The 72,089-nt window shown below is 38.4% G+C and overlaps 4 protein-coding genes, 1 long non-coding RNA gene and 1 pseudogene across 8 annotated transcripts in view; 4 read left to right on the plus strand and 2 right to left on the minus strand.

The window, feature by feature from the left end:
• The first annotated feature begins 26,483 nt into the window (after positions 1-26,483).
• LOC148792098 (uncharacterized) lies at positions 26,484-29,400 on the plus strand. Its single transcript, XR_016085160.1, has 3 exons — positions 26,484-26,734; positions 27,066-27,241; positions 28,534-29,400. It is a non-coding gene; the product is annotated as an uncharacterized LOC148792098 (long non-coding RNA).
• Positions 29,401-30,962: 1,562 nt separating this feature from the next.
• LOC104602953 (large ribosomal subunit protein uL15c pseudogene) lies at positions 30,963-38,962 on the minus strand (annotated as a pseudogene). Its single transcript, XR_016085649.1, has 2 exons — positions 38,597-38,962; positions 30,963-36,016 (listed from the first exon to the last, which is right to left on the minus strand). The product of XR_016085649.1 is annotated as a large ribosomal subunit protein uL15c pseudogene (transcript).
• On the plus strand, positions 33,314-34,254 carry LOC109115059 (uncharacterized). The gene is made up of 2 exons (XM_088903725.1): positions 33,314-33,409; positions 33,697-34,254. The coding sequence occupies exons 1-2, from the start codon at positions 33,314-33,316 to the stop codon at positions 34,252-34,254; spliced, it is 654 nt and encodes a 217-aa protein (XP_088759851.1).
• An 8,173-nt stretch (positions 38,963-47,135) lies between the features above and the next one.
• Positions 47,136-49,593, minus strand: LOC104602952 (uncharacterized). The gene is made up of 6 exons (XM_010266831.3): positions 49,376-49,593; positions 48,822-49,306; positions 48,375-48,731; positions 47,917-48,291; positions 47,568-47,773; positions 47,136-47,448 (listed from the first exon to the last, which is right to left on the minus strand). Exons 1-6 carry the CDS (start codon positions 49,516-49,518, stop codon positions 47,203-47,205), a joined length of 1,812 nt encoding a protein of 603 aa, XP_010265133.1. The 5' UTR covers positions 49,519-49,593; the 3' UTR covers positions 47,136-47,202.
• Positions 49,594-62,304: 12,711 nt separating this feature from the next.
• Positions 62,305-64,224, plus strand: NAC058 (NAC domain containing protein 58). The gene is made up of 3 exons (XM_010266829.2): positions 62,305-62,661; positions 63,044-63,309; positions 63,431-64,224. The coding sequence occupies exons 1-3, from the start codon at positions 62,508-62,510 to the stop codon at positions 63,911-63,913; spliced, it is 903 nt and encodes a 300-aa protein (XP_010265131.1). The 5' UTR covers positions 62,305-62,507; the 3' UTR covers positions 63,914-64,224.
• Positions 64,225-68,162: 3,938 nt separating this feature from the next.
• The window catches only part of ESP1 (hydroxyproline-rich glycoprotein family protein), a 10,558-nt gene continuing 6,631 nt past the window's right edge, over positions 68,163-72,089 (plus strand). The window contains exons 1-2 of one of the 3 annotated variants that reach the window (XM_010266828.3): positions 68,163-68,392; positions 68,542-68,619. In XM_010266828.3, coding sequence (XP_010265130.1) covers positions 68,300-68,392; positions 68,542-68,619 — 171 coding nt within the window. In that variant the 5' untranslated portion in view covers positions 68,163-68,299. The remainder of the gene's footprint in view (positions 68,393-68,541; positions 68,620-72,089) is intronic. The other 2 variants (XM_010266826.3, XM_010266827.3) reach the window with 2 other exon arrangements.

Raw genomic sequence — 72,089 nt, forward strand, 5'->3', positions numbered from 1 at the left:
ACCTATGACCAAATTAAACCAAAAGTTGGCCATGCTTTTGAATCTTCACTTCAAACAGATAAGGCTTTAATATAAAACTAACCACCAATTAAACAGTAGCTTAATGACATAACTTATTCATATTGCTTATTTAAATACGACTTTATGCATTCTTGGGGCTACAAATCCAAATCTGATTAATTTCTTGGATTTGAATTTGAATCCAATTTGATCAAGCCGATCCGATTTGATTCAATCCTTTCTTCATAATATTTAAATTTTTTATTTATTATTATCTTCAGAAAAAAAAATAATATATTTCTATTTCTAAAATTAGTTTGAAATTTGAATGTATACAATTTATTAATAGAATTCAACATTCAATCCAACCGGGTTCGAATGAAATCCTTTAAATATTTTTTTCTTCTATTATGGGTGATTCAATCGGGTTTCTTCGGCTAACGGCTGAACACCCATTAACGATTTTAAAGATTTGAAAACCCCACGTGTTGCATTTTTATTGGTGGGTTCAAGCGCACCCGTGGATGCACAGAACGCGGACTCGTTTTTCCTTTAGACAAATACGGAAATTCAGGGGTGCTCTTAGATATGAACTTGTTGTGATTTCCAAAATAAATAGAAGCAATCTGGTTTGAAAACACATTGGTTCTTAAAGCAAAAGAATTGAAAATATGTTCTTGTTTTTATATATTTTTGCCAATTAATGACATGCTTTTGAATTTTTTATTAAAGAACATGTTTTCATTTGATGATATTTTAAACCATCATTTTTTAGGTTTCAAAAACATGATTTATATTTTTAATTATAACAAACCAACTTATATTTGCTTATTAAAAAAAAAAAAACAGATCAAGAACATGTTTTCATTTTTGTTTCTTTTCCTGATGGGGTGATTTAAAAAATAAATGAAAACATAAAACATGTAAAATACAAATATCACCTGTGTGTTTTGTTTATCATTCAATTTATATTGCTCACCCTTTTCCTTTTGGTTAGTAAACTCCATGCAACCTTTTTTGAGTTTCTTTCAACAATAAAATCATCTCTTAAATGCTTCCAGCCTTCCACCATCCTACATTTAGGAGTTACACATTCCACATATCATATAGGTTGTATGAGCCCTTTTCTTGAAGTTTCACACATGAAATGTATCCTGTCGAAAGCACGGCCTACCAGGAAATAAATGACTCCCATATTCACGGATGTGCATATGGTTCGGTTCAAAGGATCTGGCCGTCTCCTTGTTGCTACATGGGCATTAAAATTAGGGTTTTCAATGCAAGTGTTTAGAAGAAAGGTTCCCTCATCATCAACAACATATAATATAAGATTCCAAATGTCACAATAATTATTAATGAGGTAATAACTTAATCACATCTTGATCTCCTACATATACGTGGTAATATAGTGGTATTCGGTCGACTCGTAGATCTTGACATGTGGCATCGGCAAAATGCATCTCGGTCGACCAGTAGATCTTGACATGTGACATCGGAGGCAACTCTGGCAATAAAAAGGGGATTCCACATTGAACTAACACACATTGGAACTTAAACTCTAAGTCTCCTCTCTTACTTGGTCTGACCCCTCACAACTCTCAACTTACTTGACCATCGGACTCTCCGCCTTTGTGATAACTCCCAGTAACTTTGACGTCTTCTTTCTCTCAGTAGGTTGGACCCGTCGACCTCAGACGCAAGAAATTATGTTGCTGCCCTTGACTCCATATTTGGCAGCAACAATTGGCATCGTCTGTGGGAAATGCCTTAAAAACTTTCCCTCAAGAAAAAACTAATCTAACTTAATCGACTAACGCCCCTAAAATGGCTAACTAGCAATACCTCGTCCCTAACGTTCGAAACTTAGTCCCAATCGACCAGTTTGAGCTAGTCCCAAGTAGGCTAGACAACTTGGACCAGCAATTACACAACATAGGGCACCCGATAGGAAGCCACCCATAGGTTCGTCAACCCAACGGAAGCCACGAGCAACGTGGAGGGCGATTTGCCCATACACCGCTAAGCCAACACATAGGGGGCCCAGAAGAGGCCGACCCCTCAGGCTCCGATAGCAGCAACCAACGGGTTAGCAAGCACCGTTCCAAAACGCCTTGGCTCCCCAGCCAAGTGGGCGACCCTGTAGGATCCCATGCCGATCACAAGAATCGCAACTATCAGCATCATTGCATTGCGACCAATCTGGACGACGAAGAGCACTCAGACCACCACAGCCCCCCTCCAAGGGTGGGAGGTTGATGCCACGTCTCTCCCTCACCAGTTTCCAACCTCCATGACCTCCTCAATGATCGCTACACTCGAAAGGCTCTGGACATGCCGGCATTCAAGAGCTTTGGGAACAAGGCTGGCCCCTCCCAGCATTCGAGAACTTTGGGAACAAGGCTAGCCACTCCTCAATGAGCGCCTCGGAGACATTAAAGCACAAATTGGCGCCTGCCAGGACCAGCTTTGATAGGTAAAGGAGGGCCAAGGTGACACCTCCACCCGTTGCCCTACCTCATCCAGCTGAATGAAGGTGTTCGTAGATGCCATTCTCTCTGAACCCCTCCTTACAAATTTCAAGGCCCCAACATTGGAGACCTACGACGGGAGCACAAACCCCGAGGACCACCTCGAAAGCTTCTAGACCCTCATGTTCCTACACGAGTACTTCGGCACCCTCATGTACCAGGGCTTCCAAGCCACATTCAAGGGAGCTGCACACTAATGATTCTCCACACTGCCTCTCAACACTCCATCGGCTCCTGGTGTCCTAGGAACAGTTTGTGGACCTGTTCCTAGGCCACTTCATGAGCAACTGAATGTGCAAAAACACTGTCATCTACATGATGTCCATCAAGCAGAAGCGTAGGGAGAGCCATTGGGATTATATGAAGAGGTTCAACTAGGAAGAAATCAAGTTCAAGAACCTACACCCCTCAGTCTCTATGCACACGACCATCAATGGCCTCCGGCCTGGACCCCTCAGTTGGTCCATCTCCAAGACTTTGCCCAAGACCAAAGTCAAGTTCTTGAAGAAAGTTCAAAAGTACATTGCTGTTGAAGAGGCCGAATCCAACAAGCACCTCCAAGAACTAGAAGCCGAGGGCCCAATGACAAGAAGAGGAAGGAAAGTAATGGCCGCAATGACAGTCCCACAAGCAAAGGTGGATAGAAGAAGCCACTGGCCCCTTCCTTCAATAAGTACACGTCACTAAACTCCTCCCGAATGCACAATCTAATGCAAGAAGGGAAGGAGGAATTCATGAAGTGGTCGACCAAGTTGAAGAGGAACCCGAGAAGGGGGGAACCCGAACAAGTACAACAAGTACCATCACGGCATCGGCCATGACACCGAGGACTACTATGAGCCCAAGAACGAGATCGAGTCCCTCATCCGTCATGGGCACTCAAAGGACTTTGTTGAAGGTGATGCCCCGGCGTCATCCTCCCAGCAACCATAGGCCAAGCCCCAAAATTATTGCCCCCGACTGGAGTTATTGAAGTCATATTCGAAGGCTTGGCTTCAGGGGGAGCATCTGTCTCATCTCGGAAAGCATACGCTCGGCAGTACAACATCTAGGGCCAAGCAATAAAAAAGCCAAAGTTAGTGGATGATAACTTTGTATTTTGATGCCTTAAGGGCATTATTTCAGGGGTATTTTCAGCCTTAAAATAATCAAAGTGTGTCTTTTTCCCAATTAAAATCAATGATGTGACCTATGAGGGTCTCTATGCAACTTCTGTGGAAAACTAGGAAAGAGCATAACTGAAATGTAGTTTTGAGGAACTGGTGTGAAGTCCAACTAAGAGAGAGGGATGTTTTTGTGAAAAACTAAGAACAGGAGGGCGCCTCCTATCTGCTAAACCCAGAATAGCACCACTCCTCCTATATTAGCATGCTCCCCTCTCCTTAGCAAACCCATGGGTGCCTTTTAACCCATTCTTTTCATCTTTAGCAAACCCTAGACACCCCTAACTATTTAATCTCCTCCCTCCACCTATTCTAATCCCCACCATTTATTCTAGGGCACTCTCTTTGTAACTTTTAAACCCTACGGTGCTACCAAACTTCTAATCCTCACCATTCAGCCCCTAACCACTATGATCTCAGCCCTCAATTCCATCCTCTATCTTAGCCATCCAATCTAGGGCGCCACCCAATCCTTTTTATCTCCACCTTTCAACCCTAAGTGCCTTAATTTCCACCCTCCAGTTCTATGCGCCCAAATCTCAGCCCTACATAATATTGGGCGCCCTCTCCTTCTCTTCTCAGCCCTAGGATCAACACAAAACCATCCTAACCCTTCATTAGAAACCCTAGGGATTTGAGTATGTATTAATTTTTCCCTCTTTTCCCCATGGATATGACCCGTTCTCACCCATTTACTACATTAGTAGTTGTTTGAGAATCAAAAAAAAAATTATAAATAATTAAACTAGTCTTCCGAAATCATTAATGCTTCCAGATCACACCAAGTTTTTGGCGCCATTGCTGGGGAAGCAACGAAGAAAATTTTTTATTTGCTTTGCCCAGATCTGTTTCATTATTTTTTTATTCTTGTTTGATTACTTGATCTATAATCTTATTTTAATTCTTGTTTCTCTTTGATTTTGCACAATGTAATAGAGAAAGGTGGGGTACCGGAGCATTGCGGGACTATGGGAGAAAAGTGAAGAGATGATTAATTGGATTGCGTTTCAGGTGTAGTTGACCCATTTTATTTTTGATTTTTGATTTTTATTTTTGAACTCTTTTTTATTAGTAGAATAGTGATTTTCAAATTTTTAATTAATTTTTTCTAGATCTGATTTAATTTTTTTAGTATTATTTTTCTTCGGTTTTGTTTCTAGATCTATTTTCTTCTTTATTTTAATTTCTTGTTCGAATTTCTGTTTGAGTAGGTTTATTTTTTTATTTTCAGATAAAAAGATTGTTTATTTTATTTTATTTTTTATTGCCACATAATCATTTTTTTATTTTATTTTCAATTTCACCTTTTGAGTACCTATTTTTTTTCTCTCTTGTTAGAATTTATTTTTGGTAGTTGTTAATTCTTTTTAGCACAATTAATTTTTTTATTTGTTGTTTGCAATAATTACAAATTTGTATTTAAATTTTAAATCTCGAATTTAAAAAAATAATAAAAATAAAAAAAAATAATTAATATTTTAAAGGTTTTGCATTTGCATTCGAGCATTTAGGGTGTGATATTCTAGAGCATTCATCATATAGGTTTATTTAATTGCTGAAATTATCATTGTTAGTTGTGAATGTGTTAGGTTTTCTTTTTATTATTTTAATTGTTCCTTTTGCTTAATTAGTTTGTTCTATTATTTTATGTTATATTGCTGAATTGCATATTACAAATAATTGTTTAGGCATTGTAATTAGTTGCATTTGCTTTATTTATTTTGTTTTCCTTCCATTAATCCATTTAAGGGCAATCCAACTTAAATAAGATAAGGTGGGGATTTCATCACCCTTCCTTGTCCCAAAAATCACCATCCTTCACGTGCGGTTCACCTAAACCCTAATTTCATATCTAGATAGCAATATCCTTTAGGCAGCCCCACCTTTGGTTCAAAGGTGTGCTCTGAATTTTAGGGAAGCTTGTGATTACTTTCCATAACTGGCGGTTGGTGTCTAAAGAAAGAGGTTAAACCGCTAAGTCTAAGCGGGTTTTGAGGTTACTTAATTAGGTCCTTGCGAGACCAAGGAGAGCCTCCCACATCCCTACCACTTACCTGGCTAACCAAAGGAAGTGGTGTAATTCCAAGTGAACCTAAACGGATTCACATTGGTTGAACCACTAGTTTAGGAAACCCTAGGTCAACCCTAGGACGTGTGGTTGATTTCCTTGCATTTTTTTTTATTTTAAAAAATTCAAATTTGAATTTAAAATTCAGGAATTTAAATATCAAAATCTAAATTTTAATTTAAAATTCAAAAACTAAAATTATAAATTAAAAAAAAAGAGAAAATTAAAAAATAAAAAAAAAAAATAAATTAAAATTTCAATTTAAATTTCAGGAATTTAAGTTTCAAAATCTAAATTTGAATTTAAATTCCAAAAACTTAAATTTCAAATTTAAAAAATAAATAAATCAAAACAGAGAAAATAAAAATTTTAAAAGTCAATTTTGAGTTTAATTTTCATAATTTAAATTTGAAATTTTTCAATTTAAAATTCAGGAATTTAAGTTTCAAAATCTCAATTTGAATTTAAAAAATAAAAAAGAGAAAAATCAAAAATTTAAAAGTCAAATTTGAGTTTAAATTGTAGAATTTAAATTTGAAATTTAAAGTCTAAAAGAGAAAATTAAAAATTAAAAAAAATTAAAATTTCAAATTTCAATTTAAATTTCAGGAATTTAAGTTTCAAAATCTAAATTTGAATTTAAATTTCAAAATTCAAAAAAAATAAAATAAATAAAAAAGAGAGAAAATAAAAAAATTTAAAAGTCAAATTTGAGTTTAAATTGCAGAATTTAAATTTGAAATTTAAAGTCCAAAAGAGAAAATTAAAAAATTAAAAAAAAATAAAATTTCAAATTTCAATTTAAATTTCAGGAATTTATGTTTCAAATTCTAAATTTGAATTTAAATTTCAAATTTCAAAAAACTAAAATAAGTAAAAAAGAGAGAAAATAAAAAATTTAAAAGTCAAATTTGAGTTTAAATTGCAGAATTTAAATTTCAAAATCTAAATTTGAAATTAAAATTCAAAATTTAAATTTCAAATTTCTAAAAAGGAAGAAGAAAATGGGTGGTTAAAACAAAATAAGATAAAATAAATTCAATGGCCGGAGTTTATGGAATGGGAAACTACTTCCTACCTAAGCCACGAATAGATTGGAACCATGTGTCTCAACAACTGGATAGGATTAATGGGATGGCCCAAAGACTTGATCAAGTCCTTGCATTTCATCAACAAAGTGGCCCATATCCAACATGTTCCATCTGTGCAAGCCCGGCCCATCATGTTAGCCAGTGCCTTGCGGTGGGACCATGTCAACCAGTCATTCCAGACCAAGTATATGCGGATAACAGATTTTTCCAACCCAATGCTAACCCGTTCTTTCGCCCATATAAACCTGGGTGGGAAAATCAGTCCAACTTCACTTATAGGGCCCAAGTCCAAGAAACCACCTTGCTAAATATGCACTCTCAGTGGTCTCAAGCCCAGACTCACTGTGAATACAATGATTACCCTAGGACTCAACCGGCTCAACCATGTCAAACCAACTCACAGTCCCAACAGTATCATCATCCATCTAACTCCATGGTCCAACAATTTCAGAGGCCACAAGTACAAAGTTAATTCCAGCAGTTGTATCCTAGGAGCCAACCGACCCTAACCGTATCAAACTAACCCACAACCTCCTTAAACCCATACAGTGGATGATTAATTCATGCAACTTCAATAGTTGATCCTAAATCAGCAGTAGTCCATTGCCATATTAGAAAGCCAAATAGGACAACTAGTTGAAGCCAAGGCGAGGAGATAAGTAGGGCAACTACTGAGTCAACCGGTTGTGAACCCTAGAAATCACCCATCGGGTTTTCCTCCATAACAAATTCAACCACCTCCTAAGGACCCTCAGCTTGAAAATACCAAGGCTATTACAATCTTAAGGAGTGAGAGGATTTTAGAGGACCCGTGTAGGAAAAAGAGAGTTAGTGAAGAAGAAAAGGAGCAGGAAGACCATAAGCTAAGCCTTTAATTATGTAGAATTAAAATTTCACTAAAATTTTTAAAATTTTTCCATTAAAAGAGATTCCCAAACAGAAAAAGTTGAGGAAACTGATAAAAGAATATTGAATTTTGTAGAAATTGGTAGCAAGTGATAGGAGTAAAAATTGGTCTTATTTGAACATTGTCGAAACCGTTTAGAAATTAGAAAATACTCTCAAGTTTGCCCCTACCAAGATAACAAGAGAAAGATTGAGAAATTAGATAAAAATTCTTCAAATTGTTAAGAGACAGTGGACTACCCTAAGTAGTGTTGCAAAAAAGAGAGAGAGAGAGAGAAAATAAAAGGTCAATGGATACCATAGACTTAGTAACCGTGTCTCTTCACCTAAGTCAAGTGTCGAGATTCGCATCAAACGGAAAAGGGAATGCTAAAGACAATCACCTAACACTTACCAACCGAGTCTCTTCACCTAAGGCAAGTGTCGAGATGCGCGTCAAACGGTGTAAGGTAACAATAAAAATAAGTGTGCATATCAAGTTCAGAGGTAGAAATCCAATGCCAAATATGATAAGAAGAATACCCACCTGATTCTAAAAATCGATCTCAGCTTATCAAGACAATCTGCAAAATTAGCCAAGTTTCCCGATTCTAGCATTCTCAAACTTTGTATAGATCGATATCGGGCTTAAGGGGTAAAACTGTCTTGTTTTGAATATTACCGAAACCTAGCTTAAAAATCTTATTTGAAGGGGGTCTGGGTTGACATTGTTAAAAATTTGATCATTTCCTACATCCCAAATGGTAGGGTAAATAAGATTTTTAAGCCAAGTTTTGGTAATATTCAAAACAAGATAGTTTTACCCCTTAAGCCCAATACCAATCTATACAAAGTTTGAGAATGTTGGAATCAGAAAACTTGGTTAATTTTGTGAGGGATGATATTGTAATGGGAATGATCTCTTTACTCAGTGTAATTTTAAGCCAGCATTGCTAATGGACTAGCAATGGTTAAGTTAGGGGTGTGATAACTCTGTATTTTGATACCTTAAGGTCATCATTTCAGGGGTATTTTTGGCGTTAGAATAGTCAAAGTGTACCCTTTTCATAGTTAAATTCAATGTTGTGACATCTGAGGGTCTCTATGCAACTTCTATGGAAAACTGGAAAAGAACATGGCTGAAATGCAGTTTTTGGGAAGCTGGTGTGAAGTCCAGTTGAGAGAGGGGATGTTTTTATGAAAAATTGAGAATAGGAGGGTGTCTCCTATCTGCTAAACCCAGCATGGCGCTCCTCCTACTATATTAGCATGCTACCCTCTCCTTAGCAAACTCTAGGGCGCCTTTTAACCCATTATTTTCATCCTTAGCAAACCTTAGCCACCCCTATATGTTTAATCTCCACCCTCCACCACTTCTAATCTCCACCATTCATTATAGGGCACTCACTTTGTAACTTTTAAACCCTAGGGCGCCACCTAACTTCTAATCCTCACCATTCAGCCCCTAACCACTAGATTTTAGCCCTCCATTCCATCCTCTATCTCAGCCATCCACTCTAGGGCACCACCCATTCCTTTTAATCTCCACCTTTCAACCCTCGGTGCCTTAATCTCCACCCTCCATTTCTAGGCGCCCAAATCTCAGCCCTATCTGATAAAGGCATGAATTCTGCCCCCAAGTAAGACGGAAGGCTGATCTTGAGAAGTTCAAGGATAGAGGAAGAGGAGAACGCCAAGGCAAGAGGAGGGGTTACTACTTGTAGTTCGCCAACACCACTATTGCCACCTCTAGAATCGGATCCCAACCACTTTTACTTTATTTTAGTTTTAATTTTTCTTCTTTCAATTCCAATTTTTTTATTTCTTTTCTGCAATTTATTTTCATTCTGTTTGATCTTCGTTTTCTTTTCTACAGATCTGCAATTTGGCCAGGTGAGATTGAAGGCCAAGCTCGAGAAGTTCGAGGGTCAAAGGAAAGATCTGGAGACTGCTACCTCATATCGGATTACATATTTTTATTTCGTTTCTTTCGTTTATTTATTTCTGTATTTATTTATGTTTCTACACATTTAACTTTCAGTATTGTTCAAATTCTATATTTTCCTCAGTTTAGTTAATTAATTTTCATAATTATGCACTTCCCACTTGTGTTCACTTATTCGGATTTGAGTATGCGTTAATTTTTCCCTCGCTTCCCTAAGGATATGACCCATTCTCACCCATTTACTGCGATAGTAGTTGTATGAGAATCAGAAAAATTTTATAAATAATTAAACTGGTGTTCCGAAATGGTTAACGACACGCTCCGGATCACACCAGAGGACTTAATTTCCTTCTCAAACGATGACCTATGAGGGGTGTCCGTGCCCCACGACGATGTGTTGGTGGTGCCAATAACCATTGCCAACTTCATGGTGAAGAGGATCCTCATAGACAACTGCTCCTCAGCCGTCATCCTATTCTATGAGATGTTCGAGAAAATTCAGCTAACACTAGACCGGCTACAGCCCATTGATGTGCCACTCGTCGGCTTCTCTAGGTCAGCTATTAGGCCTAAAGGAAAGAAAACCCTACAGGTCACCGTAGGGACTGAACCTTGGCACATTACTTGGATGACTGAATTCTGGGTCGTGAAGATAGGTTCGTCCTATAATGCCATCATAGGGAGGCCAACCCTTCACGCGCTCAAGGTGGTCGTCTTATCTTACCACCTCGCCATCAAATTCCCCACAGAGCATGGTGTAGAAGAGGTTAAGGAGAACCAGCCTACTGCCACAAAATGCTACATGGCAATACTAAAAAGAACGAATAAGGAAGCCCTACCCCTAGAGGGGCTCGACCTCAGGGATGAATCATCAGGCCAAGACCAACTGATAAAACCCTCATCTTGGTTCCGCTAGATGAGGTCGAGCCCCAGAAAACTGTACGAGTTGGGTCATGCCACCCTCAGGACACATTTTCCGAACTAGTAAGCTTCATGAAAACCAATACTGACGTGTTTGCTTGGTCCATCGCTGATATGCTAGAAATTGACCCCTCGATCATTACTCAAAGGCTGAGTTTGGAATTGAGTTGTAGGCCGATTCAATAAAAGAAAAGAAACTTTGTACCAGAGCATTGGAAAGCCATCAGAAAGGAGGCGAACAACCTACTTGGCTACAACCAAAGATTAATCACCTCATCGATGGCACCACAGGGTATGAGCTACTAAGCTTCATGGATTCTTTCTCCGGCTACAACCTAATAAAGATGAGGACCTCATTCATCAACGACAATGGCACCTACTGCTACAAGGTAATGCCTTTTGGACTGAAGAGAGCCGAGGCCACCTACCAGAGGCTAGTGAACAAGATCTTCAAGGAGCAGATGGGAAGAAACGTCGAAGCCTATATCGACAAAATGGTTATGAAGAGCCTAAGGGCTAGCCAACAAACCTCAGACCTCAATGAGACTTTTGGGGTATTGAGAAAATACAACATGAAGCTAAACCCCACCAAGTGTGCCTTTGGGGTCACCTCGGGAAAATTCTTGGGTTATGTAGAAACCCAATGAGGCATAGAGGACAATCTTGAGAAGGTACAAGCCATACTAGACATGGAACCCCGTTGATTGATCAAAGAAACTTAAGGGCTCATCGATCGAGTCACGACCCTCAGCCTATTCATGTTCAAGTCAGTCGACCGGTGCATACCCTTCTTAAAAGCCATCAAGAAGTTGAAGGATTTCCAATGGATAGAAGAGTTCTAGCAAGCCTTTGAAGAGTTAAAGTCATACCTTGCATCACCACCCTTGCTCACGAGGCCCTTCCTGAGAGAGACTTTATTCTTGTACCTCTTGGTCGGGAACAAGACGATTAGCTTAGTATTGGTTCGAGAAGACGAGGGGGTTCAGAGGCCTGTATATTGCATCAACAAGGTGCTTCATGAGGCTGAGACTAGATATTCAAAAGTAGGAAAAGTAGCATTTGCGCTAGAGATCTCGGCCAAGAAGTTGAGGCCTTACTTTAAAGCCCATAATATCTCGGTGTTAACCGACCAGTCCCTCAAATCGGTGCTCTCTAAACATGAGACCTTGGGTCGGCTAACTAAATGGGATACCTATCTGTTAGAGTTCGACTTACACAACCAGTCGAGACCTACTATAAAGGCACAAGCAATGGTAGACTTCTTGGTTGAATGCACCTTCAACCACAACCACAACCAGGCCCCCGACCACGAGAAAGAGCAATCGTTGTCTTGGACTTTGTTCGTAGAAGGATCCTCCAATGCCAAGGGAAGCGGAGCCGGCCTCATACTTCCCACTTTGAATAGCAACGTGTTAGAGTATGCATTGCAGTTTGGTTTCTGCGCTTCCAACAATAAAGCTGAGTACAAGGCCCTACTAGCCAGCCTCCAACTTTCCAAAGGCCTCGGAAAAAAGTGCATCAGAGGCTTTAGCGACTCACAATTGGTTGTGAACCAGGTGAATAGAGAGTAAGAAGCCAAAAAGCCAAATATGGCCAGTTACTTAAACAAAGTTCGAAAGTTAACCAGCCACTTTCAACACTTCGCCCTGCACCAGGTCCCATGGGCCAAGAACACACGTCTCGATGCCCTGTCAAAACTTGCTAGCTACTCAGGGTCGGCCTTCGGCCACGCTATGCACATCGAAAACTTGACACATCCTAGCAGCGAAGAGAGGAAAGTGTGCCCAGTCCAATTTGTGCCTTGCTGGATGGACCCCATTCTCGCCCTCTTGCAATATGAGCAGTTACCACCAGATAAGAATGAGGCAAAGAGAGTTTGACGGCAGCCAGCACGACACGCCATATTCGAGGGCAAGTTGTATAGAAGATCCTTCATCCTGCCCTATCTAAGATGCCTCTACCGAGACGAAGGTGAATATGTGCTAAGAGAAATCCATGAAGTTATCTGTGACAATCATCTTGGGGGGGGGGGGGCAGAACCCTAGCACAGAAAGCACTCATGCAAGGATAGCCAACCATCCAAAAGGATGCTACAGAGTTAGTGCAGAAGTGCGACTGATGCCAAAGGCATTCCAACATCCTTCATCGGCCACCAACGACCCTCTTGGTCCTCAATAGCCCATGGCCCTGTGCAATGTGGGGTATGGACCTCCTTGCACCTTTCCCCCTAACTACGGGAAACAAGAGACACCTTGTCGTGGCAGTAGACTTCACCAGGTGGGTAGAAGCCGAGGCCGTGGCGACCATTATGGCTAAAACGATCCAAAGTTTCTTTTGGAAGAGTATTATCTACCGGTTCAACATACCATACATGCTTGTCATCGACAACGGATGAAAATTTGATGATGCTAAGTTTAGAGAATGGTGTGGAAGCTCGGGATAAGGCAACCGTAACCTTGGTTGGCTATCCTCAAACTAACAGGCTAGCTGAGGTCACCAACAGAACAATCGTAGGCTGACTGAAGGCAAGATTAGACAGAGCTAAAGGGCTTTGGGCGGATGAACTATACAATATCCTCTGGGCATACCAAATGACACCTCGAACTGCCACAGGTGAAACCCCCTCCAACTTGACTTATGGGGCAAAGGTTGTCATCCCAATAGAGATCGAGTAACCGATGCTCCGAATTGAGGTATAGCTGAGAATAGTGATGAGTTAAAGAGCAACCTTGACCTACTGGAAGGTGTATGAGAACAAGCCCAAATTAGGGTCATGGCATACCAACAAAGATTCATAAGATACTACAACTCCTAAGTCAAAGAGTGTCACATCAAGGAAGGTGACCTCATCCTCAAAAAAGTCATTGTCCATGAGCCCGACATTGAAAAGCTTTGTCCAAATTGGGAAGGGCCCTATAGAATCAAGTAACCAATAGGACCCAATACCTTTTGGCTAAAACACATGAGTGGAAGACTGGTGCCTCACACTTGAACTCTGAGAATCTCTGAATGTACTATTAATAGAATTGTAAATACCTTAGTGAAAAGTTCAGAATGAAAAGTGCAAAGTTCCTCTCACTTCGGATCTATTTTTGTATAAACATTCTTGTTCCCTCCAGCAGCCAAGACCCCTTAGCGGTCGACTGCAGCACACGACCTTCCTTAAGGTTATACGCTCGTAAAAGGCTTCATCCCCAAGGCATACAATACCTTGTGAGTCATACACCTAGCTGCGTTTTCACTTTCTATGACTAAGGCAAGGACTTCTAAGACCTCAGCTACTATTAGTAAGTTAATACCTTGCGAGTTATACGCTCGTAAAAGGCCTCGGCCTCAAAGACCCATAAAGAAGAGTCTTTGGAGGCCAATGAGGCAACACCGACCAATTACTTAATAAAAAACACATGATGAACAATAAACTAAGTAAATATTGATTCTCCACTAAGGCAAAACTTTGTGACCTTGGCCACAAAGCCCCTACGCGATGACATGCTGGGCTTGATGTTGGCCTTGGCCACAATCGACTTCCTTCTTTTTTACTAAGGCAAAAAGCTCCAAGACAAAGTAAAAAATGACTCATGGTGTTAGCATCGGCCTATAGGATTCTTATATGTAACGTTCTTGTAAAAGGACTAAGTAAAAGACACTTTAGAAGTAAAGGATTACTATGGCAAGTTTCTTTACAAAGATGTCTCTTCGGGGGGAGGCATCAGCCCCTAGCACAAAGCTAAAAGAAGAAAAGAAAAGAAGTTAAGAGGAACATCTTTGGCAAGAAACTCAAGTTGTATTCAGTTGAGGGGAGGCGTCGACCCCTTACAAAAAGAAGAAGAAAAAGAAAAAAAATTACAAGTATCAAGGGCACGTAGGCCCAAACAAAATAAAACAAGAAAAAAAAATTATTGGCCTCCTCCAATCTGAGTGGTGGCCTGGGCAGTGTCATCAGTAGTAGCACCGATAGTCGGGTTGTCGTCCGTCCCCAATATATCTACTACCTGACGAGCTTTAGCAGCGAACGGATTTAACTAGCCAGTGTCAATGCTCGGAAGGACCTTCGCCACCTGGGCCTTGTAGTCCTCAAAGCCCTCTAAGTAAGTCTGGGAGGAAAAGGACATCAAGTCTATCTCATGCTCCTCTAAGGCCTTATATTTTTCGATCGCCTTTACGGCCGATTCCTCCAATTGCTACTCCATTGAGGCCAAGGAAGACTTCAATTCCTTCATGAGCTCCTTTTTATTGGCTGCCTCGGCCTCGACCTTCTTGCGACGATCATGCTTGTTGCATACCCAACTCTCAGCTACCTCCCGACTGGATTGCGCCTTGGCCCCGTGCTGCTTCAGATGCTCGATCTCCTCTTGCACCCACCGAAGTTGCTGAATTAGCACATCAACCTTCTCACAAAGGCCGACCGAGTAAAAGATCATCTGCATGTATGAAAGGACCGAGTTCACCGATTGTTGAGTCAAGGTTTGGAGGTCCTTGGGGAAGACCATGCCAATTTCTAGTCATTGACAGACGCCTGGGACTAACAAGGAGTTCCCTTCTCGAACACTCCACGTCAGCCGTAAGATTCGATGAGCGGTGAGTGGCACATTGTCCCAAGGATTAGACAATTGAGGCTTCGCTTAATGTGACCCACCCGAGATCCCCTTAGGCCGACGGTGCTCGCATAACTAAAGCCTTTTGGCCTGAAGGTCTCGGGCCCTCTCGGCAGGGCACTTCTACGCTAATGTCTTTCTACGGGCCGCCTCGGCCCGTTGACTTGCGGCCACATGAGCAATTTTGCCTTCTTGCTGCTGCTCTCCATTTATGGGAACAAGAGAAGCAAACGAGTTAGTAGAATGGCAACAAAATTCAAGCAACTTCACAATTGACAGATAGTAGGAGCGTCTATACCGAGGAGGGCAAGACTAAGGCCAACCATTACCAAGGCCTCCTCCACCTTCACCAAGGGTCCAACGTGAATCATCCCTCCCAGTTGAAGCCAAGTCATCACGGTCTTCTCCTCATCACTACTGCATGGTTTTATCCTCTCAGTTAAAGTATTTGGTCACCCCCAACCAGACCGAAAGGACTAGCCCCCGGGGCAACTCATGAAGATGACTTCTTCTAGTTGTGGATAAACGAGGGGTTGTCCACCCCCCTTCCTAATCAGCCTTGGAAGTAAAACAAGTCCTCCCCATCAAGGTGCTCCCTCAATTCAAACAGACATCAAAATATATCCAACGCCACTATCACCTCTCAAAGATGGGCCATCACCAATACGACTACTATCGTCCTAACGACATTGGGGGTGAGCTGGCTAATGTTGAGGTTGTAATGGTTTGGGATCTCGGGGATAAGGAACTGCAAGGTAAACCGTAGCCCAAAGTGAAGGTAATACTCGTGGATGCGCACCTCCCCTTTAGGAGCAAGTCACGACCTATCACCCACATTGGAACTCTAACCCTATAGTCCCCCAAAATGTGGTACCTCTCGACCAACGTGCTAACTTGCACCTTACCGAGAGTTTTGTCCAAGTCAAATCGAGGGTAACACCCCAATGCCAGACCTCGGTGCCCAGCCTCGACTAGATCCTTAGCCTCTTCCACATCCATAACATCAAGGTTCCCAAGAATGTTCCCTAGGGCATCGGCCCTCGACCACGTGGAAGTAGTGCTCTCATTGATAGAGCCCACACTTTGTCGATCATGCTCGGCCCCGCGAGATGTGACTCTCTCCCTTAGCACTTGGGCATTAGATGTTCAAGAGGAGCTCTTGGAGTCACTATTGTCACTCCCTTCACTACTAGGAGTGTTGCTAGGAGTACTCTTGTCTAGAAGGTTATACTCTTCATAACCCGAATCCGAGGTTGACATGTTGAGGATAGGAATCTTTACCTAATTATGTTTGTTAAAGAAAGTTTAAGGGAATTGGTTGTTGATAGCCAAGGTGTCCTCAATAGCTCCCAGGCAGAAGGTTTCAAGCAAATGGTGGGGAGTCGCTCAACTAGCCTCCCTATTTAAAGATAAATGTACGGCTTAGATCCAATTGATCTAATGGCCTCGAACTTGCCGACTTGACAGCCCAAATCGACAGGCTCTACGGGGCCGGTTCACCCATCCACTCTGGCTAAAGGATACGCCGAACCGAACCTCCACCATCTCGTGCACAACCTCATTCAATCGACCCCGACGCTCGTCCTGCATATGGATATATAACGGAAGGCATCAATGTCCGTGCAAGGTACGAACAACGAATGTAGACAGCCTATGCCCATACAAGCCTCGGTCATGATCCCTCGGCCCGATATGGTCCTTTACTGACACAAAGGGATAGTAGAGGAGCAGTTGCAATACAACCCCTGAGAAGAACTCTACCACCAAGGCCAATGCTTCCATGCAAGTACACTATACTCTCTTTGGTCGAAGTCGAGGCTTTAATGCAGCGCGCCAAACAACTTCAATTGCTATGACCTTCAGAGTGAGGGCAAGTGATATAGTGGTATTCAGCCGACTCGTAGATCTTGACACGTGGCATCGGTCAGACATAGCCTAGCCACCCATCACTAACCACTACCAACCACCTCCACCTACTCCCAACTACTCCTCCTCTCAGGCAACTCTGACTATAAAAAGGGTCTCCCACATTGAGGTAAACATACACTGGAACTTAAGCTCTAAGTCTCCTATCTTGCTTGGTCCAATCCCTCATAACTCTCAGCTAACTTGATCATCGGAATCTCTGGCCTTGGGTTACTCTCGGGGCTTCTAACATCTTTCTCTCACCAGGTTGGACTCATTGGTCTCGAATGCTAAAAATTACATTGTTGCACTCCATATTTAAGAGCAACATTTGGGCTTTTAAACTAAGTCGTACAGTAATCAATGAGAGTGAAAAAAAAATGGAGAAGTACGGACATGCCCAATGCAGATTTCCACTGTAGAGCTATAAACATTCAAATTGTCAAAAACCCCCATTCTACACACCAATGTCCACCCGTGAACTGGTATCAATTCCGAGCTGGCGCCCACCCTAACTGTAATTTGGGCCTAAAAATTCTAACCCTCAGCTTAATTGTCATTGTCCCAAAGAAAAATAAACTTACGGGGTAATTGTGATTGATTTGATTCTCAAATATGAGAGGAAACGTCCGCTCTCAGAATATATAACCAACCAAACCGACTCAATGGATCTTTAATGAATTCTGGTTGGTTAGTCCTCACAGCATAAAAGCCTAAGAAATTTGATCAGCAGGAAAGTGGTTCATGTTGTGTGTTCATTTTTCTGATAAATTGTGAGTGATATTCATCTCTAACGGATAAATAATTTCCACACCTATGGAGAAATTGATAAAATGTAGGGAATCAAATTTGTCTATAATGAATATTTTTATTATTTAGATAAAAAGATCATTATATAACTTATCCAAATAAATGACTTTCTAAAAGACAAACATTGCCTAAAAGTCGCATTATAACAATATATGTACATTTTATGCAAAGGGTGAAAGCAGAGGAGTTCAGCTTAAGTCAGGGAAAAGCCCGTTCAAGCTAAGGGTGTCAATGGAATGGTTTTGGATTGGACCCCGTCTAGTCCAAAATCAATCTGGATGGAATGGATGGATGAATAAGACATATTGGATTGGACCAATCCAGTCCAAAATACTTATTAGATTGGAGTGGACCTGGTCCGTCCATAACAAATTTATATTGGATTGTGTTGGATTAAGCCAATATCTGGTCCATTGATATAAGATAAGAATATATGCGTCAATGGACCAGATTTGATTTGAAACCAATCTAAATCAAAATGAATTTGAACCGATTGAATGATTCAGACATTGAATTGGACCGGTGCAAATTGGTCCAAAACATTTATTAGATTGAATTAGACCTGGTCCATTTATAATGGACTCACATTGGATTGGATCGGATTGGACCAAATTCAATCCAATTGGCACTCCTAGTTCAAGCAGCCTTTACTGCCTTGTAAGACATCAACAAATAAATGCAATTTCTTTTTTTTTTTTTTTTGCACAGGCATAAATATTCATGCAACAAGAAGAGAAACTCAGCAATTGTAGCTAGTAACCCAACTAGACTTATGATCCAGCTAGTGGAGCATAATCATGAAAGAAAATGAAGCATAACAACTACTGCAAAAATGGAGGAATGAAATCGCCAGATTTATGGCCCCTGGAGTTGGAGTTAGGAGTGTCAAAGATGGAGGAGGGGGTTTATAACTTATCAAAATGAATCAACTCAAATTTGACTCTACGATTAGTTGGGTAGAAGGATCATCGTTTCATTAATGGGATGATCTTCATTTCGGATCCAAAACATGGAGTTGGTCTTTTTTTTTCTTTTGCAGACATGTAAATTTCGCATTCTCGGGGACATAAAAACAGACAGTTAGAGAAAGAGAAAAGGGTAACGCACAGGATTTAAGAGCAAAAATGCAAGGAGGAGGCTAGGAAGTGAAAGCAGAAGACGAATGTACGAAATTAGAGAATATTTGAGGAGATCCTGCTCTCCTCTCCGAGAATCAGAATTCAGATACGGAGAGAAACATGCCGGTCAAAGCTCTCAGTCCTTTCCGATTCAGAATTTCAAATTGAGGTTTTTTCTAATAGTTCAGTCCACCTCAGATATCAGACATGGCTCCGTACTCCTTTCAGGAAGGAGGAGGGAGACTGTTTCATGTATAATCACATGGTTTGGCTCCCATAAAAATATGAAGCCTAAAGGGTCGAATCCCCCGCTAAAGCCTAAAGATGGTTCTCTCGTCTCTGTACGTAGGGCCGAGATTTCTTGGGTAAAGAAGTGTACGGCTGTGGGGGCAAGGTCTACTGACACAACCTGTGGGCTTTGGTCTATACCGACATAAATAACATAGGCCTGGCGTCCGTGGTCTGACTCTGACATATCACTGACAACTCACCTGTCAGCCCTCTCACGTCTCACCTACAAACCCAACTGTAGGCTGTAGGCTATCCGATAGATTAGTTTGGATCCCTTATATTTATCAACGGCAATTACCCCAGGTGTAGATCAATGTACTCTATAAAACCACTACCAAATCAGCCAAATGCCCAAATGTTATTGTATCATTAGAAGAACCACAACACAACGTCAGCTACGACTCTTCATAATTATTTTATTGGGTTAATCTTCCTCTTTTTTTTTATTTTAATCATTATTAATTTTTTGTGGTGCGTAATGATAATAAAAGTAGTGTGAATGTGAAAGAGATTCCACCAGCTCCAGACCCACCACCCTGACTACGTGATAGATAGAGACTCGTCGTGCGGATATATCTCGAAAAACCGGATAACGGAGGAGTAGGATCCGAATCCAACCAAGGAGCGTTTCCGATACCATCTACCATCTCCCACTCATTGTCATTTATTTATTCTTGGCTTGCCCAACAGCTGGCCCGTACCTTTTTCCGTGTATTTGGAATTTGCCAATTTGGTGTTGTAAGTAGTGAAAGAGACGTCACGACTCACGCGGTACCACCCGACCGGTGCTCCAGCCCACACTACTTTAGCTGTCAAAATTCATAACTCATAAGGCAGTTGTTTTGTTCTGGTACGTGACTTCGCGTAAAATTTTATCACCCGACCGGTTCTCGGTTTATAACTTGGGCCGGCTTCCAACCGATATCCACTTTGTCCAATCCATTTTTATGGCTTTTCTCTCTCTCTCTCTCCCCCAAGTGTATAACTATAAATAATTAAATATAATGTATTGGGTCTGAAGCCACAAGATAAGCCTAATTAGCCTATCATATTTAAAGCCGGTATTTGCCCCGTTAATGTCCATAGTCGGACCCATTCTCTGGAGGGTTCAAAAGGTTTGAATATTGGATAGGCTACAGGTAATGAGGGCCCTTTTAGATCGTTTATTCTACTGGATTGTATGATCCAACACTCGCTCTTTTTTTTTTTTTTAATTTTGTTTTCTCTAAAATTGTTATAGTTGGCGTAAGGAATTAGGTTTGGATTGAACGGGATCAGATTTGAAACTGGATTGGTCTAGGTTGAGGCAATTTGGACTTTACTTGAAAAAGAGTGCTAGATTTAAGTTTGAGTTGGGCCTAGAATAGGACAACGTGGACCAAATTTTTTGCTTTTTTTTTTTAAATACGACGACGGTGGACCAGAGACTGTGCACTATGATTTGACTAAACCAGCCTACAAGCAATTTTTTTTTTTAACTTCATTATTACATGTGATTGTATGGAATTAACAAAAGAAATCTTAACAAAACAAAGTTTCATTTCTTTTCTCTTACACATTAGAAAAAATAATATTTGCAGCCAGCAAAAACCATATCCAGTTGCATAATGATAAATCTCTTCAATCCAGAAAGCAGAAAAGTATAAAAGCAATGTAATTTATGTGACGAATAAAAGAAATTGCTCAATTTGGGTCGATAGTCCTCAAGCAACATACAATGAAGCGTCACTTTCTTTGAATAAGGAATCCACGCTTTTAGGATTAGAGGTCTGGACGAGTCATCTTTGAACTTGGGGGTTCCTTCCTCCAAAGATTCCAAAGCAGATGTCTTTAAAATATCAAACATAAGTGCTTTTATCTCTTTCTCTTTCATGCCCACCAAGCTCCATTGATTATAGTTTGATTAGTTGAGATTATATTGGAGTAATTAAAGTACTTTTGCTATGCTTAAAATTCCTTGTGCTTTTCGAGTTTTGATCGAAAAGCTTCCGGGGAGATATTTGAAGATATTTTCTGTTTCTGGAGGTGACATCTTTCAGATAGACTTCACTAATTCCATGCCTTGTATTAACTCTGCTCACATGCATGCTGATGCTGCTCATTGTATGCCAGCACTATGTTTTCTTCTCAAATTAATGAAGACTACTACATCGAAATTTAAACAATACAATAACATTGAGTTAAAGTTCTAAAGAATTTATATAAATGACAATTTTCTTTGAAACTAGATTGTTGGTCTGTAGTTGATCTTTGTGCAGTTTATATGTTTTCATAAAGTATTTATTCGTTCAGATAAATCAAATTTTGTGATTTTCACAACAACTATTAGTGTAAAGAACAACCTCTGAAATTTTCCATTTTTCAGTAAGAATTTCAATTGAACCCATTTCTTTGACTTTGGGTACATGATTTTTAATTAAGATTTTTTAGGTGATTGCCTGAAAGTAAGGAAAATTTAGAGATTTCCTATCCCCAATGGAGAATGAGTAGAGATGCCCCATCTTATGCATCGCACAGGCCGCTCACATCAAAATGCCCCTCCTTGTTCCATTCTTGATGAGGAGTGGGGAAAATTCGAGAAATCCCCATTCTTGATGAGGAGTGTGTGCCTTGTCCTGAACTCGTTCAACACTAAGGATGAAGTAGGGAAATTTGAAGAGTCTTCGTCCCTAACGGGGAGTGGGTGCCTTGCCCTGAACCTGCCTGACATAGGGGACGGGGTGGGGTAGGTATGTGGTGCCCCACCCCAAACCTGCCCGTTGCCATTTCTATATAATTGTTAATTATTAGTAAAATTAATAAAAATATTAAAGTCGATCAAAATTTCGTTTAAAAATAATGAAAATGATCACAATTATTAAAATTACTACAAATGATTAATAAAATTAAATTTATTCAAAATATATTTGTTCATATTAAATTAACAATAATTATTTTCTATAAATCAACATTAAATGAAAATTGCAATTATTAACAATAAATTTAAATACTTTTAGTTAATTAACAGTAAATTTTGATTATTAAATTATCAACCAATTAATAGTAAATAAAATTATTCAATCTTTCAGATTTTCCTGTGCACCACACGGGTCCCCGCTAGTGTGTGTGTATATATAAGTCAAAATTTTCGTCAAGTTGGTTGGTAGGGTCATTCAATTTTTCATCAATTTAGAAATGGTCAAAGTGAAATTGATCTAACATGGTCATGTTGGAAAATTGTTCAAGCCAAGTTGGTTAATTTCATTGGTATGTTGAACAATATTAGCTGAAATTAATTATTGTTATATTTGTGTTGTAAAAAAGTTATTAATAGTAGTATATAAGGGAAAATCTATGATGCGGGAAAGATATGGTATTAAAAGAATTTTGACCAATGGAAATCCACCCATTAATTTTGATAAATAACACCTATTGGCTACTACCGGTTGATTGGTCCAAAATTTTTCAGATACCATATCTTTGTTGAACTCAAAATATAATAATTATTAATTATTTTACAATTAAAAAATATAAAACAATTGTATATTGTTATGTGTTTTTTATTTAACTTTTGCTTAACAAATCCATGCACAGGTCCCTACTAGTTTGATTCTACATCAACACTGGACCTAACCAACTAACACACCAATGAGCCAGCCCTGGATTGTTGGTTGATTGAAATGGGATTCTAATTTGGGCAGAATGTTATTTTCCTACTTGAGGTCATTTCGACCTCTCCCTTGGAATGAGATCCTCGTTATTTATGTCTAAACCAAATAGGTGGTTTTAATGAGTCCGGCTCTCTTGTTCACACAAATCCTGCCTATGTCTACCCACATAACATCACAACCACACATAGAGAACATCTTATCCTCCTGCATAGTATTATGCAAAGAGAGATGTTTCCAATTCATGGGAATAGTGTATTATGGGTAGACACGTGTGCAGAATAGTCGTGGGCAAGAGGATCCGGAGTTGGTTTAAATTCCGATTGTAATTCTGATTCCGACCATGAAATAAACGGAAAGTTAATTTCCTTGCAAAAACTTTGATATCTCAGACTATATGATTATCGCTACGGTTATAGCTCAAAGTGACAAACATATTTCTCCATGTCATTAAAGAGTTCTGGGGCGCCCCACAACGTTCCACAGCACATCTCTCTGCTGTGTATTGGGAATATTTCTTAAATGATGATATCATCATTCTAATACTATGATCGCGAGATGTTCTAATACATAGCAGACACATTGTGGGGCGCACATGTGAACTTTATATTTCTCCTTTTTCTTTGTATGAAATTGAAAAGTTTTTGCCACGTTATTGACGCAACTATCAAAAATTGAAAGAAAAAAGGGGAATTCAAATCCTCTACAGTTCAACTCGTAATACTTGGTCAATCATGATGCTCCACGTCATCTCAGTAAGGTGGAGCCCATGTATCAGACTGATTTGGCATCTTATGGTTGACGACCAAGTATCGCACGAGATTTGTTGTGGTTTGGAAGTGGGGAAAAGTCCAATACGTTGTGGGTAATGGCTGATGTGGAGAAGGACGCTATACATGTGGACTAATGCAGAGTGTGCCATCAGGAAGGTTAGGATTCTCCATCAGCCAGCTGTGCTGCCATGTGAATCCTTGTAGCCTAAACTTCAATTCCGCAAATGACGCTAAACATTACCTTTATTTTATCAAAAATTATCTTTGAGATGTATTTTTTTAATTAATTTTATTTTATGGGCCTCCGGGATCTTGTATCTGGTGTAAGGTAGGTGGGGCCTAGACGCCTAGTTCGATATTTCAACTCTTGCAAATAACGAACAACGGGTCAGAGTGGAACAAGGTGGGCCATATCTGAACGATACGAATATCATGATATCATATCCAATTTATAAAAAAATGAAGTAGATTTGGTCCAAATCTCTCGGCCTAGCTATTTGGGGCAACCCAGTAAACTAGCAGCGGAAAGATGAAGGGATTATAAATATTTGAATATTTGCTCGACAAATATTCTGGCAAAGGAATTTACGGTTCGATTGGTTCGCGGTTAGAATTAGAATCCGAATCGGAATTCTTTAAAATTGGAGTAATTTGATTGGTCGAATAAGAATCAGAATCAAATAGAATTTCATTAGCAAGAGAGAGGTGGGGGGAACGCTATAGTATCACTTTCCCAATGAACTATTCATAAATCGGTTTATTACATGGAACCCACTAATATGGAAAAATGAACACATGTTTTTTTCCTGTAAAACCAACTTAGCGCGCCCACTTTCCTGTAAAACCAACTCTCTGATAATTGCTGTTAGCCACTTGGTTAATTAGCTTGATGAAGTACTCTCAAAAATCTGCCCACAAGCCTCGGAACATACCCAGTATGCTTTACGCACAATTAACTCTGAGAATTTCCCAAATTAAGGAGCTTAGTGAGGCGTTTTCATGACATGACAGAGCTAAAGTAGCCAACTAGCCATTGGAGTGTGTGTGTGTGTTAGGACCTAGGAGAAAAGTGGATTCTATCAATGGAACCATTTTGATTCCCTATCTACATACATAGGGTTCCAACCAATTTCCAAGCCTGGATTCTAAGAAACGAATAAATGCGAACACATAAAAGTAATTAAGATATGATTCAGCTAAAGAGGATTAGACGTTTAAGGGCCCCAAGCACCACGCATCTTTATTTATGATTAATAACATGGCGTGGTCTTTAGGTTTTTAGGTTTGGCCAGCCTACTTCAGCTGCCCTAAGCGTTAAATGCTTTTAGGCTTTTAGGCTTTTCTTTTCTTTTTTTTTTTTTTTTTCGGGTTAAAACAAATGATTTTAGGCTTATGCTACTAAATCCTACTATTTGCAACTTGCAAGAGTAGCGTAGGATTAGCTTTTATGTTCCCGTTTCCCAACACAAAAGCCATGAGATTAAGCATCTTAGCTCACCATGGTCGGGAAAAGCTTCATCCTTTACTCTACATGATGGCTTATGATTAAGTTGGCCCTCTTAATTAGACTTCAAAATCAAACGTTGACAACAAATGAAATTATGAATAGCACTGGTCCATTCGCAGCTGGGAAGCTTTTATTGGCAATGGCAGCTAGCAAAGAACCAATCCATCATTGTCTTTCATTGACACTTGTTAGGTCTGGTTGGTCTGATCTGGTCTAGTGGTCTGTGGTCCATCTAAGTATTTGAGTAAACAAATGCATTCTTAACATAACTTTACTAGTTGATATCGCCACGTCCACCATGCACGTGTTGATGCCACTGTGTCTGCCTTTCTAGAGGATTTTCCTTCAAGGATTGATGGGAAAACAACAAGCGTGATTAGGCCCTCCATCATTTTCTTTCTTGTCCAACTAACACCTTTTCTTCACCTAATTCCAAGTGTTAGTTATCCTAATCGAATTAAATTAAAGTTGGGAAGGAATTGTGGAAGTTAGTCTTTGGATCCTAATGGCTGCATGGAAGAAACAATTAAAGCTGGTTTATGGGTTAAGCATGAAAATCATGTTTGCACTGCTTTTCATTAAGAAATCTGACAAGGAAACATTATCATCTGTTTGGGTCATTGTCTCCACCTAGCTTTCCCACTACTACTACTATAGGGTTTTTGAGGGGGAACTTTGGTAGGGTCGCCCAGCTTTAGCTTTTAACATAGCATATTTCCTCATCAATATGTGCATGTGGATGAGGGACCGACGGGGAGAGGGAGGGGGCCGGGATTGCCAATTCCCACATGGTTGGTATGGCGTCACTTTGGGAATCATTTTCATTTCCCACATCCCACCCATCTGTTGTTATCATTTCCACGCCTACTCATCGTCGTACAGGGCAAGCAGCTTTAATGCTTTATCCGTTCCTATACTAGAGTGGGCTGGGCCTAGATTTTCATGACCTTGCTCCACTGGACCTGGCTGTAAGTCTGTTGGCCGGCCAGGGGAAAATGTATGGTAGCTAGTAGATTATGTCATATTTTGGTTCTGTGTAAGATTTGAGACCTCAAACTTCCCATCCTTAAAACTTGATGCAACTGAACCGCATTGAACCACAAAAATATTGAATCTTAATTATAATCCCACAAGTAAATAACCTTGGGCCTTGGCAAACCAAGCCTAAATGGCTAAATTCACCTCCCAACCCCAGAATCCGAGAAAGTCTGGGGTCCGTCTGGGCAACCTGGATTATTAATATAAGCTTGTTGACAGTCTTATTGGCAGTGGCAGACTGGCAGGCAATGCTGTATGTCGGTATGTCTATGTGTCTATACTTTCTATAGTGTTTGACAACATATCATCAACACTAGTAAACCCCGGCCCCCCGGGAGGTATCTGGTTCTTCTCTCATAGGAACCACTACCACACCTCACACCTGTTGACGTAATTTTTCCTCTAAAGTTTCCAATTGCCAAGCAGCACCTTCCTCGTTGTTTGTGCTGGTAAGTGGTAACTTCACAAGCTTGCCTTTCTGTTTTCGTCTTGATGTTGGGAAATCGGATTTAGTCCTCATAAAACCATCTTCATCACAGCCCCTGGAAAATATCTCCCCATATTATAAATTATAAAAATATACAAATAGAAAGATATTTCCAATGCACGGCTACAAACGGTGCGAGGCCGGTTTTGTGAGGAATATTTGCTATATTGGTGTCTCCTCTTGCTGCTCTTTGTTTCTTAATCTTTTGTAACATAAGCAAAACGAGGCATTCAATAGTCTCACTGGGATGTGCCAAAGCTCTCTTCATGTGTGTTTAACTGTCTATTGTTCAGGGTATTGGGCCTACTGTGCAGATTCCAAGAATTTAAAATGAGTCAGGCCCTCTGAACTGGCCCCCTTCAAAATTTTAACAGATGCGCTCCTCCAATCCTAAGCCCAACCCGGTCAAGTTGCAGCCCTACTCCTATCTGGAGCACGGAGCACCCACTATTAGTAATTTGGTGTACAGGTAATATATGATACCGGAAAATTAAGATATTCATGTTCTCTTTTCTTTCTTTGTTTTTTGGCTAACAAGATATTAATACTTTCGTGTTCAAATTTATAATGCAAAAACATATTAAACACGAATTTGTTATGTTGTTTGAAAATTAACGATTTTATAAAACTAAATTATAAGGCTGATGGGCTTCCAAAGTAAGAAAATTAAAAAAAAAAAATAGTTGGAGGCATATAAATTATTGCTCAAGCCTCAAAGAAAGAGTCTTAAAAACCAAAACAACCCTAGGTTTTGACTTCTGTCATAATAAAAACTGGTTTTATTGGTCTTTTCACTACAGGTATAAGCCCAGTTTAGATGTGCCCTAACCCTAATCACCCCCCACCCCAATAAATAAATAAATAATAAAATAATAAAAAAAAACAAAAACAAAATTATCCAACTTGGACAAAACATTCAAGCCCACGACTGAATTATCTTATAATTTAGACCTTGGAGAATGGAGAGGAAGGATCCTCCCTTTCTCATCCCTCCAACAGGGGATAAAGCATTGACCAAGCAACAAAGAAAAAGAAATCAATTAATATCACATAAAGAAGGTAAAATTTAGGAGAAAAGAATGTTTTGTAATTGCTCTGAAAGTGACATGGCTATGAATAGAAGAAATAGATGGAAGCAAAGTTGAATAATGTAAAAGAATTTAAAAAATAAGAAACTCAAACTCTAATTATACTCAGAAACGATTACCCCATCAACACAATAGGTCAATACCCACTCTTGACTATTAGATTAGATGTCTTGGAATTTGGACAAGAAAGCTGTGAAGAGGTAAAAGGCAACCCAACGCGGCCTGTACTAGATTTCACCAAACTTGTATCCCTCCTTGATTAATAGATTTCTTGCGGTTTGCGCATTTGAACTTTGTGAGATAAAATCTAGGGTTAATGAAAATGAACTTGGTCAGACAAGACCATTTAATTAACTTAAGGATATATTTATATTTCTGGAATACACGAAATGTTATAGATTTAGAACCCAATACTCTCATTTGCAGCTTAGTCTTGTGATTTTTTTCTTGTTAATTTTTTCTTTCTGTGATGTTACTGACTTACTGTTGTTAGCTTTTTCACAACAAGTAATGAACTATCTATAACAACAGTCTGCTATATCAGAGAATGGTAGCACAATTGAGTGCTCTACTTTGGTAGCTAGAGCCCATCAGTCAAAACCCTAAATAACCCTCGAGAATAAGCTTCTATTATAACAAAAGATTCATGACCCAGAGCCTAAACTGTATACAGGGATGGTGACAGTGATGTGGTTTGGCTCGATGGATTCTTCTTGCGTCAGCGTGTGTTGTCACTTGTTTCAAGTAGCTTGGGTACATCGATGCAAGTTGTAAATTTGTAACATTTGATTAATGATCGTCATATACCGAACGAACAGCTTGTAGTTCAGCTGGGCTAACTGCTTCAGCTCACATGGTTGGTGGGACATCTTCAGCATGGGTAGTTGGGCATTGCATTTACCCCAATACTTAAGTGGTGTGGTCCCACTTTCTCAATCCCATTCCCATGGAACAAGATGAAAGACTCCTCATCAAGGCAACCGTTCTGGGACTAGTTTCCAGGTTGAATGGTCCGATTTTCAGTTCGAACGGATGGCCTATTCTGACTTAAAAAATAAATAAAAAATAAAAAAATGACCAAAATCGTTATCCATGTCAACAGTTAAACGGTTTACCGCCCGAGTCAACAGGTCACTGTCTAAATCAACGGCTTTTGGCCAAAATGCAGTTTTAGGGTGAAACAGAACCAATTTCCAGGTTTTCCGGTCTGACCGTCCAGTCCAGCCCATTTTAAAATCATGCTCCTCATACCTTAACCTATTCATAGGCCATGGATCATGGTGATGGCAATTAAACAAAACATTTCTTCTCAACACTCCCTCGAGTACACAATTGACAAAATTTCCATTTCCACATCAACTTACTCTCAGAATAGAACGGAATGTATGTGGCATTAAAATGGAATGGTGAAACAGGATTAAAATCAGTCCCATACAGTTGAAAGATGCTTAGACGATGATGACCAATTCCCACAACAAATTTGATTCAAGTATCTCCTTGCGTTACGACTATACCATTTCAGTGAACCAATGACCCTTCAACTGCAAGGGCCAAATATCACAAAAAGCACGACTGAAGAATGAAGAGAGAATATTGTGATTATAGCTGATGTCATTTTCGTACAAGAGAGAATACAATTCGAGCATTTGTATGGAGATGCGTTCTAGACTTGAGAATCATGACATTAAAGCTGTCCTACAAAATGCATTGACTAGGAAATCGATCATTGGTAGGGTGCTCAACAAAAATCGAAAAATCAAATAGAGGAAACTGAACCGAAAAAATGCTCGAACCAATGGATGGTACCAGTTCGGTTTCAACACTCCTAATTCTTGGTCTGATATCAGTAGACTACATTGGCAGATTACAAAAACGAGATTTCAATTAATCATATTAATGATCTCAGGGTCTTCAATATGATTAACCAACTGTGAACATGCTTTATGGTGCAGTTCATGCACTATAGATTTTGCAAAATTACGAATTTTAAAAAGGCAAATTCCTCCTTTTGAGCATGGTTTTTAAAACCAACCCGAGACTGAACCGTTCAGGGGTCCGGTTACCAGGCCGAATGGTCCGACTGTTCGAACCGAATACTTGGCCCGTTCTGACAAAAAAATTAAAAATATAAAGAAATGGTAAAAACCGTTGAAACGGTTCAAATGGTTAACCACCTAATTCAGCGGTTCGCTGACCAAAATCAACGGTTTTTGAGAAAATTCAGTTTGGGGGGAAACAGAACCGGTCACCTGACTGGTTCCTGGTTTTTCCAGTCCGACCGTCCTGTCCGGTCCAGTTCTGAAAACCATGCTTTTGAGTGAATTTGAAAGGATTAGCTGAGCCCAATAGCTGTTCAGCAGGCTGTGGAACCAATGATGCAGTAATAAAAGACATTGGACCCACAACCATTTCACTTCTCAGTTCTCACTGAGGACCCCATGTATTTTATCACTGGGGTGGGGCGTTATCATTGGTTCCACAGTCCATATCATCCAAATTCATTTTGGAACCCCTGTTGTGGATTTGAAATCCTCCTATTGTGACTTAGTGCTTAGAGATTAGGTGACAGGGTGGGGGGAAAGAGCAGGGGATACCTATTTTGGGGAAAAGCCAGAGTTTTGTAGTTAATACTGATCAAAACTCAACCTCAAAAGTCATTGATGATAATTTACACATCCAAGCAGAGGGCATACATATTTATTTGAGTTTCAGAAATTGCAGCATTGTAGGAATTGGTCAAATAAATAAACGATTGAATGGTAGTGGTTGTGATTTCTGACATACGGTGCCTGTCAATATGGGGCTTCATCTTAAAAAAACTTGAGTAAAGATGGTTTAAATAGGAGCTTTGGTTTAGAGGATGAGGAAAAGCCAAGGTTTTATATCCTCTTCTACAAAGTCAAGAAACAAATTGACATGAACCATTAATGCAACTCAAGCAGAAGCTGGGTCAGCGGCACAGTCCCAGGCTCCCAGCAGCACTTTTCTTTGCAAAATACTCTTCAGCACGTATTGGGTTTTTAGATGGCTTAACTTGTTTATTTCCCCCAGGCAATATGGTTAGAGAACAGCCAGCAACCTCAAGCTTCTCCTTTGCTGATTATTTTTCCAGAAATGCATTTTAATAAGAGAACATGCAAATGCAAATGGATCACTTTGTGCTCAGAAATGCATTTTAATAAACAGGAAGCAAAATTATCCAAGCTATCTCATCAGGCCTCTTAACTGAGTAACAGGAAGCAAAATCATTACAGGTAATCTTGACCCATTATTTTTGAGATTTCCCCTCAACTTTCCCACTATCCGATGCCCGTTTAAGCTACATTGAGATCATCGTCTTAATTGCAACTTTTAATGCCCATTTGGGAGGACTGAAGCATAGCAACTTCTGGCTTTCCAAGGTGGGCCCCAAACAGACAACCTACAAAATATGTTTGGTGAAAAATCCCGAGAGCCCAAATCAGCTGTCTGTCAGTCATTTGAAGGATTATCTGCTTCAGCCTCTTTGAATAGCTTATTCAGTGGAACAGCTTAGTTGAATCTTCAGCTCAACTCTCCCAAACAGGCCTTAATGCTTTTTAATAATGGCAACAGTTTTCCAGTACTTTTGACACCTAGAACCAAACATGCACTCTATTCATTGCCTAACAATCTAGACATATTAATAATACCTCTAGGAATTACCTTCCCAAGGCCCGCATTGTTCCCATCAGTCATGTTGAGAATGGATATCAAACTTAACTTCTATGAGCAAGTTCTTGATGAACCATAATAAAAGCTTATTTGCAACTAACTTGCATAAACATATATAATTCCTATTGATTCAGGATACTTGGTCTGAGTGGAGGAAGAGGGTCAGTTTATCATGAAATCAGGGGTGCGGAAAATTAACCCATGGAGCAACACAATATTTTTTTTGACAATTGTGGAGTAACACCATATTAGAGAAGACTTAGGGGGCATTTGATAACTCCTTTCAGAGGTCTGACGTCTGAAATATCTGCTTTTCAGACGCCAGTCTCGTTTAGTATTGCATCTGAAGTATGATCTGAAATGCTTTTTCAGATCTGAAATTGTAAAACACAGGCTCATCACTTAATGCGCTCAGACGCATTTCAGATGTGGCCTAAAGTAAAAAATACCCCTATTTTAACCCGATAAAAGCTTCACTCTCTCTCTCTCTCTCCTATCTTCCCGCCACCACCGCTGCAACTCTCAGCAGCAACGGCAGTTCTTCTCAATTTTATTCTTATTTTAATAAATTATCTTTTATTTTTTATGTATTAATTATTAATTATTTTAATAGTTTTAAGATATTAATTTGATAATTATTAAATTTTTTTTTCATTGTTTCATGCACTTTATTACTATTTTCATTATTATTTTAGTTCTTAATAATTTATTTTTAATTTATAAATTTATATGTATTTTTCAATTTTATTCTTATTTTAATAAATTATTTTTTATTTTTATAATTTACTCATATTTTTCGACATTATTTTGAATTTAATAAATTGTTTTTTTATGAAATAATGCAAATTGAACTCAAATTACCAAATAGTGTGTTTTAGGGGTAAAATAGTAAAATCAGCGAATTTCAGATGCTGAAGGTTTGGTCCAACACAAACAACCTTCTTTATTTAGAGCCTCTAAAAAGTAGAAAAGCAATTGTCACTTTTCAGATTTCAGAGACTTTTAATATCTTTTTAACTTTTCATGTCAGATTTATCAAACGCCACATTACACTACTTCCTCATGCCCAAATGGACATTACCATTATTTATCTGGGTTCCATTAATAACTTCCTGATCAAAATTGATTGCCACCAACAGCAGAAGAGTCACCGTCATTAAGAATCTTGAATCACCATCTCAAACACCATTTATCACCATTGCTGCAACGAGCGGGCCTCTTCTCGTTGTTTTAACAATTCCGTGTTCTAGACAAAATTACACAGTTTTTTAACACCTTCATTTGTAAGATCTTGTTTCCCTTCTATTCTATCAATTTTTGTCTAAAGAGTTAGGACTGCAGAACAGATTCAACATCCACACCGGACATTCAGATCTTGTATAGCAGAGAACCTCCTCTCTAGTAGAAAGGGTAAGTTCTGCAATGAAGTTCTGTACCCATAATAGATGAAGAACAAATTGTTTTTCAAACGATAAAAAAACAAATGAGAGAAGAGCGGGGGATTAAGAAATAGAGCACAGAGCAGGAGCTCTGATGTTCAACAAGCAGAATTTTTTCCTTTTCTCTTTTGAGCTTTTGAAAGAAACTGCAATGGAGCTTTTGTAATCAATTCGACAGCAAAGGCATTCTTGCTCCATTTTTTAACACAGACCAGTGAAGCCAAGCGGTGATAACTGAGCTCTTTTCCCACTCCCTCCCTCCCCTTCCCCTTCCCCTTCTTCATTCTCCCCTTCATCTCCCTCTCTGCCACTACAGCAGGGATGCCAATTGCCAAAAGCAGCTTCTTATGGATTGATGAGAGACTGATAAGCTTTTCTGGATTTAACAATTCCACTATTAGCAAGTTTTGTGAACAGGTAACATAGCATCACAAAGCTTTGTCCAATCTTCTTTGCAAAGTCAAAATCACGTCAAGAGTTTTTGTTGTTTTTCATGAAGTCAAATCTCTAATGCACAGATCTAGAGCTTTCAGTGTTTCAATCATTTATATTTATTATTTTCATAAGTATTGAATGACAAAATTTAACCAATAGATCATATATTTCTTCACTGCAAGTTCACCCAAAACATTTGGTTCCACTTCTTGAAATTGGCAGGTTACAGCTGGGTTATATCAGAGCACATTCTGGACTTTCTGCATCAGTGGCAAGGAACAGATTTATGTAAAAGGGGTAAAGTTTATTGGCAATCTGTGGCACATGCAGTATTGTGGGGAGTTTGGGATGAAAAAAACAAATGTCTCTTTGACAACAAATTCAGGCCCCTGGAAGAGTTAATTTCAGACATTACTTACCTTTGCAACCTCTGGACTGTAAATTCAGATCTGTTCAAAGGACTCTCAGTCAATGACCTCAATAGAGATGCTCACCCCTTTCTGTTTCTCCCTCACCTCCATCAAACAACCTTGAGACAACCAGATCCTATCAGTGAAGGAGTGATGACCCTAAAATTTGATGGAAGTGCTTTAGGTAACCCTGGCTTAGCCGGAATTGGAGGCATAGTAAGGGATGAAAAGGGCAACATTTGCGGGACTTTCAGTGGTCCAATTGGTTTGGCTGATTCCACAAAGGCTAAAGTGATGGCTGCTCTCACAGGAATCAGAATAATAAAAAACCTGGGAATCCTGAACTTAATCATTGCCGGTGATTCAGCAAATACTATAAAATGGTTAAGGGACAAGGAGGGGGAACTTGGAGATTGAGCCACTTCTTGGCAGAGGCTAGGGACTCTTTAGAATGTTTAAATGTAAAATTAGCTTGGATTCCTAGGGAACTAAATCATATAGCAGATGGCTTAGCCAAATGTGGTGTGTTTTTGGATCATTTGTATAGCAACAAGCTTCCTCCTCTGTAATTCTCATGTACCTCTTCTTTCTTTAATGAAATATGGTTAAATTCTTCTCAAAATTTAACCAGTCCTATTGGTTCAGACAAGTTTAGATTGAAGTTTGAGCTTTGTGAAATAGATTTTCACTGTCTAAACTTACTGCTTCTTAAGATGCTTTCTGATGCAGAGGTTGGATTTTTTTTTCTTTTGTCATTTCCAGCAGTCGAGTCGCTGGCAAACTTCATAAGGCAAACCAAAGGGGTTGCAGAAGGATTAGGGGAAAAGGCAAAAGTGGCAACCAAACAAACACACTCTGCTACTGTAATTTTATTTTATTTATTTATTTATTTTTTATCGGTATACTCTTCTACTGTATTCTGAGTAGACGTTGAAGATGTCAAAGGTCAAACAATAAAGGAGGCACCTCTCAAATGAGGAAGAAAATAATCAATGGGTGTTAATGGTGGTGATAGAAGAAAAATGGAGAAAACTTTGTTTAAATAAAGGACAAAATTGGGTTTTTGAAATATTGAAAGAGTCATGTAATGTTGTCACATTCAAACAGAATATGACAGACAACCAACAGAGGGGTAGTATTTGTCAAATTACGTCATACTATAAGGGTCTTTAAGTAGGTTTCCAAACCTTAGGGGTACTTTAAGTAATTTCCAAATACATCAGGGTGATTTAAGTAATTATACTACCCCTCCAGATATGGGGGTTCATCTCTTTTTTTCTTCTTTTGATCAGAATTTTGGGTTCCTCTCTTCATTGAAATGGGCTTCGGACCTTTGGTTTGGAGGATAAAAGATGAAAGATTTTTTGTATTTTTACCTTTCTGTTTTAAACAATTATTTAACTGGATCAGGGTTAATTGTGTCATTAAAAATAAATAATGGCCTAGCTGAACTTCTGTTAATGGTACTAATGTTGACATGATGGAAGGTAAGTTTTAGATAACAAAAATTCTGAGAGTGGGATCCGTGGAGATTTTGGAAAGTCAGGGTAAGTACAGGACAAATGGGAAAAAGTGAATGGGGAGTTCTAGATAATAACCCTAATAAGAGAAAATACAAGGTATATACAAAGGGGGGACAAAAAACCCAGAACAGAATAGGATAGACTTATGTACTTCTATTTATATACAATTTAATTTGATGCATATCAATAATTCAATTTGGCTCTATAACTATGGCTTTTCTAATATTTAATATATAGAAACTAATGTTATACAACATATACCAACCATGTGGAGTATTTGAACATGCCAAAATATCAAGTTTACCAGGATCACTATCTCACCATTTATCCATATTCAATTCCAAGACATCTGAATGTCCCAATTATATAATAAAGCAAAAATATGCTATTTGATGAATCAGAAATATGAAGCAAACGGTTGATGATTCTCTTAAATAGAATGTTTGACCTTACCTCCTATGCATTGTAAAATAAATTAAAAGATATGATTCATCATCCTTACCTTTAATGGAAGTGTTTGCTCTCTTCCAGAAGGGCTAATCAATCCCATCTCCTTCAAGGACTCTAGTGAGAAACCTTATCCGCTTCTTGGAATCCTGCAGCTGCTATATCTCGCAAGTTCACATGGACATACTTCGGCAGCCCAGTATGCATTCCTTTTTGACAATTAGCTGACAAATCAGTGCATGAAATTCAGAAAAAAAGAGATTAGAAAAAACATTTCTTAGAATATTTTCCAAGAATATGCACACCTAACATGCAATGAAAAAAAAAACTCTGAGGTGTCAGTACATGGACATGCTTAAAACTATTATAAAGGTACATCCCCACGCCTCAAATAACAATTTGCTTTTTCACTTGCAATGCCTAAACTATCTGCTATTGTTTAGGGCTATATAATTGGATCAGATTTGGATCAATCTAGCCACATCCAACTTTGATTCAATTAATAAAACCACTATACTAAATTTAGGCCTAGCAGTCATTGGATCAGATCAGCCAGATCAACCATCCTTAAAAAAGAGGGAAAATTAACAAAATTGCTCTTTGACTTGTGCACTTAGAAACAAAAAGAATTCATGACTCTTTGACTTGTGCACTTAGAAATCTAATTTTTGCTCATAGAATTTCAGTTTGATTTCCATTATCGACATGAATTATGGAAACCTATATCAATACAACCTTTACTCTGATTTTTTTTGGAACATAGAATCCTGTCTGAAAGCCTATATCAATGATCTTAGGAAGAGAAATATAGTCCTTAAAAGTTCTGATCTCTCTTTCCAATCCCCCATAAAATGCCTTTAAGGAACACTTAACTACACCTGTTGCTAGAAGATCCAAATTCCACTTGGCTATCAAGTGAAGAATATTCTCTTGGGGTAGCCACTATAGCCCCCCAAGCCTAAGAATAGGCACAAATTTGCCTACCAAACATCAGAATTAGCATATGATTGGCTGATCTGTGCTTCTGAAAATTAGAGAATAAAGAGATGAAATTTTTTTCTCAATCAATAGCAATTTTGTTTCTCCTTGCTTTTTGGTTGTTAAAAGTGTTTGTGTCGTGTAAAGAATATTTCCACAATGGTCTTAATAATGAAGTATTTTGCCCTTCCAAGGACCCATTTGGGAGAGCTGAAGATTTGGTTGAGTTACTTTCACCGAGCTGCTTTGGAGAAGCCACTAAAAGAAGCTTCATGGGAAAGCCATTTTCAGCTGAAATATAGTTAATTTCAGCTTTCCATGTTTTTCACCAAACAATGCTTATAGGCTGTCCAGGTGGGGCCCACCTCACAGAGCCAAAAGCCACCTTGTAAAAGCCCTCCCAAAAAGGCATCATCCATAACAAGCATCAGCCATAGTGTAAAAGCTGTGTAGCAACCACCTGATAGAGGTATTGTCAAGTTCAATTTTGATGACAGTAGTATGGGAAATCCAGGACTATCTAAAGTGGGTGGTGTTTTAAGGGAAGAAAAATGGAGGTTTCACCGGAGCAGAACTGCAAGCCTATACTCGGGTTGTACATAGTTCAGTAAGTGCCAAGATCAGCCAATAGTATGGCTGATAGCTTGGCTACACAAGGGGTAAACAACAATCAACTCTTCTAGCCTATACTCGGGTTGTACATAGTTCTATACAAGGGGTAAAAAAAGCATCAGATGTAGCCCTTTTTATTGTACGGTGAAATATCTGTTAACATGTTTATCCACAGAATGGTTCATACTCTGTCAGGCTTCCTTTAGTATTCGGATGCTGCCCTGACCACCATGAACAATTATTTGCCATTCTTAACATACCTCAAATGTAATCCCGAATTCTGGTTAAGGACATCATATATCCTAAATGGCAAACACTGAGGTTTACTCGTATTAAATTTATTACCCAAAAAAGGTTGCTTACACTAAATAATAGCAATATCCTCACTGTAAATTACACATCCTCATCGTAAATAACTGGATAAGAGGTAGAACCTTGAAACTTGAAAGGATGGAAAGAGAAAAGAAAGAAACATTCTTTTCATGAATCTAATCGGACCTATCAAGAGATGGTAGAAATCTTTACACAAATAGTAAAATAATCATTATCTGATATACCATTTTCTTTCTCTTCTCACTATGGAGTCTTGAAGAAGGGAAAATTTGAATTTCAACTGAAGCCTAACCGTGCTTAAAACGGGGATGAGACTTTGGTATTTCGAATATCATTTCTTTCTAAAAGGCTTGAACTCCATATTACATAATCATGATCTGAGACCTTTATTGCTACGCAGTGACGATATCAGAAAAGAGCAAGCACGACTCTTTTAAAATCCACTGTACCAAAAATTCCATCAATCCCCCCAAAGAAAAAAAGAAAAACACCTGAATGTCAAAACCAAATCGAAAGTTTTCTAAGCAGGGAGTGTAACACCTGATGTATAATTGCACAATTAATTTGGACACCGAAAGATGGTCAATTGACTTCAAGGAATTGTATCTCGTTAGCTGAAAAAAATGAAATGGCTTTCAGAAAAGCTAAATCCATTTTAGTATACTGTTTTTCCGGGAACATGTTCTATACCAAGAAGAAAACCTTGAATTGATTGATTCCACATCGATTTCACTTCAGAAGTACTCAAAACTGTGAATAGAATCTTATTTGGAGAAGGAACATGATTAATGGGTAACCCCTTTTCTTCATCTTTAGAAGACATACATGTTAGTAAATAGTAATGAAACAAGGGAGTAAAGAGATACCTCCGGCAATGCCTCCAAGTTTTTGGGGATACAGCAGTAAAGAGGCACCTGATCACCCTCGAAACCTTTGCGAACACCGGGGCGAACCTCAACTTCTGAATATCTCATCCCAAACCCACAACTTTTTCCTTGACCAGCTGAAACACCTCCCCCTTTCCTCTTGTTTCTCTTTCTGGAGCCGGTCTGCGGACCCAGACTATCAAGCCAAAATAGAACATCTGAACCTGATACAAAAGCAGTAGACGAAGAAGAAGCTCGACTGAGAACAACAATTGGTCTTCCCTCTTTCCTCTTGAATTGAAATTTGGGTGACAGAATTGGAGTTGAACTTGTTTTGAGACTACTTGCATTCACCTGTGGAAGGGATCATCACCTTGAATGACGTAGTAGTAGGGTAATAAACTATAAAACTACTCTGCTTGGAGCAGACGAAGAAAAGCGAGAGTCGAGAGAAGGGCTTCCATGGTTACAAGGAACAGTGCCCGGAAAAGTTACGCGGCAGTCTATTGATACAAACGCGTTGAAAGTTGAAACAACGCTAACGAAATCGGGTTCGTTCCTGGAAAGGATCCTATTTCAAACTTCCGATAGAATTGTTCCCCGTTTCCTACGTCCGGTCACATATGAAAAAAGTACAAGTCGGGTCGGGTTAGAACGATTGATGTCAAACCTACGTCAACCTGAGGTTCTAAACCTCCAAAACTATTATTCTCATCGTCAATCCGATCTAACCCAACCCGATTTTGGATTTGTTTGTGATCCGACCCAAGTCGCAGCTTTAGTTCATAGTCACGTACGGACATAGGAGAACTAATTCCAATTATCAATTTTTTAGACATCACCATGTTGGCTTGAGACTAGATCCGCTAATCACACATGGCGCCTAACACCGACCTCACAGGTACATTCCACCATGCATTCGCCGCCTGTAAGATCGTTGTGAGGCGCCTGCGTGAGGAGCAGGTCCCAATTCTGCTGGCATTGCCTACGACTTTATGAGTTTGATTTTGACTTTTTTTCACTTGATTGTAAATTTAGGCTATGTTTGATTTGTAGGAAGATTTGGGTGGGATGGGAAAAGATGTGATGGTGTAAAAATTTATCTTTTCATTGTTTGGTTTATATGAGAAAATAGTAGGAAAACGGTGAAGGATTGTGCCACCGTTGCCTCCTTTGTTCGAACAGGGAAGGCAGTGAATAGTATTTGGTTCGTTGCCGTTGTCAAAAGAAATGGGGACTGTTTTCCGTCGTTGTTGGTTCATCGTCGCTGTCGAAAGGAAGGGGGATTGTTCACCTTCGTTGCTGTTCACCATCACCATTGGTCCGTGGTAAGGAGACTCTTTGGTTCGCCGCCTTACTCCAGTTGAAGAAGAAGAAGGCACATCCCCTTCCCCAAGCAAATGATTTTCTCGAATTTTCCCATTGAGGTCACACTATTTTGGTGTGACCTCAATTACACAATTTTGGGATTCTACATCCCACTTTTTTTCTCATCCCATCCCCCTCTTTCCCTTAAAACAAATAAAAGAAAAAGGAATATTTTTGAAATATTCCCTTTTTCTCATCCTCATCCCACAAACCAAAAGGAGCTTAAGGGGTGAGCACTATTCGGTTAAAACTAAAAAAACGAATCGAAACTTTTGATTTCCTTTTTTATTCATTTTTTTTTATTTTTTTATTAAATCAGTTCGGTTAATTCAGATTTTGGTTTCAGTTTTTAGAATTAGAAATTTGGTTAATCAAGTTAATCGAACTTTTTATTATTATATATAATATATAATATATAATATATAATATGTATTTATATATTAATATATAATAAAATAAAATTTAGTTTCATAATATATATTATATGTTATAATATATAAAAAAATTCGGTTTTAACCGAAAACTGAATAAAAAATTTCGGTTTTGGTTATTTCAGTTATTCTATAATTCGGTTTTGGTTTGGTTTTAATTCTAGTTCGGTTTTTAAAATTTCGATTTATTCGGTTAAACCGAATGCTCACCCTTAATTGTAATGTTGTCCTCTTTTGTGGAGACTATACAAGTACAAGTGCAATCGGGCAGGATGGGTTGGGTTTTAGCCCAATCCAAGTCTAACCTAAAGAATTGGGCCCATAGCTCGAAAAGCCTAAATTATCCAATCCAAGCCCAACCCATACTAAAATTTGGTGCACTCAAATTGGACTTGGGCCCATGTCAGGTTTAGATTCAAGGGCAAAGCCAAAATATAATGGTGGGCCAAAACTTAATAAAATGGGTCTTTGGCCCCCCAAAACTTGAACAAAAATGTGAAGGATCATCTCTAGCCCTCCTCCAACTCTCAAAATTAAAAAAAAAAAATGTATTTTTCTTTAAAAAATATGTAATAGACCCAAACCTTCTCAGGCCATTTTCCCTAAACTCTATTTCTTCTACTCCCTATCTCATTTTATTGTTTAACTTGGCCCCTCCAAAAGAAAATTCTTGGCTCTACCACTGCTTAGGTTAGTTAATTTGCTTACACCAAACATTGATATACATGTATGTACTAGCGGAGACCCATGTGATGCATGGGATTTGTTAAGTGAAACTTAAACAATAGAAACACATAAGAGTATACAATTGTTTTATATTTTTAACTTTTAAATAATTAATAATTATTTATATTTAGGGTTCGACTATGATATAGGAAAGATATGATATCTGAAAAATGTTTTACTAATCAATTGGTATCGTAAATGTGGTAGCCAATCATGTGTTATTTATCAAAATTCATGGGTGGATTTTGATTGGTCAAAACTCTTTTGATACCATATCTTTCCCACATCATAGATTTTTTCTTATATTTTATATACTACTTTTAATATTTTTTTTATAATACAAAATAAAAATAATTAATTTCAGCTAGGGTTGTTCATCAAACTAATGAAATTGACCAACCCGACCAACTAGACCCAAGTTGGTTGGCTTTCTAGTATTTTCAGTCAGCTTTGGTTCAACAATTTCCCAACTTAACCAGGTTGGATCAGTTTTGCTTTGCCCATTTGTAAATCGGTCAAAATCGAATGACCCAGCCATATATATATATAATATTTTTAATACAAGAAAGTGAGAAATTCCCATATTTCTTAATCTAAAATACTTTATATCATAAATTTATTTTTTAATAATGCTAATGTAATTTTTTAAATTTAATTTAGTTTTTTTTTAAGTTTGAATCTTTTAAACTAACCGACCAAACCAAAAATCGATCCAAACTGATACAACTTGAGTTGGCTAGTTTTCGCTAATGGTTAGTCGGTTTTAGGTGACCAACTCTCCAACCTGATCAAGGCGATTTGATTGACCAAACAACCTACAACCAACCCATGAACGCTCCTAATTTTAGCTAAATTAATAGTCAATCTCTAATAAATAGCAATAGCTTAATCTCCAATAATTATTGAAAATTTATAGTGAAAGCACATAATTATTGAAAATATATTGATAATTAAAATACAATAAATAACAATAAAAATTCAATAATTACAATAATTATAAAATACAATAAATATTAAAAAATATATTAAATTAGTCAATAAATAGTGTAATCTCAAATAATATTCTAATCCCTAATTAATATTAATCAATAAAGTATAACAAAAATACAATAAGTGCAATAAGTTAAACTAAAAAAGTTAAATAACAGTAGTTTAATCTCCAATAATTATTGAAAATGTTTTGTTAAATAATAAACAGAAATAGATTTTTAGATAATTATAGAAAATATATTTATCACAAAAAATAATAAATAATTACTTAAATACAATAAATATTAATTTTAGTATATATGAATATATAAAAAAATATAGATTAAGATTTTACAATTATTATTAATAAATATTAATTTTTTTTGAAAGTTACTTTCTAGAATTATTAATTGATATAAGTAAAATTAGTTATTTGCAATATTATTTAGTTAATTAAGTAATATCATCATTTAAATTTTAAAATATTAATTACTTATTGAATTTAATAATACAAAGTTATAATTTATACTATTATTACATAATTTCGATTTTAATTTTGTAAAATATTAAATTATTATTATTTTGAATATTATATTATATTTTCTAGTTTTAATTTTTTTTTAATTTATTACATAATTTCATTATTTTGACTATTTAAAATCTAGTTATGTTAAATATTTTGTTAGTTACAATATTTAGTTATTTAAATATTTAAATCATATATAAAATATTTAATATTTTTCGTTATTTTAATTTTATTTGTTTTAAAGTTATTACATACTATTAAATATTTTGTTATTTAAGATATTTAGTTATTGAAATATTTAAATAATACTTTATTCTTTAATGTTAAATTTTTATTATTTAAATAACATTTAAATTGAATAATCCAGAAAATCATAATTTATATTGTTAGTACATAATTTCATGATGAATTTAGTAAAAATATAAAATTATTAATAATATGAATATTACTAAATCTATTATAATTATTTTTGTATTTTTAATAAATATTTTAAAGTTATTATATAATTTCGTTAGAATATTAAATAATTTTTAAACTTTTTAATTATAGATATAAATAAAAAGTGGGGAGAGAATAAATAGGAATTATAGATAATTTAGGACACATATATATATATATATATATAGAGAGAGAGAGAGAGAGAGAGAGAGAGAGAGAGAGAGATTTTAGGAATGAGAGCATCTCATTGGTTGTTTAAAAAATGACATAGAATAAAAAAATAAAAAAAATGAGAAATTTTCTAGACTATTGTCTTTTAATATATACTAGGAATGACCCCCATACTAAGTGTGGGACCATTGATCTGAATTATTTCAAAATTTTAAATTCTTTATATTAGACATTTAGGTTAGGCTTTTTATTAGATTTAGGAGACTTAACATGTTGTATCTAGAGAATGACCTCATACTAAGGGGCAACTACAGTATCATTTGATTTGAAATTTACTATTTAACTATAAAAATTAAATTAGAAAAATTAACATGGGTCTTACATCTTTGTAATTTGCAATCTATTTTGACCTACTTTGTTTGAAAAACACTATTAATTTATGTTTTTTTTAATATAATTTAAGAGATTAAATGAGGTCTTATTTGTAAGCAGTAACCTACTTTAATTGGTATTTACTATTTATTTGATAAATTTATTTTTAAAAGCTAAATTAGGTTACGCTTCCAAAAAATGTTAAATCTAATTTACAATTAATAAACAATTTCATCTAAAAGAATGAAACTCACACCATTTGTATTAATTGTTTAGTCATTTTTATGAATTTCATTTATTTTTTTATCCATTTAATATCTTGAATATTTTTAAGTTAAATTATTTGTTTAATCTTTACTTTTGAAATGGTTGTGTTTGAATAAAATTTAATTACTACCATAACATTTGAAGTGGCCACTTTTTAGGGATTAGGGTGATACATGTGTGAATCTCAAGATAGTGGATTTATCACTTTTTTGTGAGTGGATAGATTTTTTTAAGAGTGAGAGTTTAACCCCTTCTAAGATTCTATTTATTGAAATTTTACAATGCCAGTATTTAAAGGGTTGGTACTGTTGCTTGGGACCTTCTTTTAATATATATATATATATATATAGAGAGAGAGAGAGAGAGAGAGAGAAATTAGAAATAGAAGTGGAGAGGATAAAACATATTTTGAGCTAATTAAGGAGAGAAGTTAGGTTGTCAGAAAGTGAGTATAGAAGTGGAGAGGATAAAACAAATTTTGAGCTAATTAAGGAGAGAAGTTAGGTTGTCAGAAAGTGAGTATAGAAGTGGAGAGGATAAAACAAATTTTGAGCTAATTAAGGAGAGAAGTTAGGTTGTCAGAAAGTGAGACGTGAGTTGTGGGCGGAGAGAGAGATCTCAATGGGAAGGGAGAGGAATGAAAAGAGAGGGTGCTGAAATGGCAAATTGGGAATAGAAGGAAGGGGGTAACGGAGAATGCAGGATTGGGGGTAATAGAACAAGGAGAAGAAAGGTGACGTGGACTAATTAGTGCTATATATGAATACATATATGTATTCATATATGTATGGTTTATTAAAAAAATGTGTGTGTATGCATATATGTATGGTTTATTAAAAAAATTATGCATATATGCATACAAATATGTGTTTATATAATACATACATGTATAAAATCAAATTGAGCTCAAATTAGGATAAAGTCAAAGTTAGATTCGATCTACCTAAGGGTTATGTGGGACTAAAACCAATTAGTGCTAGCTGATCCTAAATGCAACACTTCGTAACTTATGCCCTCCCCTAGTCTCCCCTAGTCTGATAATTTATCAAGTGGTTTTGTTAGATACAACTTCGAAAAAAAGTCATCCATGAATATTAGGAGGTAGAGCCTCTTATGCAAATATGATCCAAATGCAAAATTTGCATTCAATTTAATTTTGCATCACTCCTACCTGATGCAAAATTTGCACTTTTTGCATCTTAAAATCTCAGGTTTTGCATATTAAAAACTCAAACAAAATTAAATTATATACACCTTCCTATCTCAATCGAATGAGCAAATCTTGCTACCTATTTTGCTCCTTCAAAACAAATGACCTTCCTTTTACTTATATTCTCTTTCATATAAAGTTGGGATCACATCATTTTAGTTTCTAATAATTAAGCTCGTTGGGCTTCTAATGACCATGTTGGGGGGTTTCTAATAAGTGCTTCTAGGGCTTATTGCATTCAAGAAATCAAAAGTGCCAAAAAATAATGTTTGATAAATAAAAAAAGCCACAAATGGACATTTCGGACCTAGAAGCCTGTTCAAAGAAGTCAAGAAAAAGTCATTTGGCTTTTTTGTGTTTATGAGAAGCGGCTTTTCATATTTTTCATAGAGAAAATCAAGCAGAACCAAACACTAAAAAGTGCTCTCTATAAGCAATTCTTCAAAAAGTAGTGCTTATTAAGAAACCCGTTCAGAGAGGAAAAGTACGCAATAATTTGGTATATGTTTAGCACTGGTGTACCGGTGCGTTTCACGACTGTTCCATTTCTGCTGATGTGTTTATATGCGCCACATCAGCAAATAAATGGAGTCAGCAAGAAAATCGCATTTGGCAAATGTATTTCTAAAATATGCTTCTGTAATGTAGAATTCCCTAAGAGAAATTTCTTGATATGTCAATTTGATGTTTTCTTGAATCACCCTAATGATATGGTACATTTTAATTTGAAAAGGTGACTATTTTTTGAGATATCATACAGTTGTCATTATAAATATATTATAATATTAAGCTAAATTCAATTTTTCAAAAAAAAAAACAGATAAAACAAATCACTTATAAATTAGGGCCCATTGGTGAAACAGAACGCTTGTGAAATGCTCCCGTGCCAAACAACTTCTTGATCCCGGTTTGATACCATTTACACATCCGATCTTTGGCTTTGGCCTGTAGCCTTGGACTAGGTTGGACCTTTAAACTTAAACCACGATATTAGGACTTAGAGACTAAATCTTATCAGTTCAGTCATCAAGGTGACACCTCTTCATATCCACGTGGCAGGGTTTATTTTGTACGTATAAATGTGATGTGGAAAAACACATGGGCATACTTTGAGAATCTCTTGTGCCAAATGCCAAGTTATATAAAAAATTTCAGTCCTGCTTTAAGCTTAAAGGCTAATTAAAGCGTTGAAACTGAAAAGATAGCCAAATGAACAAGAAATAGCAAAGCCAGACCGACTGCTAAACTAAAGAAAAGCCGCAAACCTCAAGCATGTCATGTAAGAGCTAAGATAGATTTTGTAAAACTTTTATATTCCCACTAATAAAGCGAGAAGAAAAAAAGAATTTGCCCATCTTCATGGACAATCCAATGTACTAGAGATGGATGACATCTTCATGTATATCATGGACCCTGTTAACATCTTAGTCAATAGATTTCAAGATAAACCAACCACTAGGACAACTTTTTATTAATTAATCATAATTAAGTATCATATAATTAACATCATTAATTCTATCTAGATACTTCTAATATGTAATATGGTTTATTTAATTACTTCTACTTAAATTAATTTCTTCCCATATAATTAACATCATTAATTCTATCTAGATACTTCTAATATGTAATATGGTTTATTTAATTACTTCTACTTAAATTAATTTCTTCCCATATACAAGTGGGCCCATATCGACCTGGCTCTTGCCCTCTTTGAGTGTACCATGTGCTTCCTTTTTATTCCACTGCAATCTGCAAATGGCAGCTTTGTCTCTCCTCTTTTAATTCAATTCAACTCTCAACTCTCATGGAGATAAACCCTAATTAAAAAGAGACAAAGAAAACTAAAGCTACCCTTGTCTCTATCCTCATGTTCTTGCCTTTGTCTCTCATCTTTCGTTTTCACTCTTCATGAGATCAAGACACATCGTCTTTACCCTTCTTTATATGGTCACTCCAAATCATCTAAAATCTATGTCACCCCACAGGTAGACGTAGTTACTTTGATTTGTGGGCCCATAATTTGCTAGTTTCATACAGTATTTACAGAAAAGGCCAAAAGGGTAGCCAGAATATTCATGCCACATACATTCATGGTCTAGTCATCAACCAACATACTGTATGGGGTGGGTCAGTGTGCAGGGAAGAAAAGTGGGGAGGAATCTCTTTGAACTCTCCCTTCCCACATTCTCACTTTGCTCATCTTCTCTTCACACCACTGCAACTGTTCTTCATTGATGTCATACATTTTCAGAACCCTAGACACCAGTTTTAGATCTATCAGGCTCATCAATATCTCCATCTCCTCCTCCTCGCTTAGCTTTCTTTTTCTTAAGCATCTGTGAGACCGGCGGAGGTCTTTAAGCTTCATCTTCTTCTGCAAATTAGATTAACTGTTATGATGATGATCATGTGGAAGATGAAGTGATGATGACTGACAAACAAGCAGGGGGGTTTCTTCCAAGATTGAGATTATTGGAGAGTACGTAGACTCACTTTTTTATTCGCCTTCTTCACCATTTGGAGATGAGTTGGATCAACAGAACAACCGCGGTTCCTCTTGAAGAAAGCTGTAAAGATCTCGTAGTGGCTCTCTCTATCTGCCTTGAGAAAATCCATGAATGTCCGAATTCCATCTTTCATTATTCCCAGGAATTTAGTCGATGAGATACTTGACTCCTCCTTTTGATCATCTTCTAAATCTTAAACAAAACAAAATAACAGAATTTCAAAACACAATATATATGAAAATGAAAATGAAAGCAATGACCGATAGTATTTGTGTTCAAATTATTATTCATAATTGGATAATGACAAGGACCTTTTCAGTTTTCATTATTGATACCTCGGAACTCAGGAACTTGTAGTAGTTTTGGTGCAGAAATCCTCATCCGGGCATAAACTTCAGGTCTCCTGCCATGCTCATAAGGCTCGTTCTCGATGTATCGCTGTAACAGAACCTGAAACTGCTGAAACTGCTGTGCAATTCGGCCCGGACATCCGGGATCTTCTTCTTGGCGTGAAGCTCTAAGACGTTGGAGGTTCTTGTAGTTCCAGTTAAGAGCTTCCCATGCCAAGCAAACTTGAGCAACATAAGCATTCTCCAATTCATGATATGGATCTCTACTGTACCCAGGTGGCCTTTTGCGTTTGGTTGTAAACTTGTGTACGATCCTCTGCGAAATAGACCTTGGACATACTTCAATGGTCCTAAGAGATTCTGAAACGGGTTGTTAATCATACATTTAATTGGTTATGTTTATATGCAAACGACAAAAAGAAGGAACAGATGGTAAGTTTTACCTGTTTCACTGAGCTTCTGTGCACTAATTCGGTCAAAGAACGACATCTCCTCATCGTATTTCTGGAAGACAGTGTACGGCTCCCAGTTGGGGCAGCTCCTTCGTGATGAAGAAGAAAAAGGGTCTTCTGTTCCTGAATCCCTGAAATTAGTAGAGCTTCTCCATTCAGAAGAACTCTTAGAAGAAGTCGACCCAACTGTAAATGTGTCCCCTAACATCTCGTCGCCATCCTTCACTTGAGCCTGGACCTTTCGGGCTTCCAACTGAAGAGGGGCGAAAATTAAGAAATTTTCATCCTCCGACAGATGATTCCTTTCTTCATTTTCGCTGTCAGTTGCTCCTCCATTATCACATCCTTCTGATAAACAACGTATGCAATTTCAGTTCTAGTAACGTCGTCAACAAGATCAATATAACAAATCTAAGAGATACCAAGTAGCATTCATACTTCCATAAGCTATGTCATTAGCTGCTGCTGCAGAGTTCCCGCCCGTGCCTAGTTTAGTCTGCGTCAGTGTCGGTATTGTCGCAAGAACATCTTCATCTGGACTGCTGGTTTGCATAGGCGTGGCAAATAATGAATCAGAATGGCTAGATGTACATGTTTCGTCACCCTTATCTTCACTGTCATGTTCAAGTTTTGAAGCAGGTAAGCTACAAATAAACGATTGTTCCTCGAGAAATATTTCACCAAGGCCTTCAAATATGCTCTCATCAGATCCTGGGCGTTCTTCAAGAAGAGTTTTGTTCTTCTCGAGTCTTTTAGTGGGCAAAAACAACAGGGCTTCTCCGCCATGAATGATGTCGGCCACCAGATCCTCTTTCTCGGTACACTCAACACTAAAGTAGAGACGATCTTCTTCTTCTTCTTCTTCTTCTTCTTGTTCTTCTTCCTCTTCTTCGAAATAGCCAACTTGGTCTTCATAGTCGGTACTGCAAGAAGAACAAGCAAACTGAGGGACGTAAGAGAGAGAGAGAGAGAGAGAGAGATTGCAGCCATACCTCTTGTGTTTTGTTTTCCTGCACAGAAAATTGAAGACCTTGGCAAGCAGAATGGAGGAAAAGTAAAAGAAGAGGAAGAGAAGATGGAAAGAACTGGAGACATTGAAGAACAACAAAACTAGAGTTTCTTTTGGACATGGCATTTTTTTTGTTAATTGTTATTGCTTTGGAACGGCCTCCCAAGTCCTAAAATCTCTCTAAGATGAAAGAACGGGATAAAAAAGTATGCAATTGCAATCACAATATGTTCTAACATCCAAAATGCCCATCTCTCTTTATGAAATTACTACTGTATCCTATTTGTAGGAAATCCAGTTTTGGTAACATTATGTACAATAAAGAAGAGTACCTTGGTTTTGTCAAAAAAGTGATCCCACCATCACCCTTGTACGACTAAACAAACTTTAGCCAGCAGATCAGTGGGCCGGCCCGGCCACATTCACCCGAGCAGTTGGATGGTTTCTACTGTGGGTGGCATAGATCTGTCAAACTATACAAACACCCAGCAATCAACCAGAACCAAGGCCTGCACAACTCAGAACAGTTTAATGTACCCCAGAAGCTCTATATATGGAATCATTGGTTTGGAATGTACAGGGGATCGGAGCCAAGCCAAAGCCTGGGTTTTTGATCCTCCAAATCCCAATAATCACACCTTCTGATCGATTGTCTATCAAGGAGAACTTCTTTAGAGCCTTGGTTGTGCTGTCCTCTTTGAGTTTGATATGTTCCATTGTGTGTACTGTGTAGCACAGTACTGTTGTGGAATAATCAAAGGGGTCAAAAGCATATTAAAAAAAAAAAATTCAATATTCTTGGCGTTAAAAGTAGAAATTTCTTGTAGTGTAGTTGTATCAAAAGTAGAAATTTCTTGTAATCTACAAGTGAGCCTCAGCCACCCATACCTAGGCTACATGCATCTGAGTGTAATAAATGAATGGATTAGTCTGATGATATAAGGACTAATTTAGGATTAAGTAATAATTATTAGGATGTTAAGGTGTTTTTTAGTCAGTTACAATGAAGTTTTTATTTTAAGGTAGTGCAAGAAAAAGGGCTGGTGCAAAGGAAAGGGGGGTGTTTCCGTCATTTTGAGCAATCTGGCTGTTCAGTATTGCAGTTGCCGACTTAAGTCTTAAGTTTTATTAAGTTGGACGTTTTTTTGATAAGTTAACTTGGTCGTTAAGGTTCTGACATGCTAACGGCATCTTGGCATTAGGTCCACCAGAAGCCTAGACCTGGAGGCCCTTTTAAGTCTTGCTTTTGACCCGATTTGACCTTTAGCCCGGCCTCTTGTCCCTATCTTTTAAGTCTTTACTCTTTACCAATTTCGGGATGCTTAAGCTTAACTCATCAATCGGGCCGGACGGTCGGATCATTTCAATAGGGTGATCGCAACGGGCAACTCGAATGATAGTTTGGGTTCTCTGCGGCTGCGGGTTGTCATCTTGAGTCTTGACCCACGCAAAGCTCAGCGTGTTTGACCACAACCACAAGAGGACCCTATAGATTCACCCACATCAGTCCCAGCCCCAAGTTAATGATTTGATAGACTTTTAATGGATTTAGGCCTGTTTGATGATTAATTAATTGTTTAATGGATTTAGAAGTACTTATTTTAATAACCTTTTAGGCTATTTGATAACCCATTTTTTAAATCACTTGTTATGTTTTTAAGTATTTATTGGGATAAGGATGTTTGGTAATTTACTTTTCCCATAAGTGCTTATATTGACACAAATGATAATTTTAGTCCTTACTTTTATATATATGTTATACATTTTAACTGAGAGTCTACGTGGACCCCACTTCATGACAATTAAGAGTCCATGTGGACTCACACATGCACAAGTGAGAGTCCACATGGACCCCACTTCATGATCAGCACTATTTCTGCCGTCAATGACCCAATATCAAGCTCAGTACACCGGCCGTCGACATCACTGGTACATTGGCCGTTGACGTTGTTGGTACACCAGTTCCTGGTTGGTACACGGGTCGCCGATGTCATGTTGGCGGAGAGATAGAGACAAGGAGAGAGAGGGAGAGAAAAATAAGAGAATGAGAGTGGGGGTATTTTAGGTATTACAAAAAATATTAGGGACTGGTTTATCCCATTTTTTGGAGAAGTACTTCTTTAAATAGTACTTAAAAAAAAGCTAACTTTAAATCACTTTTTTAAATAAGTATTTCTTTAAAAACAAATACTTATTACACTCATTTTTATCAAACACTCATAAATACTTAAAAACCACTTAATGTGTGGTCTCATGTCTTAAAAGAAATACTTCTTTTAATAGTTCTAAAACAGGGTCTTAATCATTCAACTATTCATAAAATAATTAGGGAAACAATAAAAACCTCAAACTTTTATTCAAAAGCCCAACTAAAAAATGGCTTAGTTTATTGGACATGCGGAAAGGACTTTCAATGTAGCGTACGTACTCAGGCATTGCTTGATGCAAACCTTTTTAGAATTTAATTTAAAGTTCATCCGAACTAGGTGGATTATATTGCTTTGTATTTAATTTTGTAGAATTGTTTTTATTTGTTTTTAAATTGCCACATTAACCAAAAAAGAATTGAAATATGTTGTTGAGCATCATTTCTTTTTATTTTTTATTTTTGAGAAGTAAAAGTACAATGTTTTTGTTTTAAAAAAACTATTCTTTTTTTAAATCATCAACATGTGGTTTTTAAGACAAACAGATGAAGATGATATTACATAACAGATTTTCTTAAAATTTTTCGAGATACGTAAATAAATTTGGTAAAGATGCCCTTCATAATTTCATATGCAATCTTACTTATCTTTACTAAACATAATATTGAGCTCAGCCCAGGACTAATGGTCCAGCCCATTAACTTCTTTTTGTCTTCACTAATCAACCATGGGCTTTGATGTTAAGAATTGTCTTGGTTGGAGTTCGTTAGCCATACCTTAATACCTACGCCAGGACATTTTACGAGGATAATTTCTAGAGATCACTTATTATTTATCCCGTGATTGATTAGACTGCGTTTGTTTTAGGTGTAAATGAGAATTAAGATAAATTTTATATTTTGGTTTGATTTTGTTAATATTTATTTTTAGTGTAAATTTTACATTAAAAATCGATGTAACTTTCACTCACATTAAAATTTTATATCAATGATCAATATAAACACTACATCAATAAAATTAATGTAATTTTTTACACGCATTAGCCATACCTTTTTCACATAACGGTTCACTATATTTAAACCGATCAATTCACTTTTCAATCGATGTATTTTTACACTGTAAAAAACTTTACACTAAAAATCTACGCAACCTTAATTATCCGTTCAGGCTCGATAGGTATGGCCGACGAGGCCCAGCCAAGATAATTCTAAACATCAAAGCCTAAGCTTGATGAGTGAGGACAAAAAGAAATTAATGGGCTGGACCGTTAGGCCTGGGCTGGGCTGAATATTAGGTCTAGTAAAGACAAGTAAGGTTGCATATGAAGGGCATCTTCACCCTTGATACCTACGCTAGGACATTTAACGGAGGATCATTTCTAGTGATCACTTATTATGCTTCCCCTTGTGGGGTTCATCCATAATCCATTCAGGCTCCATAGGGGTTGGGCTTAACCTGGATCGGATCCAACCAATCGAATGGTATTACCAAACCTAATCCGACCAAACTAATTGAATAGTATAACAAGCAATTGCCCCTTTGAAAGAATGTTTTTCTTTTGTATCATCCTTAATTATTTTTGTTATTGATGTTATGGTGAGAAACTGGAAATAGGCACAAAAAAAATGGTGTAACCTCTATCATGTTTGTCACTTGTAGGCCTAAAAAATACAAGTAATTAAAGATTTGCTAGTTTTTTTTTTTTTCAAAATTTTCAACTTTTTACAATCTTAGATCAAAGATTAATGTGTAGTTATAAATTATCATAAAATGCTTAAATTTTGCACTGCCGACTTGAAAAGGGCTAGACGTAGGTCAAATTATATTATGGATTAACGTGTATCACTTCACAGCCATTGGATGGGACTTGAATCCAATGGTGTTGTGTGGTTTTCTACAAGTGCTTCTCACACCACCATGATCAGCTGCATCAATGCAAGACAAGTTTACGAGGAATGGATAGAACAGACACTTCCATCACCTAGCTTATGATGCATGTAAATACAACAAACAACCATTTCGGCATGAGTTCGCGGAGCTCGGCCCACTCAGTCTTGGACCTGTACCATGCTCACACATAATGTGGGCCGGACCCAAGCCTAACAAATCCTAAGTCGCAGCCCGGCCCAGATTATAACATATAAGGTATGTATTACTAAATTAATATTGATTTGCATAGCTGATGAGGGTAGATTTGGCCCTCCAGTGAAATTGCGACACGTGGCACCTCGTGACAACTAGGCAAACACCCAGGCAAATAACTTATCAAGTTAGTGTCCCACCCGGGCACCGGTCTGGCTGGCCTGGCGTGACCTACACGCGGCCTACGGGCGGCCTGCGCACGACCTGGCGCAGCCTATGCGACCTGGCCGGATCAACCTGGCACATGATCCGACCTGGCCGACCTGGCAACCTATAAGACACCCACTGAAAACCATTAACGGCATACCCCGTGAGCTCGGTAGCTCACCAAGGAGCTCGGTAGCTCACCAAAGAGCTCGCCAAGGAGCTAGGCAGCTCTCCAAGGAGCTCGCCACCAAGGAGCCAGGCAGCTCGGCATAGCTCCCTCGGGCTTCTCGCCACTTGTAGGGTAGCTTGGTATAGAAGAGTAGTTTGGCGTATCGCAGGAAGATCTCCTGTCTGACAACCTGGCCCAGACACCGACCCGCCGACTGACACAGGCGCCGACCTGGCAACCTGGCCCAGACATAGGCGCCGACCTAACAACCTTGTTAGACAGTTTTTGTATACCCTTAGCTTCAATCAAGAATGATGTACTTTATGAATTTATTGTAAATGAATAAAAGTACATATTTGATTCATGTTCCCTTGGTGTGTTTCTGTGTGATACCCTTAAACTGGACACTTAATGAGACTCGTGTTAGTTTAGAATGTTCACAGCCAGTGGGTCGGTCTGGGGAGACCTATCCTGACAAGGCTAACACTGTGGTGCCACCAAGTCGGTTGGAGTGGCCTGTCTCAGTTGCTAGGGTGAGACCCTAGGCACATATAGTGTAGGATTAATTGAATCTATGAACTGGACCAGATTTCTAGTATTGCCCTGGACCTTGGAGATTGATGGGCAAAACTGAAAAGTTACACCCGACCCCTAGACTCGATTACGATACTGCACTAGGTGTCGGATTGGGCTGTCTTTGATATACCAATCAGTGAGATCCTTAGCAAGGGTCAAAACATGGGTATGTTGGGACAATCCGAAAATTCACCTAAGTGGGTGATCATAGTGAAAGGATCAGCCCATTTGTCGGACAAAGGTAATGATCGGGGATGCACTCTCACTGATGGAAACCAAGACTGCCGGCAGCCGATTTCAACCATTGAGATTTGTTTTGCAAAGTATATTTTATATGAGATATAAAAGTATATATATTATGGTTTCTAAAATGTTTGCAAAAGGTTTTAATTCCCGGGATCCATAAAAGTGGAGAGTGCAACACTGTTCCTTGCAGCCAAGGGAGAGGTCCTCTCTTGTCAGGCAGTGTATGATCATTATGGACTGAGAGGTTAAGTGTAAGACCATTGAGGATAATGCCTGATGGGCTAATCTTGCATCTGCCCACAGTCCCTGGGTGTTACAAGGTGGCTTGGCCCAAGGACCACTTAGGGTAAGTGTTGGGCCCATAGAGCCCATTCGATGGGTTTCAGGGGGTGCATTGTCTTTAACAGTGTATTCGGCCAAGCCTTGTAACAAAGGCTGGGCCGAACCCATGTGGCTGATGTGTAGATCAATGCTTGGGTCCCACGCCATACAAGGAAGCCCAACTGGGCAGCAGTTAGGAAGGTTAAGTGAGCACATAAGCTTAATGGGCCTAAAGCCCATTTCGAACTGGGAAGTTTATTTAGTTAATAAAGGGGCGAATTCTGAAGTGGATCAGCTAATAGGATTGGACTTAGACCCTATCCACTTAGAGAGTCCAAGATCTAAATGAGATTTAGATCTGGAAACCTCCTAATTAGATTAGGAGATGGCTGATCTGATCTGCAGATAATATAAGGATTATCCCTTATCATTTAAAGGGACTTCTAACCCAAATATGATTTGGATTAGCAACTCCTAATATGATTTGGAGCTGATCCTTTTTAAGATTATAAAAGAAGAAGGGGGCGGCAGCCTTTAAAAACACACAACAGATTTTCTCTAGTGCTGAAATCAAGAAGAGAGAACTCTGCTCCTTGCGAATACTCTCTTGCTGCCTCCCTGTTCTTGCTGCCCTGTTTGCCAGTTCGATCTCCAGTTGTGGGAGAAGTCAAGATTGGATCTTGACATCATTTCTTTGAGAAAGGATTGAAAGGAAGCTGTGCTCACGTACCATCTTGCTGATTCTTGCGAAGGACAGAGTTCTTGGAGAAGAACACTGCTGATTCTGCTCCACCTGCACTACGCCATCTTCAGTGGGAGCAGTCTTTGGATCCTTCCTTGGGCGTGAACACCTTCGTTGGGAGATTCTACTTCTCCGTATCAGGTATAATTCTCACCTACTTCTTTCGGTTCAGATCTGGTTCAGTTTAAGGTTCAAGAATGAACCTTGAAAATATGATTTTCTAAATAGGGAATATGGTCCCAGTTGAAGGGAGAGAAAAATTTTTGAAATTCGCCCCTTATTCCGCAATCTTTGGGCATCCATGGGATGGATCTCTCATCCCTTCAAACCTGGCCCAGATACCGACCCGCCGACTGACACAGGCGCCGACCTGGCAACCTGGCCCGGACACCGACCCACCGACTGACACAGGCGCCGACTTGACAACCTGGCCCAGACGCTGACCTGGCCACCTGACACAAGCGCCAGCCTGACAATCTCGAGGAGTTCATCACCGTACCCCGGTTCTGACGGGATATGACGAGTCTTACCGTTTGAAGGCTTTTCACCCACCTAACCCGCGAGGACACCACTATATAAGGACTCCGACCCCCAAAGCCAAGGGGGAGGAAAAAGGATGGTAATCCCTGCTCTCTAGCTCTGTCATTTCTCTCCAAGCTCTCTGTAATCAGAATGCTAACTTAGGCATCAGAGAGTCCCTGTCGAGAAAATACCCCCAAGTCCTCTGATTCAGTTCTCGCAGGTCCCTCAGCTCCCGCCGCCTACAAAGGAGAGGAAATCACCTCACGCGGAGGGTAGTTGGGTTGCGCTACACCAGGGAGCTCCACCATCCTCTGAGTTGTAGGCCGCCTAGGAGCAAGTCAAGTGACGAGTCCACCAGGCAGTTCGCCACCAGGGAGTTCGCCACCAGGCAGTTCGCCACTAGGTAGTTCGCCACTAGGCAGTTCGCCACCAGGGAGTTCGCCACCAGGGAGTCCGCCACCAGGCAGTTCACCACCAGGCAGTTCGCCACCATACAGCTCGCCACCAGGCAGTTCGTCACCAAGTAGCTCTCCACCAGGGAGCTCGCCACCGGGCAGTTCGCCACCAAGTAGCTCATCACCAAGGCACGTCACCACCGGGTCAAACAACGAGGTACTTAGCCAAAAAATTTATACATCACAAAAAATGGTACGTGACCAGAAACGGTTACATCAATTGGCACCGTTTGTGGGAACACGCTACAAAAAGCTAAGTTCTCATCCTACAAAAGCTAAGTTCTCATCTTACCAAAGCTAAGTCCTCACTTTTTAGAAATTGAAGCTATCACTTTATAGTTTACATTTTTTATGAACTCAAAGACTATGCAGGGAGCTAACAGACTAAGTAGCTCTACCAACCTTACTTTCGAATCAGATAATGCCTCATCAGTCCTCTCCGCAAGGTCCCCCCTACAAAGATGAGCTCTTCGTGGCTTCCGCGGGAGTTGACGGCCAACAGATTACATGGGCGCCCTTACCGATCGAGCCTTCCAAGGCTCCTGTGTGAGCTGGCGACCTAAAGTTAGTAGTGCTGCCCCCGAAGGTCGAGCTCCTAGTAGCTTCTTGTAGGAGTGGGTAACTGGCATTACGAAGCTGATGTAGCACAATCATAGCTTGACACCTCACAGCCAAAGCCTACGGGCCACATTACTGCTTAAGACCCGGTCGCCTCTCCGGCACGGGCAAAGTCAAAAAAGAGTAGACTACGAGTCACTCCCAAAGCCTACGTGCCACATTACTGCTTAAGACCCGGTCGCCTCTCCGACACGGGCAAAGTCAAAAAAGAGTAGACTACGAGTCACTCCCAAAGCCTACGGGCCACATTACTACTTAAGACCCGGTTGCCTCTCCGGCACGGGCAAAGTCAAAAAAGAGTAGACTACGAGTCACTCCCAAAGCCTACGGGCCACATTATTGGTCAAGACCCGGTTGCCTCTCCGGCGCAGGCAAAGTCAAAAAAGAGTAGACTATGAGTCACTCCCAAAAGCCTACGGGCCACACTATTGCTAAATATCCAGTCGCTTCCTCAGTAGGAGCAAAATCAGCAAAAGTGAACTATAAGTTGCCCTAGAACCTAAGGGCTACACTACTGAATAGGCGGAGACCCCCTCGCCTTAGTGGCAGCTCACCACATACAAACAGCTCCCGAAGCCTAAGGAATTGGATCAGCACCTACTAGCTCGTCGACTTACGGGCCAAAAGAAATCTACTCCCTTCGCTGAGTTACTCTTAGCTCGGGAGTGGGGGGCAATTGATGAGGGCAGATTTGGCCCTCCAATGAAATTGTGACACGTGGCACCTCGTGACAACTAGGCAAACACCCAGGCAAACAACTTACCAAGTTGGTGTCCCACCCGGGCATCGGTCTGGCTGGCCTGGCGCGACCTGCACGCGGCCTGGCGTGGCCCGCGCGGCCTGCACGGCCTGGTGCGACCTGCGCGACCTGGCCGGATCAGCCTGTCACATGATCCGACCTGGCCGACCTGGCAACCTATAAGACGCCCACCGAGAACCATTAACGGCATACCCCGTGAGCTCGGTAGCTCACCAAGGAGCTCGCCAAGGAGCTCGGTAGCTCACTAAAGAGCTCGCCAAGGAGCTAGGCAGCTCTCCAAGGAGCTCGCCACCAAGGAGCCAGGCAGCTCGGCATAGCTCCCCCGGGCTTCTCGCCACTTGTAGGGTAGCTCGGTACAGAAAAGTAGTTTGGCGTATCACGGGAAGATCTCCTGCCTGACAACCTGGCCCAAACACCGACCCGCCGACTGACACAGGCGCTGACCTGGCAACCTAGCCCGGACACAGGCGCCGACCTGACAACCTGGCCCAAACGCCGACCCGGCCACCTAACATAAGCGCCAGCCTGACAACCTCGAGGAGTTCATCACCGTACCCCGATTCTGACGGGATATGACGAGTCTTACCATTTGAAGGCTTTTCACCCACCTAACCCGCGAGGATACCACTATATAAGGACTCCGACCCCCAAAGCCAAGGGGGAGGGAAAAGGATGGTAACCCCTGCTCTCTAACTCTCTCATTTCTCTCCAAGCTCTCTATAATCAGAATGCTAACTTAGGCATCGGAGAGTCCTCGCCGGGAAAATACCCCCGGGTCCTCTGATTCAGTTCTCGCAGGTCCCTCAGCTCCTGCCGCCTACAAAGGAGAGGAAATCACCTCACGCGGAGGGTAGTCGGGTTGCGCTACACTAGGGAGCGCCACCATCCTCTGAGTTGCAGGCCACCTAGGAGCAAGTCAAGTGACGAGTCCACCAGGCAGTTCGCCACCAGGGAGTTCGCCACCAGGTAGTTCGCCACCTAGCAGCTCGCCACCAGGTAGCTCGCCACTAGGCAGTTCGCCACCAGGGAGTTCGCCACCAGGCAGTTCGCAACTAGGGAGTCCGCCACCAGGCAGTTCGCCACCAGGGAGTTCGCCACCAAGCAGCTCGCCACTGGGCAGTTCGCCACCAGGCAGTTCACCACCAGGCAGTTCATCACCAAGTAGCTCTCCACCAGGGAGCTCGCCACTGGGCAGTTCGCCACCAAGTAGCTCATCACCAAGGCACGTCACCACCAGGTCAAACAACGAGGTACTTAGCCAAAAAGTTTATACATCACAAAAAATGGTACGTGACCAGAAACGGTTACATCAATAGCTTATAGAGATCACACTACTGAACATTCCCCAAGAGTATCTGATTTATTAATTGCCAGATGCAAGTACCCCCTAAATTTTCCACAACACATCTTTTGGACATCATAATATACTAGACAGACAGTAGGCACCTGATCATCTCCGGTTAAAATATGAGGGTCAAATAACAACTTCCAAAACCGAGGTAGTTTCTGCTGGTTAACCATGACCAAATCTAAGTCATTCATCTAAGAGCCTATTTGGTTCGCAGGAATAGGGGTCTGGCCATTCCAATTTCAACTATTTGATTGGACAGAATTAGAACTTTATTCTCATTTCTGACAGAATGGCATTCCCCATTCGAGGGAATGGCCATTTCCTCCCTCCTCTATTGAGAAATGAAATCCCATTTCAATTGACTCAAATTCTAATATCGATTCCTGTCTTGACCAAACAGGTTATAGAATAGATCATTCCAATTCCGATTTTAATTCTAGTTCCGACAATCCTAAATTTGATCCAAATAGATTTTCAATCCAAAATATACAACTCACAAAGACAGACTGGGTGGGTTTGGATGGATAACAAGCGGGTACATTATGTGGCTGGGTAAACAATTAAACATTGCCACCCATAAGCCCATCATTGTATATTTTAAGGAACCAAATTGGGTGAAGGTAATGCGTGTAAATTGTTGAAAGATTGGTTTTGGTAGATACTGTCGGATGCAACAGTCTTTGAGCGTTGAGCTTGGATGCAACAGTCTGAATTGATGACATCAAACTCTATACATAAGCGAAAAGAGCATATGTAGTAACGATAGACACAGGTGACTTCATTAAAAAAAAAAAAAAAAAACACAGACCTTCTGTTTCTTAAAAAGGTCTTCCTTGTCATCTACCAAAAGAAAATAAAGCCTTTCCTTGTCCATTACGGAGCACCCAAATTCTAAACGTGTTGAGGTTGTGAACACTACAATAATTGCTCCTGCATTATCTTGAATATATTAGAACAGAGAGAGTATAAAAGGGGTTAGGACGATATATAATTTAATATAATTTACAATAAGCAAAAGACTAGCTGGAGGAACATTAAAAAAAATCTCGAAGATATCACGGTGGAGGAACAACGCTAATTAAGGAAAGATATGGTCTTGCGTTTTAGTGGTCACTTTAGCCACTTTTAACTAATAGTTGATGAGTTCAATACCCAAATAATAATAATAATAAAAAAATCTGTTGAATTTTGTTAGCTAGGGAAATTGGATGAATCGACTCCGGATTTAAAAAGTGTAATTTTATACTGGCACGTCACTGTACGCGAAAGAGATCGATAGAGGTGAGCAGAGTGTGGAGAGAGTAAAATAAATGGATAAGAATTTCCATACGGTGATCTGGACGTGAAGCCGAGGCAAGTGTAAGCATTATATATAGTAAATAAAAGATGAAAAAATATATTACATTTTCCCCCTATACTTTTTACTCTAATTAATTTTTTTAGGGTATGGTATTTAACAAATTAATTAATTAATTACCAATCAAGGGCATTCTCATAAATTCACATAAGATCTTAATTGGTCATGAAAATATTTTAGTTGCGGCACCTTTTTGCATGGTACGACAGAATTAACGGCCTTTATTCTAAAGAAAGCTGCTGATATATACAACGAGTCATCTGGGTCAACTGGGCAAGGTTTTAAAGTGACTCGCCAAGTTATAGCCGAAAGGATCGATGCAAGAGGTACCCACTACCCAGTCGGATATCCCTTTAGTTTTCGAGATCCATTGATTAACAAGGCTGTGTTGGTTGACAGTCAGACCGTTCGGTTTGTGAATTGTACAGATAATCAGTTTTGTTTTACTCTAAACTTATTTTTTGACAAAAAATCCTTAAAAAAATTAATAATTCATTGATTTAGATGGTTGAATCATTGACCTATTCAATGATTTTGACTATTTTTTATGTTTTATTTTTTTAAAATTTATTTTTTAAAACAGACTATTCAATCCGAAAATCAGTGGCCAAAACGATTCCCAAATCCCGATTATATTTCAGTTTCCTGTTTACATGATAACTCTGAAAAATGAAAAATGAAAAATCCGGGCGACTCTAGGCTATTTTATGATGTAACCAATGATGCAATCTTTTACTTGTATTTCCCTAATAGCCATGGCCCTGTGCGCGTGCGTATGCGTGTATCTAGAAGAAGAATAAGAAGAGATCGACCGGTTAATTAAAGTCCACATAGACGATGTACACAGTCTACCATATCATTCTTCCCTCTTAAATAATTCTTCTCAGTAGACTAGCGTGAGAGATGACGGGCCCGCCGGCCCGGTGGGTAGAAACGGTTGGAGCTGGTCGGACTAGTGCAAATAAACAAGAATATCTGGTATAACAACGTCACCTATGTTGAATCCTTGGATGATGGAACCTTCTTAACCAATCACTTTTGCCACACTAGCTAATAAGGCCAAATTAGGGTATTGCCCAATATAAAGTTTTGGGGCACACGTGGCATGTCATGATCCACTATCCGATGGGCCCTACTTGGGGTATTATTATATATAAGCCCACTGACCATCACCTTGATTGATTGATTAGATTATGCTAACCAACCCATCTATATTTTGTTTGATGTCTGTGCCTCTTAGCTAGAAGATTCATCTGTTAGCTTTTCAGTACTACTAACGAGCTAAAAAGCAAACTACGGGTTCTAAATTCTAATGTTGTTGGTGGTGGGATTTACAGAAATCTTCACTATTAATATATCTTAAACTTGTATGAACCATGCATTTTGTCAACATGTTAGATGGGATAAAGTAATCTAGAGACGACAGCTTCTCACTCAAGGATGTACTATAGAAAACGACTGCATGATATTAACATTTGAAACAGTTGCATTTTTAAGCCTCCCTTCCTTTCTTTGGCTTTGGCTAGACTGATCGAACCCCACTAGTTTCCAGTCTTTGACATATGGAAGAGAATCTCCCTCCTGGTTTTAGATTTCATCCAACTGATGAAGAGCTTATCATGTATTATTTAACCCGCAAAGTTGCTGATTTTAGTTTCGTATCAAGAGCTATTACAGATGTGGACTTCAATAAGTGCGAACCTTGGGACCTCCCAGGTAACTTCTTCTTCTTCATTGTTCTGTTCTAACTAAATGTTGGTTTATTTTAATTTCTTTGCTTTTTTTTTTATTAGATTTTAGATCGACATAGACTACTTCTGTAATCCTGTTGAATGTTAATCCTTATTTGGGTTTTCCTTAATTTCAATGAATAGATAGATATAAGATGAATTAATATGACATGCACACTAAAGGTTGTGTTAGTTTTACATATATACAATAATAGATCCTGCATATATTATGTAAGGGTAGTGAAGTTGTTCTACCAGAGAGTGCACCAAGAAAAAAGAACTTTAATTGTCACATATATAGTTTCTCAGAGTTGTTATTAGCCTAAATGAAAAGTCGAATTGATTTGGGTTATGACAACCTTGTATAGGCAAGGCTACCATGGGGGAGAAAGAATGGTATTTTTTTAGCTTGAAGGACCGAAAGTACCCAACTGGGCTTAGAACAAACCGAGCCACAGATGCAGGGTATTGGAAAACAACAGGCAAAGACAAGGAGATCTTCCACTGTGGAGTATTGATAGGTTTGAAGAAAACCCTAGTATTTTACAAGGGCAGAGCTCCCAAGGGAGAGAAGAGTAATTGGGTGATGCATGAATATAGGCTGCAAACCAAGTTTACCTACAAACCCATTAAGGTAATAAACACATGGAACACTGAAACCCTTCCTCTCCTTTACTTAATTATTTATTTTCATTAATTCTGGGATATATATGATTGATCCAATGATCTTAATTTGCTTGTTCCTTCACACACAGGACGAGTGGGTGGTCTGTAGGGTGTTTCAGAAGAACGCCATCAATAAGAAACCATACTTCACTCCATTCCACCCGTCTCTTGAATCTGATTGTGATGACACCACGCTAGAAGGGTTTGAATTATCGCATCCAAGTAGTGTAGCTAATTCTTCAAGCTGTTTCAGTTCTGTTTCTACTAACAATAGCAACAATGGCAACATTGTCAACTTAAACATGAATTGGACTTCTGCAAAAGAAGCAACCAACCATCCGTCTCTCAGCTGCTCTCCAAGCTTGCTTGGTCCGGATTTATCAATGAATTCCATGATTTTGACGGCATTACAGTTGGGGGGGTATCAACCACGAGAAGCTGCAATGACTGACTTAAGCTCTTTTCCGACGCAAGGGAACTCTCGCTTCATAACTGATTTGAATTCTAATTTCCCTGCTTCTTCCATTGATTCTGTGCAGCAACGACAATTCAATGTGGACTCTATTTGGTGAAGCTGTGTTGAAGTCATCGCTTCATAATACGTACGCCATTTGTAATTTGTTTTAGGTTATCACCATTTCCTTCTTTCGAGTAGTGCATCAGATAGCATCGCAACCATGACTCAGACGTTGGGACCGCTTATCCAAATCCTTCGTCAAGTGAAGCTAAGCCCTTACAAGAAGAATCAACTTGTACTAAGATGGTGCAGTTAGTTGACATCAGGGGAAATTGCCTGTTACATCTTTTATGTCTAACGTAACCTAACTAATGTTTTAATATCTTGTTATAAATTGCTATGGAAGTATGGAACTCTTGGCTTTCATTCAAAGACATATGTATGTGATGATGGATTTTCATAAGAGCCGAGCTTGAGCTCAAGTCTCTAGATCAAGTGAAGCTTGAGCCTAACACTATTTCTATGAGCCAAGCTCGAATAGCCAAATATTTGGCTTGGCTCAGCTCGAGTATACCCCTACTTGGTGCAATTAGGGATGGCAAATTCGTGGGAATTTTTGGGTATTCGACCCGTCCCGACCCTAATAGGACCCGTTCATCAAAACCCTATAGGGTTTGGGACGGGTTTGGGTTTTGATTTTAGGGTATATGATACCTGATACCTGAGATGCATAAATATGAACCTATTATATATATCATGCACAAATTTATAAATTTTAAGTACTAAGGTAATTATTCTATTATTAATATTTTATTTGTATATTTTTTTTGGGATTAAAATCATTATTTGATGTAAATTTGGATTTGATAGATTGTTTATTTCATTTAGTTATAAAATGCTAATTTTAAATATTATTTCTTTTAATTTTTAGTTAGAATTGTTAATCATATACATGCATTGATTGTTTTGATGAACACAAAAGTTAATACAATCTATTTTATTTCATTAAATAACACAAAAGACGAGACGGCTTAGTGCATGGTTTAAAGTAGTGTTAAGAGATTTGACACTATCATTAATTGATCTGGGCTCAAGTCACATTAAAGCATTAAGAAACTATTATATTTTTTAGTAGAAAACGTTTGGTCAAGGGGTTTAATTGGTGGGACAGGTTTGGGACGGGATGGGTTTAGGAATTTGAGAGGAAAAGTTAGACGGATTTGGAATCACGGAAATATAGGCGGGTTTGGGAATAAGTAAGGCAATTTGCATGGGTACCCTACCCGTTGCCATTCCTAGGTGCAATGGTAAAATATCAGGCTGCAAGCAAGTGTTAGAATCCAGGTTAAAGTCTAGGGGTGGTTTCTCACAGCCACTTACAGCTGTGCATTGGGAATTGAAGTGAGTGGATGACATGAGCACAGTTTTGTGAGGACTGAATCTGAGTTCTTCCAAGACCCTAGATAGCTGGACCCAACATTGGGTAATGCCCTTTCCAGATTGGTTAAGGTCATGTTTGGGAGTGTTTATGTTAAAAAAGATGCTTAAAAACAAATGCTTATTCGAATAGCACTTATTTGCATTTGGCACTCAACTTTTTCAAGTACTTCTCAAATAAGCATTTGTGACTATTTTTGTCTCTCATTTTCTTTCAAATTTTATGAAAGTACTTTTATAAAAGTACTTTTATTAAAACACTTTTGTGAAAGTACTTTTATGAAAATACTTTTATGAAAGTACTTTTATGAAAACACTTTTATAAAAAACACTTATGAAAGCACTTTTATAAAAAACACATGAAAGCATTTTTATAAAAGTACTTTTACGAAAGTATTTTTATGAAAGCACTTTTATAAAAGCACTTTTACGAAAGCACTTTAATAAAAGTAATTCTATGAAAGTACTTTCATAAAAATACTTTCGTAAAAGTACTTTTATAAAAATGCTTTCATGAAAATACTTTAATAAAAGAACTTTTACAAAACCACTTTTATGAAAGTACTTTTTATAGAATTCAACTAGGGATAGTTTTATAAGTGATATTTTAAACTTCAACTAGGGATAATTTTGAAAGAAAAAAAATGAATAAGTGCTTATTTTATAAGCACTTAAAAAAAGCTAGTAATTTGGGCTTAAAAAATATAGCCCTTATTTTTAAAATAAGCACTTATTTTGAACTTATTTCCCAAACACCAATAAGTGCTTAATAGTGTGATCCTGACTCAAATAAGCACTTATTTCGAGTAAATACTTATTTTAAACACTTCCAAACATGGCCTAAATACTTTATTAATTAAATTCCCATTGATTTTTATATTAGAAAACATAGCTGAAGCCATTAACTGTATATTAAGATGCTGGCATAGCATGTAATCCCCTTCCAAGTGAGCCCAATAACAGATAGGAGGAAGATCAGGAACCCATTGATCCAAAATCTTATGCAAATTGAGGAATTGGATCCAATGCCTGGATTTTGCAATATCAAAGTAAAAGGCTTTACAAGTCGATTAAAGATGATTCGAATGGAGTACATGAGTAAATTGATACGAGTCGTATGGACAATACGAGTATTTGGGCATGCCACACCAGTTTTTACTATGTTGTGCCTATTAGATCCGGTCCCATGGATACATGTGTTTGCTTTCAAAAAAACCTTCTCGATCCTATCAATCATAGGGATATGCCTGACTATCTCACATAATAAAATTGTGAATCGAAGCAAGGTTTATCATTCATTATTAAAGACGAGTAACTAAAATTTAAGGTTTTCTAATACATGAATTACCCTTATTGGGCACACATTTTGTACAAATTGCATCATTCCACGCCTAAACCTACTAGATATCTTGTGGTGTTGGTTGCCTGCCAAATGAGATAGGGTGGAATTAATACTCATCCTCCTGGTTGTGAATTGTGATGAAAGAGACATATATGTTACATAACTCAAAGGCTGAGCTTGAGGCATTCCTACCTCTTACGAACTGACTTATACATGTCCCTTCATTACTAATTTTGAGTCACTTCTTGGCGACTCAGACCCAAGTGTTGGGAGAATGGAGTGACTTGTGTTCGGGAACAATTAGGGCTGTAATCGAGTTGAGTCGAAATAAGTATCAAGTTTCTCGAGCTCCAATTCGACTAAAAAATTCGACTCGAGCTCAGTCGAGTTTCATATATTTGGCTCGAACTGAATTCAAGCCAATTATAAATAAATTAATATTAAAAATTATAAATAAATCAATATTAAGTATATTAAAAATAAAAATATATTTTAAAAATCAATTATAAATATATTTATTTATATTATAAATACAAATATATTAAAAAATATTATTTTATTATGAATTTGATTAGATTTACGAGCCACTCAAGCTGGTTATTGTGAAGCTTGAACTCGTCAATTACTGCAAGCCGAGCCTGATCAGCAACTCGCAAATAGGCTCGGCTCACTTACACCCTAGGAACAATTGAACAAGGAAGTTGCAATTAGCCAATTACTGTCTAATCCTTTGGATGGTAGAACCTAGAAAGGGAACTAAGAAATCATCATTTGTGGGTTCCACCTTAATTGAACCAATTTTATCCATCTGATTTAATTTTTATTTTAAGAAAGCCTGTAGGCTTGGTCAATGCATTAAATCTTTTTCCAGTACAGGCCGGATAAACTCAGGAGGTGAAGACCAGGTGTAACTGGTCTTTGAGAGTTGAGCTTAGCTCTGTTCTTTGACATCTGGCATAAACAAATCTGCCAAACCCAAATGAGTTTGAGGCTCCATCCACATTGATTGAATTGGAAGTATGCCTTAAAAGGCTGAATATCAGGGCCTGGGCTCCACTTATCTTACATCTTTATGTGGGAGTTTGCAGCAGATAGAATTAATACCTTTAAACTAATCTTCAGTATTAATACCTTTAAACTAATCTTATTGACTAGATCGACTATGAAACACATAACTACTGTCATGCTAGAAGCTGATTTTTGCCTATAATCTCCATTAATTAAGGGATCCATTTAACGGTTAGTTTTGATCATGTTATGGGCCCTAGTTATTTTTCTAAAGAACCAACTGCATGTCCTGCAGCATTTTTTCTCTGCACGTTCAGGGACTATCTAGTTGAAATTTGAACTCATTTAAGTTGTTTCGTCCGATATGAAAGAAATTATGAATTGGAGTCTAGCTCGGTACCCTATATGATTCTTTTTGGTTCTCTGGGCCTTTCTCGTTGAACATCTTCGCGGACTAGGCCCATAACGTTTTGAGCAGACTTAAGGCCCAATTATTTCTCCGACCACAGTATACGGCCTAGAAATCCCACGGCCCCGTTTACCCTCAAGCCTCAATCCCTCCTTTAATCGCGAATTCGCGATTCATTTGTGCAAATACACGGAATTAGGGGTGTCGAAGCTATCGCTCGTCCCCCGTGTCGCTGGCTTCGGATTTCGGACCGTCGAAGAATTTAAAACTTACAGAAGTGAAAACCTGCTCTCTGCGTCGAAAACATGGCGGGAAAGCAGATCGCAGGTGACTCTTTTACATCTAATCTTGCTGGGATGTCAAAGAACCAGCTTTACGACATCATGTCGCAGATGAAAGTAAGCTTTACTCCTTTCTGAAAGAAAATTTTATACTATTGCCCTTCCATTATATTTCCTTTATCATTATTATTTTCTTCCTGAATAATATCGTTGTTCACTCTTATCAAAAGAAAATACAACACCAATGTTTCGGTTTATTTGATCAGACTCTAATCGAACAGAATCAGCAGCAAGCGAGGCAGATACTGGTCGAGAATCCTCTTTTGACAAAAGCCCTTTTCCAGGTGTGTTTCTGGCCTCTTTTCTCCTTCCTTCTGATTTAGGGTTTAAAATGAAATATTTGGTTTCCAGAGGACTGGCTTCTTCTTGTTCTTTTTTCTCAATCCTAAATTATCGAACGCCCCTGTCTGCAAAACTTCTATTTCTCCTCTGCTTTTCACATGCTATTTGGTCTAATTGAGGTTCTATGTCCATAGCTATATTTTCTGTCACGGTGCAGCTGATGAAAAATCGAATATAAGATAAGCTAGGTTATAGTGACATATTATTTCTATGATATTCTCTTCAAAGAACAGCCACTTAGTGGTAATAGGATTTAAAATTTAGGTTTGATGGACATATATTGTTGGGTATGGGATACAAGGATTTGTTGAGATACACATGCTTGTAAAACATTAAGAAGGAAATTTAGTAAAGTTCCTAATGCCAATGAAATAATGAAAAATTTGTACTTGTCGATTCATATAAAACTTCTTGCTTGTTCGAAAAGTAAAACAAAATAACCCTGTTAGGAAGGTCAAGTCTCTTATGTTCCGCACGAGTTGCCTATTGCCAGAAATGTTTGTGTACACCATGCATGAAGAAGAGCCCCAATGACATTAATCCCAACCGTTCTGCTACCAGTTGAGCTTCTAAACTGCCCGACCATTAGATTCCATTTGCCAACACTAAACTTTGGAGTGGATTTGAACGCATTGTTTCCTTTTCCAAACCATTCTTCTACCTTCCCTTTTGTATACTATAGTCCTTGAGTACAACTTTTGGTTGTATATGGTTCTTTTGTTTTCATTTATAATATAATTCAACACCTTACTTTTTCTCTCTCTCTCTCAAAAAAAAAAAAGAAACCAAAAACAAAAGAAAAAGAAAAAAATCAAAATCTTTTGACCTTGACATCACCTCCTAGTCTCCATTAAGTTCTCATCCCTCGTTGAACATCTTCTGTACCAAAGCTGATGAATCTTCCAACCAGGCGTGAATCTAGCAACTCTAATTGTTCTCTAAGTTCACCAATATCCATTATGACCACCCCTATTCTACAACCACGAAGTTCCTCATCCAATGCACTAGATAGCATCCTCAACTCTTCTCCATCGTTATCAGATATTTTTTCACTACTTCAAAACCATGTTCTTTTTGGCCTCACCTCGGCTCTCTTGGAATTATGGAATAAAAGGATCAAAATCTATATTTACTGACTACTGTTTAAATTCATGTTCATTGTGATGGAGTACAAAAATAAAAAAAAAACCTAAGACATTTATTGCCTAGAAGAAAAAAAAAAGCTTTTCAGTTCAACCACTTCATCTTAGGGCTGTAATCAGGTTGGATTTGGATTGGATTCAGCAATCAGCAGCATCCGAATTTGATCCAACTAATGAAATATTAAATTCGAATCTGATTCAAAATCCTGTCAGACTTAATCCAACTCTGCTTCATTTTTTTTATAGAAGGAAATTAAAAGATAAAAGTTACTTTTTAACCATATTTTTCAAGGTGTTGAGGCAAGGCTAGGCGATGGGGTGGGGGCACCTTGTTGTCTATAAACTTCATAAAAGAAATGGATAAATTTCATTTAAAACATAGAAAATCAACATATTCATGACAAAATGGAAGAAAGAAAAGAAATTTCATAAAATTGAGGGTCTGGCCTCTATTTTTTTCCCTTGGAAAAGAAGAAAAGAAAAAGGAGGATAAAACCAATATGTTTTGATTGGACAAAATTTTGAGTTATTTCATGCTTATTAGTTGAGGTTTAAGTCTTTGAGGGTTCAAGACAATATACATCTTGATTGAACCCTAACAAATAAGAAAAATAATAAAAAGAAACTAGTATTTTGAGTTATTCCATGCCTAACATACCTTTGTCCCTTGGATCATTTTGAAATCAACTCTCGGTTCTTGTGCAATTTGTTTCACTTCTCTAAAATGTGTCTATATTGCCATAACCCCTGGTTGTTATCAGTGATTTAAAAGGCGCGCCTAGGCGCATAGGCGAGGCGCATTTTGGGGTATGCGCCTCGCTCAGGTCCTAGGCACATCCTTTCAAAAGGCGCGCGCTTGATGCACCTTGTGCCTCAGCCTAGGCATGTGCCTTTTTAAAATTTTGCACTTTTTGCTTTTTTTTTTTTTTGAGTCTAACGGCTGGGCCTTTGCCCCCGGACCCCCGACCATAGAATCAAGAAAGCAATATGTTTTACATCACATTAACTACTTGAAGCAATGCAATTAAGGAAAAAAAGAGATTGTGGGTTTTACATGCTTGAAAATGCTTTATATGTTTGCTTTTATTTTTAAATTTTCATTTGAATACACTTTACATGTTATGTTTATGTATTTTAATTTTAGATAATAGGTATTTTTAAATCATTTGTTTTAAATTTTAAGTTTATATTTTTTATTAACATTATGTTTAATTTTTTTTTTTGCAAATTTTTGGCATTTTTTTTGAATTTTTCTGACTCTTTTTTTGATTTTTAGCTTTTTTTTTTTGTAATTTTGCGCCTTTCTTAAAAACGCACGTGCCTCGCCTTGCGCCTTATGCCTCAAGCACAAATTGGCCCTTGCGCTTTTAAAACACTGGTTGTTATTCTTTATGCAGCTCACCTCCCTCAAGTGTCATATTTCAACACTTATATCTTGGTTGCATTGGGTACATATCAACTCTAACAGGGGTATGTTAGGCATGTATGACTATTTTTTTTTGATCAGTAGGCATGTATGACTATTGAATAGGTGCTTTGATACCAAACTGATATAGGAAAAATTCAACTCAAGATGGTTGTTTAAAGCTTGTTGAAAGTTTTAGAAAGGCTTTTATGAAGAGAATGAAAGCTAATGGGTAGGTTTGATTTGGTTACAAAGGGTCTCCGTTCCCAAAATGTAAAAAGTTTCGAATTGAGGAAAATAGGTAGAGGGTTGGAATCAAGGTTCTAAGTTGATATGCTTGATACTCATGGTTCTTTTTTCAGTTTGATAATTTGCAAATGCGTATATTAGGATTATTATCATTTAAATCTATTAAAAAGCCCAAACTCCATGTATTTCACATTATCAGCGGCCCTGAAAACTGATATATATCATATGATACGGTGTGATCTGTATCGATACTTTGAACCTTGGTTGGAATTTGTCATTGAAAATTTTAATGTAGGTTTAGAATGGAGAGTTGTAGGGAGGTGACTGAATTTGTTAATAGAAACAATTAAAAAAATATAGGTTTAGAATGGAGAGTAGTTGGGGTAAGGCTTGGATGGTGATGATGATAAGGGTTCTATGGGAGTTTAAATATGAAACTTAGGTAGGATAGAAAGGTGAATAAAGTCTGCAAGAAACAACATAATGTTGATGACATTTAAAGGTGGTTTGGCACAAATGGACAAAACTGCTGTAATGAGAAATTCAAGTAGGAGGAATTCATGAAGGAATTTATGTAGGATCAATATCAGACCTTTGTTATGTGATTTGATGATGG

This window comes from Nelumbo nucifera, chromosome 4, assembly GCF_055504915.1.
Source record: "Nelumbo nucifera cultivar China Antique chromosome 4, China Antique-T2T, whole genome shotgun sequence".
NCBI lineage: Eukaryota > Viridiplantae > Streptophyta > Magnoliopsida > Proteales > Nelumbonaceae > Nelumbo > Nelumbo nucifera.

Coding starts and splice junctions, on each gene's coding strand:
- LOC109115059 (XM_088903725.1), top strand. CDS start 33,314: ATGCCAATTGCCAAAAGCAGCTTCTTATGGATTGATGAGAGACTGATA. Junction 33,410..33,696: donor TTAGCAAGTTTTGTGAACAG/GTAACATAGCAT, acceptor TTTCTGCATCAG/TGGCAAGGAACAGATTTATG.
- LOC104602952 (XM_010266831.3), bottom strand. CDS start 49,518: ATGCCATGTCCAAAAGAAACTCTAGTTTTGTTGTTCTTCAATGTCTCC. Junction 47,774..47,916: donor ACAAGTTCCTGAGTTCCGAG/GTATCAATAATG, acceptor GTTTTGTTTAAG/ATTTAGAAGATGATCAAAAG. Junction 47,449..47,567: donor TGAAGAAGGCGAATAAAAAA/GTGAGTCTACGT, acceptor TCTAATTTGCAG/AAGAAGATGAAGCTTAAAGA.
- NAC058 (XM_010266829.2), top strand. CDS start 62,508: ATGGAAGAGAATCTCCCTCCTGGTTTTAGATTTCATCCAACTGATGAA. Junction 62,662..63,043: donor CGAACCTTGGGACCTCCCAG/GTAACTTCTTCT, acceptor AACCTTGTATAG/GCAAGGCTACCATGGGGGAG. Junction 63,310..63,430: donor TTACCTACAAACCCATTAAG/GTAATAAACACA, acceptor CTTCACACACAG/GACGAGTGGGTGGTCTGTAG.